This window comes from Podarcis pityusensis (assembly GCF_964106645.2).
Source record: "Podarcis pityusensis genome assembly, chromosome: 4".
In the NCBI taxonomy this organism is placed as follows: Eukaryota; Metazoa; Chordata; class Lepidosauria; order Squamata; family Lacertidae; genus Podarcis; species Podarcis pityusensis.
This window is the reverse complement of record NC_138027.1, coordinates 38090697-38147306: the sequence shown is the minus strand read 5'-3', so window position 1 is coordinate 38147306 and position 56610 is coordinate 38090697. Positions and strand designations below refer to the sequence as shown.

The 56610-nt window shown below is 43.6% G+C and overlaps 1 protein-coding gene across 2 annotated transcripts; it reads right to left on the bottom strand.

Moving 5' to 3' along the window:
- Positions 1 to 14555: 14555 nt before the first annotated feature.
- CD96 (CD96 molecule) lies at positions 14556 to 53691 on the bottom strand. 2 transcript variants are annotated; one of them, XM_081002731.1, is made up of 12 exons: positions 53472 to 53691; positions 48544 to 48948; positions 42450 to 42496; positions 38849 to 38939; positions 38079 to 38252; positions 37173 to 37247; positions 36427 to 36507; positions 31846 to 31920; positions 29687 to 29776; positions 22093 to 22182; positions 18465 to 18588; positions 14556 to 15623 (listed from the first exon to the last, which is right to left on the bottom strand). In XM_081002731.1, exons 1-12 carry the CDS (start codon positions 53530 to 53532, stop codon positions 15452 to 15454), a joined length of 1485 nt encoding a protein of 494 aa, XP_080858857.1. In that variant the 5' UTR covers positions 53533 to 53691; the 3' UTR covers positions 14556 to 15451. The 2 variants fall into 2 exon arrangements, with proteins under 2 accessions (XP_080858857.1, XP_080858858.1); XM_081002732.1 differs by lacking the exons at positions 14556 to 15623; positions 18465 to 18588; positions 22093 to 22182 and adding an exon at positions 29287 to 29478.
- Positions 53692 to 56610: the final 2919 nt, after the last annotated feature.

Here is a 56610-nt window from a genome sequence, read left to right as displayed (position 1 = left end):
AAGGAGGCAGTGGTGCGCCCGCTTTGAAAGAAAACATCATTAGATCCCTTAGATCTATCCAATTACTGCCCGGTTTCGAATCTTCCATTCCTGGGTAAGGTGATTGAGAGAGCGGTTGCTGAACAGCTTGGTAGGTTTCTGGATGAAACATCGGCTCTGGATACATTCCAGTCCGTCTTCCGCGCTGGTCATGGGACCGAGACGGCTCTGGTCGCCCTAACAGATGATCTCTGCAGGCAGTTGGATCGAAGCGGGTTGGGGCTGCTGATTCTTCTAGACCTGTCAGCAGCCTTTGACATGGTCGATCACGAACTCCTGGACCACCGCCTTGCCGACGTGGGGATCCAGGGCACAGTCCTTCAATGGCTGCGCTAGTTTCTCTCTGATCGGGGACAGAGGGTGGCGCTTGGGGGGGAATCATCCCGCCACTCCTTGGTGTGTGGAGTGCCCCAGGGTGCGATACTCTCCCCGATGCTTTTTAACATCTTTATGCGCCCCCTCGCCCAGCTTGTCCGGAGTTTTGGGCTGGGCTGCCATCAGTACAGTGGTGCCTCGCAAGACGAAATAAATTCGTTCCACGAGTTTTGTCGTCTTGCGATTTTTTTCGTCTTGCGAAGCACGGTGTCGGGAAAGTTTTGGAAAAGCTTCAAAAATCACCAAAGTCTTTAAAAACCTCAAAAAAGGCTACCACACCGCGTTCTATGAGTTGCTCCTCGAAGTCAAGTCGCAACTGTATTAACGGTGTTAAGAAAAAGGAAACAAACTTGCAAGACGTTTCCGTCTTGCGAAGCAAGCCCATAGCAAAAATCGTCTTGTGAAGCAGCTCAAAAAACAAAAAAACCCTTTTGTCTAGCGAGTTTTTTGTCTTGCGAGGCATTCGTCTTGCGAGGTACCACTGTATGCTGATGACACCCAACTCTATCTGTTGATGGATGGCCATCCTGACTCGGCCCCAGACACACTGATCAGATGCTTGGAAGCTGTGGCTGGATGGTTACGTGGGAGCCGGTTGAAGTTAAATCCTTCGAAGACAGAGGTCCTCTGGCTGGGACGGGACGATATGGGATTGAGGGGGCAACTCCCATCTCTTGCGGGGGTGCAATTAGTGCCAGCACCGTCCGTTAAGAGTTTGGGTGTAATCTTCGATACCTCCCTCTCCATGGAGGCGCAGATTGCAGCTATAACAAAGGCGGCATTTTTTCATCTCCGCCAAGCTAAGCAGTTGGCTCCTTACCTCTCTCGCCCTGACCTAGCCACTGTGATCCACGCGACGGTCACCTCCAGACTGGATTATTGTAACTCGCTCTACGTGGGGCTGCCCTTGAGACTGACCCAGAAACTCCAGCGGGTGCAGAATGCCGCAGCGAGACTCCTTATGGGGTCTTCGCTGCGAGATCACATTCATCCGGGTGCTATACCAGCTGCACTGGCTCCCGGTGGAGTACAGGATCAGGTTTAAGGTGCTGGTTTTAACCTTCAAAGCCCTATACGGCCTAGGACCCTCGTACCTATGGGACCGTCTCTCCTGGTATGCCCCACAGAGAAACTTACGGTCTTCAAATAAAAACATCTTGAAGGTCCCAGGCCACAGAGAAGTTAGGCTGGCCTCAACTAGAGCCAGGGCTTTTTCGGCTGCGGCTCCAATCTGGTGGAACGCTCTGTCACAAGAGACAAGGGCCCTGCGGGACTTGACATCTTTCCGCAGGGCCTGCAAGACAGAGCTGTTCCACCAGGCCTTTGGCCAGGGCGCAGCCTGACTCCCTCCTTTGGCAATCTTTACAAAACTTTAGTTATGGTTGCCATCAATTTTGATTTTAATTAATTTATAATTTATAATGTTTTTATAATGTTGCACTATTTTAGTGTTGTTAGCTGCCCTGAGCCCGGCTTCGGCTGGGGAGGGCGGGATATAAATAAAATTTTTTATTATTATTATTATTTATTATTATCTCTTTTGTCAAGATCCTTACTTTTTAAAAGGGTGGGAAAGCATTGGACAAAAATAATTTTTGAGATATTTTTTTTTTTAATTTTATCATTGTGTGTAACTATTAAAACAAAACAGGATCAGCACAATGAGTGTGGAATCCTTTATCAATAAATAAATAAATAAATAAATAAATAAATAAATAAATAAATAGAAACTCTTCCTCTGTAATCTCATTTCAGCTGCCCTACTTATTTCCAAAGCCTCGACAACATGCTTCTACCATTTCTTTTCTGTAAAGTAGATCAAACTGGAGCAGCAGGATAAATAAAGCCACGTTCTAATGTTTGTTGAAATGTGCTTAGTGGCTGTGGTTGCAAGTCTGCTTTAAAAACAAATACTGAAGAACTCACTCTGTTTCCTCTGTTTGATGCTGGTGCATGTAATAAAGCTAAACTGCAAAACTGTTCTGAATACTATACTGTTACAAGGATGGGAGTTCCTCCAAATGTTATTGAACTATAACTCTCATCATCCCTGGCTTTTTGCTGCACTGGCTAGGGCTGATGCAGTATGGAAGCAAACAACATCTGGAGAGACACAGGCTACCCACCCCCCTTCAGCACGAAAACAGGAGATTGTGCTACTGTAGCAGTAGCAGTACAGCTGAAACAACAGTATTTCCCATGGTTTCCACAAATATTTTTGATGCTAGGTCTGTATGCTACTATTCCTTCTGATTAGCTAAAGCAAAAAGCAAAAACACAAAACATGCAAAATAAGAGGACTCAAGTAAATGTGCATTGTTTCTCCGGGTTGCAGAATTCTGCTTTTTTTGTGGGATTTGGATTAGCTTGGCACAGCAGTTTGATTATGTTTTGTTTAGTACAAAGAACGCACAGCTCTGTTGTCCACTCTGAGAGCAGAATGATGAACTGGATTGGTCTATGGTCTGATCCTGCAGGGATCGCTTGATGTTCTTAGTGTTCCCCTCTATTTTCATGATCAAATCATCTGTCCAAACCGTTACGTTCCTCAGTGGTTAAAAATCAAAATACCAGTGTCTGTATCATGCCTGTATTCTCTCTCTGAGACAGCAACATGCTAGTCTTGTTCAGAAAAATAGTGCAAGAGAAAGGGTTATGTATCCCCTGCGATCTTCATCACAATAGCAGCCAATATAGCTGCATTTAGGATATATCTCACAAATGTCATAGCATAAAGCTTGACCTCTTTCTTGTAATTCCACCCTTTCATCTTACTTTCAAAGATAAACAAATGCATTTTGCTACCAATGGGCCAAAATACGCAAGACCCTGCATAACAAACATTCATTTTTTTAAAAATGATATTTATTAAAATTTCAAAAGAAAAAGATTACATTAATAAGAAAATTAACAATAAAAAGGAAAAATACAAAGTACAAAAAAGAAAAAACAGTTAAAAACAATTCCATCTTTTCATCACTTCTCTTACATTTACTTGTTTCCCGGACCTCCTCATACCTCCCTCTTTTGTATTCCAATTCTGCATAACAAACATTCAGCTGAAGTTAACTCTGATTGACAGTGCAATCCTATTTATGTCTAATTGGAAATAGATATGCCTCTACAGTTTAGTTCAGTGGGGCTTATTCCCTGTAAGTAATCCTAACTCCCATACTCTACCCTGTGTGACTTTATGGAGTGACAAGGCTACTGCCACATGCATATTCTTGCTTTGCAGAGGGCAGCAGCACTGGGGGTGGGGGGTGGGGGACAGCTCCATCCAATTCAACTTCCTTGCCTTGCCTGGCATCCCAGCCAGAAATACAGCTTCAGTTTGTTGCAACCAATTTGTTCTCTGAGGTTTAATGGAATTCAGTCACAAGAACTAAATTTCAATGGGACAGAGCCCATCTTCTTATTCCTGCCATCCAAATCTATTAATGATGAAGCAGAGCTCAGGTTTCCAAAATACTGCACAGAAGTGAATTTTCTCTCTCTTTCATCTATTGAGCTTAGAAAATAATAGGCACCAGTGATCCCTATCTTAACTAAAGCCCTATGTCTCTGAGACACATAATGACTGATGTGTTGCTCATTCACCTTAATTTAGGAGTGTTGGATTTGAAAAAAATGTCAGTGTTGAAGCTGAGCACATGAATTTTTGGTGTGACCTGGAGCAAACCTCTTGGCCGTTGCAATGAAGTCATTGCTTTATTAACCTTATGGAAGCAATTGGAAAATGCAAAGCCTTTATACAGAATCTGGATTGCATTCTGAGATGCCTGGAAAATTCTCCAGTGGCTTTACCTTATGTCCATAACCTTTGAGAGATTACAGTTTTTCATCATCAAATGTATTACATGGTTTCATTGTCACTTCCAGAAAATACTTCATGTTCCTAATTCAGTAACCTGATCCCAGAGGCTCATTTTAAATATGTGTTAGACGCGACACTTTGGAAAAGAGCCCAGTCTCTGCAGACCAAACGCCACGTGTACTTTGCCAAAACATTTCAGGGTTTTATTTTCACTGAGGCATGCATGTCCACTATACTGACAAGTGATAGTGCCGGTTTCAGAGCTGGATCCTGCTGCAATGATATCTGTCACTCTGCGAGGTTGAGAATGAATTCACAGGATGAATTTCATCCCAGACTGTGGGATCAACTTAAAATTGAATTACAGTGGAGCTCTTTGTTCGCCACACTTGTATGCAGTACTAGTTTTTGTGGCTTCCTACCCTTCATCATGGCAAAAAGGCACATACAGAAGGGGGGAGAGAGAGATGAACTCTTATTAACTCTTAAGGCTGTTTCACAACATTACAGATTTGATGCTCTTAAGACTGTTTCACAACATCACAGATTTGATGCCCAAAACACATGCCCACGAGCACATACCTGCCACCCTCACAGCATGTGTTAAAACACACAAAAGATGTAAGTGATATACAGGCTGTAACTATTTTGCATGGGGGTTCCATTCCTGGCCCCCTCATGCATTGGGTGGAGTGTGCCCTGCCCCGTTCCTCCCCACCCACGTTCTGCCTTCTTCCATGTCCAAAAGGACCTGCACGTCGGCAGCCATATGTCAACTGGAAGTGCCAAATATGGTCACCTCCTGTGGTATAACATTACAGGGGCCAGTCTTTGCTGCGGATAAGAAATTTGAGGTGTGATTTTAAGGTAGGGTTGGGGCACATGCCAATGGGGCAATGGGCATGATACCTTTATACAGTAAAGGTAAAGGGTAAAGGACCCCTGGACGGTTAAGCCCAGTCAAAGGCGACTATGAGGTGCAGCACTCATCTTGCTTTTCAGGCCAAGGGAGCCAGCATTTGTCCACAGACAGCTTTCTGGGTCATGAGGTCAACATGACTAAATCGCTACTGGCGCACGGAGGACTGTGACCCTTATACAGTAGGCTGCATTCCAGGCATGCAAATATCACAGTTGTTGTTTTTACATGCAATCCTCCACCCAGGCAAGCAAGAACCATGGAGTTTGGCCTCACCATCAGCCTGACAAAGACCAATAACCTGGGTTGGTAACCACATGCTTGAGGTGGTCGACAATTTTGTCTACCTGGGCTCTGCCATAACCAGCAATAACCAGCAACCTCTCCATCAACGCTGAGCTGGATAAGACAACTATGGCAATGGCTTGCCTCTCCAAAAGGGTGTGGGAGAATGTGATGCTAACAATCAATACCAAGATGAAGGTCTACCAGACTTGCATGTTGTGCACACTGCTTTTTAGAAGTGAGCTGTGGGCAACTTACATTTGCCAGTAGTGACGCCTCAGTGTCTTCCATATACAGTGCAGCAGGAAGATTTTGGGCCTCGCATGGCAGCACAGATTCTCGAAGATATACTCTCCTAAGCCCACCTTCCCAGCATGTTCATACTTCTGCCTCAGTGACGTCTATGCTGGCTTGGTCATGTCCCCAGAATGGAAGGTGGCAGGATCTCCAAGGATGTGCTCTACAGGAGCTGCCTTCAGGTACCAGGCCTGTTGGCAGACTAACTCTGCATTACAAAGATGTCTGCAAATGTGACATGAAGACTGGCAACATGAACCCCACCCTAAGGGAATCCCTTGCAGGTGACAACAGTGCCTGGAGACAGACATGTTGTGTATCCGTAGCAGTGACCAGAGGAGAAATGACTGCTTGGAGGAGCACAGAGAGAAGAAGCACCATGGTGCACCAATAGCAGCAAAACTGGATGTCTTCATCCAGCCAGTGTGGTGTAGTGGTTAAGAGCGATAGACTTGTAATCTGATGAACCGGGTTCAGGTCTCTGCTCCTCCACATGCAGCTGCTGGGTGACCTTGGGCTAGTCACACTTCTCTGAAGTCTCTCAGCCCCACTCACCTCACAGAGCGTTTGTGGGGGAGGAAGGGAAAGGAGATTGTTAGCCGCTTTGAGACTCCTTCGGGTAGTGATAAAGCGGGATATCAAATCCAAACTCTTCTTCTTCTTACCTCGGCTGCAACAAAACATGTCTCTCCTACATTGGTCTCTACAGCCACAGCAAGTGCTGCAACCTTCCAATTGTTTGACTTCATCCCCAAAGACACACTTCTCCATTGTCTCCTGAGACGGAAATGCTCTAATATGTACAATAACGGTGTTTTTAATGGTAAATACGACATGTCAGCACTGGCTGCCCAGCTGTGATAGACTGAGACATGTAAGGCTTGTTTTATCTGTTCTTCTCGATGCTGTGAATGCAAGTCAATAGCCAAAGTATAAAGGAGAGGAAGGGCTTTGATGTGGAATGAGTTTGTTTCAAATAAACATGCACTCAATTAGATAAGGCATCTTGGAAGGAATTGGATCCACTTTCTGTGAGAATACAAAAACTGGAATGTGCACACTCTCTCTCTGTGGTGGAGACAAAGTTAAGAATGCAGTAGGATATCAGCTGTTGTCCGGATGAAATCTCACCCTCTTCCCCCAGGCATCAAAAAAGAATCCCTGGCTTCTAGTGGCCTGCTCTTTATGTTCTCCTGAGTCAGCCTGCTTATGTTTCCCACAATTCCATGCAACTTCCTCCTGCACCAGCTGTCCACGCAGCAGTCAAATAAAGTGATTGCCTTTCATTCTTAATACATCCATCCTCAACCTCTATGCATATGCCGGTTTCTATATACCGTCGTAAAATGTAAAACGAGAAAGAGTCAGAGGTAAGGATTAAGTAGGATAGCACATGTCATTTATACAATAGGTTATATTACATTGTCATTAAGAAGGTTGACAAACTATTATATTCCAAATCCTTTAGCTGAAACCTGCTGTATGGCAAAGTCAAGAAAGTAGCAATTATAACTACAAAAAATGTTGTACTGCTATAGTACTGTGTAACTAAATCTATGGACAGCAGTCATGGGGATTTACTATACAAATTTTCATTTAACTTGTAGTTTGGGTCTCGCTTCCCTTGACACCACAAGGGAAGAAGTACGAGTGTATAGTCTGAAGGTGAATGAGGCCAATATCTTGCTGAAATTAGGCAAGTCTGGGGCTGGTCACACTGGAAGAAATGCAGGAGATATATTGTATGGGGGGGGGAGTTGTCTGACTATATATAATGTGTAATAACATACTATACAGTGGTACCTCGGGCTAAGTACCTAATTCGTTCCAGAGGTCCGTACTTAACCTGAAACTGTTCTTAACCTGAAGCACCACTTTAGCTAATGGGGCCTCCTGCTGCTGCCGCGCCACTGGAGCACGATTTCTGTTCTTATCCTGAAGCAAAGTTCTTAACCTGAAGCACTATTTTTGGGTTAGCGGAGTCTGTAACCTGAAGTGTATGTAACTTGAAGCGTATGTAACCCGCGGTACCACTGTATATGTATACAATATAAATGTGTATCTAGGTATATAATGTGTAAGAAAAAAAGTTGTCACATTACCAATAGGCATCCAGGTCAACTGCAGTGTGATGACAGAGGAGGAGGCAAATAAGCGAGCACGCAAATGGCCCAGGTGGCAGGTGGCACAGACAAGCAGCAGAGGAACAGTCAGAGCAGGGCAGGGCAGCTCCTCAACAGCCTCACACTGACAACGCCATTTGGTACTCATCAGCATTGGAGGACGAAGAGGAAGAAGGTGGAAGCAAAGCAGACAGTTGCATGGGAGCTGCTCAGCCCTGTCCTCCTGCTTCCTCTGCAGGTCACCTGGACTTTAGTTTGTAGGGCTAATTGTGCTGGTATGTGGCAGGAAAGGGCAAGCAAGGCTGCTGGGATCAGGAATGGGACCATCTTGTAAGTGTGCTTAGTATTGCAGCCTTAGGACATTAAAAAAACACCACCTGGAGGGCAAGCATGAGCAGGGAGAGGGCTAAATGCCTCTTTTGCCCGGCACATAGTCATTTATTTAAAAGCATTTATAAACCGCTGAATATGTCACAAAATCCCTAAGCTTCTGATGGTCTCTGCAAGCTTTGACAGATGGTCATTGCATGCGTGTGATTTGGACTTTAGGCTGCAATCCTGACCCCACTCACCCCACTGAACTCTGCACTGACTAGGCATGTTGAGTATTGCCCTGTTGAACCTTTGGTTTTACAAATAGTAAAGAAGTTCTCCCAGCATCATAATACCCCTTGCAGGTAACAGATGTACTTTTTATGCTTCAAAAACAACGGGGGGGGGGGGGAGAGAGAACTCTATATCCTCCATGGCAGAAAATACAATGAATGCTCACACACTGCTTCTGTCATTAGAATCTATGGACCCGGCATAGTTCATGTCAATCCCATTTACAGGCAATGTTGCACTTTGCTTTTAAAGCCACTGAGGTCAATCAGAGGACAGCTCAGGTGCCTGGAGCAGGAACGAGTGCAAGGCCCCATTAACCCAGAGCAAATCCATAACTCTGCAGCTCTGAAAATCGGAATTTTTCAGGAACAGAAATGCTGCTTTAGAAGAAATGTGGACCAGGAAACAAAAGCATCTGGCGAGATGTATCATCCATAATAAAAGTGAAACAAATTGTTTCCACCTCCCAAGTGTTCCTTTGTTTTTCAGGTAGGTACTTCTATCGCCTACACACACAAGGCCGCCAAACTGGAAGAAGAGAAGTTGCGCTTTGTAGGAACATGGGAGCCTGCTGTTTACTGACTCAGTTTGTTGATCCATTTAGCTCAGTATGGTCTGTACTGACAGGTAGGAGTTTTCTAGGGTCTCTCCCAGCCCTGTCCCAAGATGTCAGGGATGGTACCTGGAACCCTTTGAAGGTAAAACATTCCCTTTACCATATATAAACAGTCACTCTTGCCTCCTCTTCCACACTGTTCTAAGCATCCCTAAGCATATCTCATTCACGGATTGATTTTATTTTTTTACCAAGTCTGTCCCTCCCTAACTCTCTTCTCAAGCATGCTGGAGAGACAATGCACTGCAATGATCAGCACACTAGGCTTGAATGAAGGATTGAAATCTTCACTCAGCTGAAACTTAGTAATGACTTCACCCTAGGTGTAGCTAACACACTGGCTGCATTCAATGAGGCTCCTTCAGGATAAATGGCAGGTTATACAAAGAATGAATGAATGTCAAACCATTGTTTGCTGCTGTAATTGAGCCTGAGGAAGCCTTACTTTCACGAGGTCCCTCATCCACTTTCTCAGTTTTGCAGTGACAGCCTTCTGCCCGCAAACCACAGTGGCATGTGTGTGCTTGTGTGTTTATATGGAGGTGTTTACCTCATACGCAGGGCTTTTTTTCAGCCAGAACTCACTGGAACTCAGAGTTGGCACCTCTCAGGTGGGCGCCATTACTATTATAAAAGAACAAGGAAGGTGTTCATGGAGAATTCTGACACCTCTTTTTCTAGAAAAATAGCACTGCTCATATGAGCCCACAACTGCCACCTGGAGTGGTTAGGTTCACACACAAGTTTCCTACTTCAGTGACCTAAAATGACTAGGGCAGTTCTTGAACTGCCACCACCAGTGTTTTCTGGGTCCTCTAATTATATTGGGTGTTATCCATTGAAGTGACACTCAAAGTAGACTCCCTTGAAATCAATAGACTTAAGTCTTGATTTCAAGGAATCTGCTCTACAATTTTGTATGGCTGTCACCCAAACATAATTAAAATAACAATTTACCACTGAATTGGAGTGTGATTGTGCTCTTCTAACTTAAAGTAAACAACAAAACAAGTAAACAAAGTAAACAGAACAGAGAAGAATGTATGAGTTCAATGTAACTATTGCAACAGTTCTTTTGGGATCACCCCCTATAGAACTAAAGTGCAACACTGTGTTTCTACCTTACTTTGAATGTATTTTTACATGATTAGTAGAGCTTATTAGCAAACCTCTTGACTGCCTGCCAATAAAGCTCTTGGGAGCCATGCAAGGGGAAGAGTAATCAGCTCATATTCACCAGGGATTATATCTCAGATGAAGATCAATGTGATATTTTAATTTCACACTCCTTCTTCAGGGAGTTTCTATTATGGAAGGATTGCATATGTTTGGCTGTGGGGGAAAAAAGATTTCCAAACCAGTCAAACCAGTGTAGAAATCTCATTTGTTTTGTTTTTTATTGTTTTAACCTCACAGGCACATTTGGAAGTGAAGGTAAAATTCAAATGACTTTAATATTTTTGGAGGGAACATAAACTCTTCTTCTGAACAATCACCATGCTTGGCTTCTTACACTGGAGTAGCTTTTGAAAATGGTAGGTTGTCTTTATAAACAGCACACTACTAAGAAAAGACAGAAAGAGAGAAGGGAAATTTGGACCGATGGCTTCACCAACTCACCGTCATCTAAAATATAGATTTGAGCATTTACTAATTAAGACATTTTCTAAAGAGTAAGAAGACTTGTAGGGGAAAACAGTCTAGTATTTCCCAATCTCAGCAGTCAGGAAATCTTACTTTGGTTTCGAAACCACAAAGTAGCACTGAGTCAAACAAGGCAAAATCAGCAGACAACTTTTTGATGTAAATGAGTCTTTCCCATTAGCCGTCTCTTGTTTAAATAGTGGAGTTACAAGACCTGTAAATTAAAGGTATAGTGAGAAAAGGGTATTGAGAAAAAGGTAGTTTTAAAACCTCAGTCCCGGATGCTTTTGAAAGAGCAGTTTCTCAACACTTGTCCTAGCTAACTTGGGGCACACATCCCAGCTAACCAAACTAGATGTGACATTAATTGCATTCAGGAATGCAAGTGTGTGTGTGTGGTTTGTTATGCAAACAGCCTTTGTGGGAAGCAGCTGAGCAGCCTTGGGATTGGAGGTGGGAAGGGAGAGTTTAATCCTTTCTATCCCAGGCAAGGTCCTGTTTAAAAAAAAAGGGGGGGGGGCTCTCTGAAGCCATTTTCATTTCAAGGTAAGCCTCCACTGATGCCAGTGAAACAGCTGTTTGGACATCAATTGTATTCACACAATTAACATCAAATATGATTAATGTCAAATCTAAACCCTCAGCTGCTTCTTGAAATCTTCCTTTACCCACCCAGTTCACACAGCTCTGCCAACTACCCACACCCTAGACCTTCAAAACTGACGTATTATCTATGTCACCTGTCTGTTTTTAAAACATAGTGTGCTTTGTTAATGAATCCGGAAGGCGAAACGGCTTGCCTTGAGCCTTGGAAATCACATGCTGTTCCAACGTTCTGTTGCATTTACAGGATGTGACGATCATCATTTGCTGGGCATGGGAAGATCACATCACGATCCACTCTGCTAGACTGCTTTACTGATGTAGTGCTAAGATTGCCACGTGCCCCATGCTAGCATTCCATAAGTACCTATGCATACCATTGAGAGGTTCATTAGATGGCTTCATGACTGAACAAAACACCTGACGTGAGCTACAAGCTGCCTGTAAAGGAGAACTCTGGAAAAGTATTCCACCGATGCAAATTTCTCTTGAACAGCGTGCAGTTATTTTTTGCAGTCATTTAAATTTTGATACCACTTGATTGCAAGAAAGCCTCCAAGTGGCTTACAGAAATATGAAGTATTTTGATCTTTAAAAACAGTTAAGATTGATATTTTAAAATATTCAAAAGATTAAAATCAACAATAGCCAACTAGAAGTAAAACACATGCAACTTCTGCGTGTTTGCATAGGCATGGGTAAACATACACATATTTAAGCAAGTACAGTGGTACCTCAGGTTAAGAAATTAATTCGTTCTGGAGGTCTGTTCTTAACCTGAAACTGTTCTTAACCTGAAGCACTTTAGCTAATGGGGCCTCCCGCTGCTGCCGTGCCGCCGGAGCACAATTTCTGTTCCCATCCTGAAGCAAAGTTCTTAACCCAAGGTAATATTTCTGGGTTAGCAGAGTCTGTAACCTGAAGCGGATGTAACCCAAGGTATCACTGTACTGAAAAGAGTACAGCCAAGGCACCTAATGTCAGGAGGCTGGGAGTTCCAAAGATCAATTTCTTACAACAGACCCTCCAAGTGTCCCTATTTTCCAGGGACATACCTAATTTAGAGAAGCCACCACGGTTTCTGATTTGATCCCGGAATGTCCCACTTTTCCTTAAGGTAAAGGTAAAGGGACCCCTGACCATTAGATCCAGTCGTGTCCGACTCTGGGGTTGTGGCGCTCATCTCGCTTTATTGGCCGAGGGAGCCAGTGTACAGCTTCCGGGTCATGTGGCCAGCATGACTAAGCCGCTTCTGGCGAACCAGAGCAGCGCACAGAAACGCCGTTTACCTTCCTGCCAGAGCGGTACCTATTTATCTACTTGCACTTTGACGTGCTTTTGAACTGCTAGGTTGGCAGTAGCAGGGACCAAGTAACAGGAGCTCACCCCGTCGCAGGGATTCGAACCGCCAACCTTCTGATCGGCAAGTCCTAGGCTCTGTGGTTTAACCCACAGCGCCACCCGTGTCCTTTTTCTTTTCCTTAAGATAAAGGTAAAGGGACTCCTGACCATTAGGTCCAGTCATGTCCGACTCTGGGGTTGTGGCACTCATCTCGCTTTATTGGCTGAGGGAGTCGGCGTACAGCTTCCGGGTCATGTGGCCAGCATGACTAAGTCGCTTCTGGCGAACCAGAGCAGCACACGGAAACGCCATTTACCTTCCCGCCAGAGCGGTACCTATTTATCTACTTGCACTTTGACGTGCTTTTGAACTGCTAGGTTGGCAGGAGCAGGGACCGAGCAACGGGAGCTCACCCTGTTGCGGGGATTTGAGCTGCTGACCCTCTGATTGGCAAGTCCTAGGCTCTGTGGTTTAACCCACAGTGCCACCCGCGTCCCTATTTTCATTGAAGAAATGTTGGAGGGTATGGCATTATCTGACCCCCCCCAAGCCATCCTGTATAGTGAGGGGTTTTTTTAAAAAATGTTTAATTTGTTATTATGTTTTTATGTATGTTGGAAGCTGCCCAAAGTGGCTGGGGCAACTTGGTAAGATGCCTGGGGTATAAATAGTAAAATTATCATTATGGAATGGGATGTCCCTATTTTCCTCAAAGAAATGTTGGAGGGTATGTTACAAGTGCAGAGTCTGTATTACGTGGCATCTGTAACAGTACCAGTTCCACAAAATAAAGTTGTCAAGTGGGCATATGTGAGGTGAGGAGATCCTGCAAGTACAGAACACAGTCTATCAGGACGGTTACATCTGTGACAAAACAGCTTAATTCTCCTAGTGCATGGGTAGGCAAAGTAAGGCCCCGGGGGCCAGCCCAATCACCTTCTAAATCCGGCCCACAGATGGTCCAGGAATCAGCATGTTGCTTTTATTTAAAATGCATTTTTGGGTTATTTGTGGGGCATAGGAATTTGTTCATTCCCCCCCCCCCCAATATAGTCTGCTCCCCCACAAGGTCTGAGGTACAGTGGACCAGCCCCCTGCTGTAAAAGTTTGCTGACCCCTGTCCCCTAATGGTTAAAAGATTAAAGGTGATGGCCCTTAATGATATTTCTTGGCTCCCTACTCCAATTTTAGCCAAATTATGACCCCACCTCCAGTAACTTTCTAAGAAACAGTAACTAATCATGGGATATCACAGAATATGAGGGGCCGGCCTCCCTCTGACCTTCTGGATTTGGAACACCAGTAACCCTGGAAGGCTCAGTATTCTGTGTCATTTGAAAATATGAGTGATCTGATGGAATGTCTTTATGCAAACACTTACAGAGTCATGGAATTGTAGGGTTGGAGTCACGAGGGTCATCTTGTCCAACCCCTTGAAATGCAAGAATCTTTCACCCAACGTGCAGCTCAAGCCCAGGGATTAAGTGTTTCATGCTCTACCGACTGAGCTCTACAGACACAAAATATGATTAAAATTAAACTGGCAGCTGCTTTCATATTTCCTTAAAGATGAATCACTAAACCATTTCAGGGTGACTTTATCTCAAGTCTCCTAAATAAAATCAGGTAATCTATCCATCTGCAAGACTTCCTAACAGCATAAGCCTAATCGTGCCAGAAGTAAGTCCTATTGAATTCAATGAGCCTTACTCCCAGGTAGGTGAGATGAGGATCGCAAACTCAGTATCACTTTCCACCTTATAGCAAACATACATGAACTGTGGTTAGGGGGAAAAGGATAAATCCATTAATATTTAGCACTCATTTAATTTTATTTTAAATTGTATTTTTAAATGATGATAATAAACTTAGCAATCACGAGATCTGGAAACCATTTGGCAAATATTTTATTTGCATCCTAGTATCAGAGCTTTTCAGATATGAAGTTCACAAAAGTCTAGCTACTGTTGACAGAAAATCAGAGGCAAATTCTGGTATGGATATTGTTCATCTTTGGTTTAAATTCGTACATTAAAAAAAAGAAGAAAAATGTCAACTACTCAGCCTACATATCTCTGTTTATATCCACAAATCACTTATTTTGAAACATATTGCATATTAGCAGATTTAGCAGCTGTTTACATTCTGGGTTATCACCATATTATGGGAAACATTTTATATGCAAAAATTAAGCCTACAGAGCCACCTTCTGGTCCTCCATGGTTACTACAGCATTATTTTTTAGCCGTTTATTATCCTAAAGTGCCTTTAAAAACATACACAAGAAAGTGTTTGGAAAATCAAAATACAAGGGTAATTTAAAATTGCACGAAAACTACATTAAAAATCTGATTCTCAAATGCCTCGCAGATTGCATAATTATGGCATTTTCCAAATCATGGGACAAACAAGAAGGAAGAATAAATATGTATCTGCCCAACCTTCATTTGTTTCCCTCCCCCTTTTTCTTAAAATCTCAAAATCACAAGGCAAGCTTAGAGATAAGGAGATCTGGAAATCACCTGGCAATGATTTCATTCAAATTCTGATGTTAGCGCTTTTCAGAGACGCTGCCGTTACTATGCACTGAATCCAAACAAAGTAGAATGGATATGATATGGATGGTACACTTAGCTCTGATTTATACTTGACTTCCTGCAACACAACCACTTCATGGTTCCTCCACAAGCTGCTCAATATTTGTATTATTTTCTGACCACGTAGTTATGCTATATTGCAGCTTTCGCATCCATGCAGGTTTAAGCAGTCTAAATTTCCATGTGGCTCACTGCCACTGTATGCCTGTAAGGGTCATACGATAAAGACTCGAATCATCCCGGAAAGCTTCAGGCCCATTTTCCTGTTCATTGCACGATGAGTACATTCCCTCTAATTCTTGTATAGAGGTGTATTTAACTGGAGGAGGAGGCGGCTTGAAAGACGGCGGTCTGTTCAGACTAAAATGAAAAAACAGCGCCCAGTGTATTTAAAAATAATACACAGCAAAACGTAACAGCAACACACAATAAAATGGTAGGGAAGGTAAACAAAATTAAGAAGTCATCGTTCTGAGGAGAAAACGGCCTCATACATAAAGTTTCTGGGCAATATACAAGGGCAGCCCCACATAGAGCAGATTACAGCAATCTAGTTTTGAGGTTGCCAATGAATGGACTACATTAGCCAGACTACTCCAGTCCAGAGATGGGTATAGACAGTGCTGATAATTCTAACCACAAAGGTCACTTAGGTCTCTGATGGCAAAGGTACATTGAAGGCTAGCCCCAAGTTATGCATGTGCTCCTTCAGAGAGCATGCAAGCCTCGGTCCAGTATATCTGAAGGAGCATCTCCACCCCCATCGTTCTACCCAGGCACTGAGGTCCAGCACCAAAGGCGTTCTGGTGGTTCCCTCACTGCGAGAAGCCAAGTTATAGGGAACCAGGCAGAGGGCCTTCTTGGTAGTGGTGCCCGCCCTGTGGAACGCCCTCCCACCAGATAATAATAATAATAATAATAATAATAATAATAATAATAATTTATTATTTATACCCCGCCCATCTGGCTGGGTTTCCCCAGCCACTCTGGGCGGCTTCCAAAAGAATATTAAAATACTATGATACATCAAACATTAAAAGCTTCCCTAAACAGGGCTGCCTTCAGATGTCTTCTAAAAGTCTGGTAGTTGTTGTTCTCTTTGACATCTGGTGGGAGGGCGTTCCACAGGGAGGGCGCCACTACCGAGAAGGCCCTCTGCCTGGTTCCCTGTAACTTGGCTTCTCGCAGTGAGGGAACCGCCAGAAGGCCCTCGGTGCTGGACCTCAGTGTCCGGGTAGAACGATGGAGGTGGAGACGCTCCTTCAGGTATACTGGACCGAGGCCGTTTAGGGCTTTAAAGGTCAGCACCAACACTTTGAATTGTGCTCGGAAACGTACTGGGAGCCAATGTAGGTCTTTCAAGACCGGTGTTATATGGTCTCGGCGGCTGTTCCCAGTCACCAGTCTGGCTGCTGCATTCTGGATTAGTTGTAGTTTCCGGGTCACCTTCAAAGGTAGCCCCACGTAGAGCGCATTGCAGTAGTCCAAGCGGGAGATAACCAGAGCATGCACCACTCTGGCGAGGCAGTCCGCGGGCAGATAGGGTCTCAACCTACGTACCAGATGGAGCTGGTACACAGCTGCCCTGGACACGGATTGTCAAAGAGAACAACACGGATGTCAAAGAGAACAACAACGACCAGACTTTTAGAAGACATCTGAAGGCAGCCCTGTTTAGGGAAGCTTTTAATGTTTGACGCATTACTGTATTTTAATATTTTGTTGGAAGCCACCCAGAGTGGCTGGGGAAGCCCGGCCAGATGGGCGGGGTATAAATAATAAATAAATAAATAAATAAATAAATAAATAAATAAATAAATAATATCAAGAACAAGCAAATCTGTTAAATCTCAAGTGTCAGGCCAGGGCTAAGAGGTGCATCTTCAGCATAAGACAGAAACTACTCAGGCACACCTCTGTGGTAAAGGAACTACACGGCTTAGGGACTGTCACAGAGAAACCCCTCTCTGGACACCTTCTGAGGGCAGTGGAAACCCCTCCTTCCCAAACTTCTGAGGGCAGTGGAACTATCAATCTTAACATCTGAGAAGGTCTCTAGGGAAGGAAGTGGTATTTCAGATATTTGTGAACTAAGCTGTTTGGGGTTCTCTAATGGTGAGTACCTTGAACTGGGTCTGGAAATGAGCTGATAATCCATGCAGCTGTTTTTAAAAATAGGGTCTATGTCAGTTCCAAATGGAACCAGCAATCTGACTGCTGCATTTTGGACCAGTTGAAGTTTCTAAGTCATCTTCTAGAGCTGCCCCATGTAGAGCATAGTGCAGTAGTCTGGTTTATAATTATGACTTGCCCCAATCCTGTCCTGGTCCTGCACAATAGCGGAGGTCATGGATAGACATATAAAAAGACACAACCAGCCATTTCAAATAGTACGGCTGTCTCTTTTATGCAAAACGTTACACTTAATTACAGTTGACAGGAGTTGGAATTGCTTGCATGATGCCTCACACTTCCGTGTACATGTGAGTACATAAAACGCTGAGGGTTTCAATCGGGATGCCAGCAGGAAAAGTAGTTTTGTCTCTTATTCGCCATGTTCAATAAGTATCTGTGATTCTGATGGTGTCTGAAGAAATTAGCCAAGGTTTTACACAGCACCACTCTTGTTGTATTCCAGTTCTTTATTGTGATGCGGCCCCCAACTGGGGCAAGTCAGTGTGATGCCTTGAGATGTTGCTGGATTCCAACTGCCATCAGCCTCAGCCTGAATGGCCAATATTCAGGGGTTGATGGGAGTTGTAGTCCAGCAATGTTGAAGAAGGGTGCCATCTTGGCTACCCTGCATTATGCAAATCGGTGCAGATGCACTGAACATGCTCAAGTCCCACTGTGATCAATGAGGCTCAGCAACTGCAATTTCAAGAATGCTAAATTACACACCATTCTAATCAGATTGCAAATCGCAGGCATGCATGAAGCTGCTTTATACTGAGTCAGACCACTAGTCCATTTAGCTTATTGTCCACTGTGACTGCCACCATTACCCCAGGTTTCTGAGACAGGGGTCTTTCTCAGCCCTTCCTGGAGAGGCTGGGGATTGAACCTGGAAGCTTCTCCATGCAAAACAGTTGTTCAGCCACTGAGCTATGGCCCTTTCGGAGTGCTTTCATTGGGGATTTATTTCACAACAGCACATTTTGTATTAGCATGCAAAATGCCAGGCGGGCATGTACTACTTACATTTCTCTTTGATACTGACACCATTTTCTGACTCCCAAAATGAATAAGCATGTGCATAAGAGAAGCAGAACGGCTACAACTGCTGGCCAGGGGAAGGAAGTCTTTCCTGGACTAGTTGCAGTACCTGAAAAAAGAACCCCAGCTATCATAGGCAAAAACAATACAACTTCAAACAGCTGCTTTCTCCTCTCCCATTTCTAAACCAAGGGCTGATTCAGACAATACATTTTTCTTGTCAACATGCGAGTTGTAACTGGTAGTCACAATGAGAAACAAATTGTGTGAAATTGCTGCTTGCAAGTAAGGCAGCAGCGCTTGTTCACAGCAGCTGGTAACCGAGGGGCTATGATTTTGAGGTTCCTCTAGCGGAGCTGTTAATTGAGCATTCATTCTTATTTGATTGCACAATGCATGCATGACGGTTATGCAATGTCCACTATTTAATGAGCATTCCTTCTGATGTGTTTGTGCAGAGGCTATACGACTTCCTGTCAACCAACCACTATCTATTTCTAGTGCATTTCCCTGTCACTTCCCTTACAGCAAAATGTCTGGGTTTCTTTTTCTTTTTTAAAGCAGATTTGTTGTGATAGGGTACTTTAATCCTTTTTAATTTCACAAATCTGCATTTTTGGTATGCAAACGAATCCCTTCCACAAAACAGTGACAGTCTGGAGGCGACCCTGGAAGCTGCGACAGCCATATCTGTTTTTGACTGATTGACACATTAATACACATCTCAATCCTTGCAGCTTTGGAAAGGTAGAAGTGCCAGTTAGCTCTGTGAAACAGAAGCTTGAGACGCATGGTTGTCTGAAGTACTGTCAAGATCAAGGAAGCCTTATCCTGATGGTACAGGCGCTCCAAGATTTCAGACAGGGGTCTCTCCCAGCCATATCTGGAGATGTAAGGGATTGAACCTGCAACCTTATGGGTGCAAAGCAGATGCTCTCCCTCTGAGCTTTGTCCTTTTCGTCCCATCACCTTTTGTGATAGGACAAAAGGTTCTGTTTCTAAGCAGGCAAACCATCCCAATGGTTTGCAGTTTCACAGTCAAAACCAGCATCTTGCAGCATGCTAGCAAGCAATAAAAAATAGCTCTGAGCTCTGAACAACTAGTTCCCACTCAGGATGTGAGTAGCCACATCCTGCAGTTTTGGTCTTTCAGGGCAACTGCATGTATGTCACATCTATGTCAATAGAAGCATTTGGGAGGAGCTGTCCAAGCGCTCCTTTGCCTGTTGTCCTCTGACAAGGGGAAAATAGAGGCTTTTGCTTATCTCTGCTCTGCTCTAACCTATATTTTTGGCGTTGCCCTTTCTGCCCACACAGAAATTCTCAGATGGGTCTCAGAGGAGCGAATGGTGCAAAGGCAAGAGCAAAGAACAGGAAGCTTAATTTAGTTTCGTATGACTGCTCAGGTGGCTATAAATGTCATTGTGAGACACTGACATATGCAAACTAGTGGCTGTTACTTCTAGCAAAAGGAAATGAGGCAAATGTAAGATGTTTCTCTGGAGCACGTACCATGGCATAATGGTCACTGAGGATTTTTAATTTGAGTCAAAATAAGAAAATCAAACACATGCTTGTGTCTCAAATTGTCTGTCGGTTCACCGGATGTATGTTTCAGCCTTATGAAATTGCTCTTGGCGGATATGCTTAGAGTTGCTCTGTGCCACTTTTAGGGCTTATTTGATTGCATTCACTGACTTTTGTTAGGCTGTTTTATTTGTTTTTCTTCCGAGTACATTGTTGTATAACCATTCAAAAATATCATAAAAGCTGTACAATGTACACACACATACATAATCAGTATGCATTAAAAAGAACGGACCAAGAATAGCACGTTTCCTGATTAAGAAAGGGCAATTTATGCACAGATTTATATCTAGAAAGAGCAATATTTGCATGAGATTCTGTGCTATTCATTTTTCTGCATGTGCTCTGTGACACACATATTAGGTCTCCCAGTAAAAAACGGCTCATAAGGAGCACCCACGGCTCCTGTACCACATAAAAGGTAAAGGTAAAGGTACCCCTGCCCGTCAGGGCCAGTCGTGACCGACTCTAGGGTTGCGCGCTCATCTCGCTCAAGAGGCCGGGAGCTGGCGTTGTCCGAAGACACTTCCGGGTCACGTGGCCAGCGTGACGAAGCTGCATCTGGCGAGCCAGCACCAGCGCCGCACACGGACACGCCGTTTACCTTCCCGCTATAAAGCGGTCCCTATATCTACTTGCACTTAGGGGTGCTTTCGAACTGCTAAGTGGGCAGGAGCTGGGACCGAAAGATGGGAGCTCACCCCGCCACGGGGATTCGAACCGCCGACCTTTCAATCAGCAAGTCCTAGGCTCTGTGGTTTAACCCACAGCGCCACCCTGTACCACATCTACAGTCCCAAATGAATGGTTAGTACTGGTGGTGTTCAAACAGCCCACTCCATGCAGACATCTAATATGTGGCCGCACCCCCAATAGTGCACACTCTGCTGGTACCATCACCCTCTGATGTCCATGTGTGGCATTTGAAGGAAAGCCGGCCAATGTATGTACAACTGTATGAGCATGGGCTTGCCATCCAGTCAGCTGTCCTGTGAACAGTTTCTAACTGAATGGAGAGCCCATGAGCTATACTCATGTGGGCTCCCGTTTCAAACTCTATGCTGAGCATGTGGACAAGGAAGTAAAAAAAAGAAGAAGAAGAAGAAGGTAAAGGACCCCTGGATGGTTAAGTCCAGTCAAAGGCGACTATGGGGTTGTGGCTCTCATCTCTCTTTCAGGCTGAGGGAGCCGGCGTTTGTTCACAGACAGCTTTCCAGGTCATGTGGAAAGTCCAGGTCATGACTAAACTGCTTCTGGTGCAACGGAACACCGTGACGACAACCAGAGCACATGGAAATGCTGTTTACCTTCCCACCACAGTGGTACCTATTTCTCTACTTGCACTGGTGTGCTTTCAAGCTGCTAGGTTGGCAGGAGCTGGGACAGAGCAAGGGGAAGTTCACCCCATCGGTGGGATTTGAACCTTTTGATCAGCAAGCCCAAGAGGCTCAATGGTTTAGACCACAACACCACTTGCATCCCGGATAAAGAAGATAGGGATATGGAACCCATGGTACTGGAGGTGGAGACAACAGGCTCAACCTGGTCCTCCCTCCACCCATTGCATGTATGCATAGAAAAGGCCATTTGAATGCTCTTACTGTTAGATTTAATGGTGTTGTGCTGGAGAGCCAGTATGGTGTAATGGTTAGAGTGTTGGACTGGGACTTGGGAGACCAGAGTTCAAATCCCCACTCAGCCATGTAGCTCACTGGGTGACCTCAGGCCAGTCACCATCTCCTAGCCTGACCTACTTCACAGGGTTTTTGTGAGGATGCAATGAGGAGGAGAAGAACCATGTACACCATCTAGAGATCCTTGGAAGATAAAGGTAATAGATAGATGATAGACAGATAGATAATAAATAACAATCATTATCATTGAGGGTTGAAGGGTAGGATTTAAACATGAATCCCCTTCATATAATTCTCTCACCTAAGAGATACATGTTACCAGAAGCAGCACTGGAAAACCTACTAGATCTGGGCCCAAATGAAGTAGGTTTAAAAAAGAAACAGTAACTCACCTGTACTTTTAAACTGGTCTTTTATTGTGGATGAATTATCATGGCTAGTCAGAGAGGTTTCTTCAGTCACTCTTCTGGTGGATAGATCACCTTAAAAAACCAAAAACCCAGTGATCCCCACATGATATGTTACAGAAACTTTAAATTCCTATTCTGAAATGTTAACCATCTTAGCCTTTTGTTTATCTTGATGATAAAATTGTAGCCAACTAGATAATTTCCACTTTGAAAAGGGCTGAAACTGGCATCAACATAAATAAAACAATCTTAAAAGCTCAACCACACCTCAATGAGTTATAATTAAGGGCTAATTTGTTTTGTTTCAGGCACTTAAATTCAGTAATGCACACACACAAAAAGCATGGAGATGGTAAGTTAAGGTACCTGCCTTAACTTTTGTACATGTAAGCATTAGCGCATTCTTTAGCTGCACATTTTGTGCTCACTTGTGCCTGAACCTTCATGCATCCAAATGCATATGATGCCATGCAGTTCATTTTTATGTATGTGCTTGCTCACACACAAAGGAGTGGGGAGACCCATAAGGAACACCCAGTGCCCCTGCACCAGGTACACACTACCAAATCAATGGTTAGTACTAGAGGTGTTCAGGTGACCCCTTTCATGTGTACATCTAATGCATTCCCTCTTCTTCTTTCTTCTTCTTTGGCGATCACTCGTAGCTGAGTAAGATTGTCTTCCATGAACACGGTTTTAGCAGTGAGTCCGTAAGTGACTGTGGAGGCCAGTTCTGGATCCACACGTCCTTCCACAGTGGGGTCATAGGTTTCTAGGTGGGAGTTGATCCTGGTGAAGGTTTGCCAAGCGTGCCTTCCTCTTAGCACATTACTCCCTTTCATCCTGAGTGCGAGCATCTTCAAAGTCCATGACACCTTTGGTAAAGGCTGTTCTCCAAATGGAGCACTCACAGGCCAGTGTTTCCCAGTTGTCAATGTCTATACTACATTTCCCCCCAATTTGCCTTGAGAGAGTCTTTAAACCTCTTTTGTTGACCACCAGCATTACGCTTTCCATTTTTAAGCTTGGAATAGAGTAGTTGCTTTGGAAAATGATACTCAGGCACCTGCACAACATGACCAGTCCAACTAAGTTGATGTTGAAGAATCATTGCTTTGACACTGGTGATCTTTGCTTCTTCCACTCCACTTGCACCATGCAAGGTTGGAGGATGGATGGTGGCTAACTGATTGAGGTTGAATCCTGACAAGACAGAAGTACTGTTTCGGGGGGACAGGAGGCGAGCAGGTGTGGAGGACTCCCTGGTCCCTGAGGGACCAGGTGCACAGCCTGGGAATCATTTTGGACTCGCAGCTGTCCATGGAGGCACAGGTCAATTTTGTTAGGGTGTGAAACCTAAGACGCTGGCAAGTTAGCAATGTCATGTGACTTTAAGTAGTCAAGCTCGTTAAGTTGTTAAGTTGCTCAGTATATAAAGAGTGTTTGTTTTCTCTGCCGATGGGGCGTGAAGCAAAAATGTCTGAAAGCTCCGGAGGTATTTCTGTTATCTTTCTGCAATAAACCTGTCTTTGGAAAGACAGGCTTCCCTGTGTCGTTATTTCTTTGCTGCTGAGACTCTGAAGCTTGTACTGCAACAAGAATCTCTGCACTGGACTTAATTAATACTCTGCAAAGAGAGCTGTTGCTGGTGGCGCAGCGGAAGCGTTTACTGGACCAGTACACAAACTCTCTTAGGTTATGGATCCTTCTATGTTTCTACAGCTGTATTGTGTGCAGAGAAAGTGAAAGCAGCTTTCGGATGAGAGAAGACCGGCTTGGTCGTAAATCCAGCTCTTAAAGGCTTCAGAGGAGGCTGGAGGCGTCTGAAAAGTGAGTAAAACAAATCCCAAGGGGAAAAAGAAGAAAGGGCACACAGAGGGAGTAGCAGCAGACCCCAAGAATGGCAGTGGAAAATTTCCAGGTTCCCTTTACAAAGTTGAACTCTGCTAATTACGTGCAGTGGTCTAAGAGGGCTCAAGTCTGGTTGGAAGCCAAAGAAGTGTGGGCTGACTATGTCCAGAGGCGAAAGCCGTTTGTGGCTGTTGCAGCAGATGCCACAGCAGAGCAACAGGCTGCTGCACATGCTCAGAATAGGGAACATGATAAAATGGACACTAAAGCTAGATGCATGTTGATGGTATCGATAGACGATTCCCAATTACCTCATGTGGAAAATTTAAGGTCTGCATTTGAAATTTGGGAAGCTCTTAGGCGAATTCACCATAGAGCCACGCCCGGAGAGAAGGTGAACATTATACGTGCTTTGTATGAGTTGAAACTGAAGCCAGGGGATAGTGTGGTTGAACACATGTCACAGATGACTGAGTATTTCAACCGACTGTCATCTTTAGGTGTGAATTTTCCTGAAAATATTAAAGTTTATACTCTGCTTAGCAGCCTGCATGCAGGGTTTGAAAACTTAGTACTAACTTTACAGGTTTTGCCAGAGGACCAGCTGAATATGAATTATGTGACTGGTAGATTGTGTGAGCAAGAATATCAACATCATTGAAAACGTATTGATAATTCAAATACCCCAAGGGTTGGATGTTCAGATAATTCCCAGCGTGGGGAAACTAGCAGGCAGAGCTGTAAGGAAGCCTCACAAGTGTCTGCTATGGCCACCAAGTCATGTTTTCGATGTGGCAGCAGGTTTCATTTGATAGCAAAGTGTCCAGAAAAGCAACAGGAATTTCAACAGTCCAGGGCCAGTTTCCGGAGCTACAGGGGAAGACGACGTGAGAACTACAAGAATCAACGATCCAGAGGGGGAGCAGGTGCTGATAAGGGACTATCTGCAATGGCAGCACAAAAGAGTCCTAAAAGGAGCCAACAAACCTTGAAGTGGATAATTGACAGTGGAGCAAGTCACAGTTTAGTTCCAGCGACATCTAGTGGCCGCTTGATGAACTGCAAGACATTGCCAGTTGCAAAAACCGTGACTATAGCAGACAATAGTAAACGAGAAATGAACCTTAAAGGCACAATTTATGTTAACTGTTTGCAAACTAACCTTCCTGTTTTTGTTCTTCCAGGAATGAAGAATGGACTTTTGAGTGTGTCATGCCTGGTAAAAAGTGGTTTTAAGGTTGAGTTTGACAATGATGTGTGCACCATTTCGAAACAGGGGAAGGAGCTAGTTAAAATTCCCTGTGAGGATGGGCTTTTTGTTCTGGATGAAGAGCAGTTAGCAGCAGGTAGATGTTCAACAGGTGAAGCGCAAGCTAAGTGTGTAAATAAGGCTCCTCATACAGGTTGTGCACATCTACTACACAGAAGGTTAGCTCATATATGCTTTAAGTATGTAAGCAAGATGCCAGATTTAGCTGAGGAGTGTAACATTAAACCCTGTCCAAATTTTCTGGATTGTTGTGCTTGTAAACATGCTAAGGTTAAGACATGTAACTATCCTAGATCTGATAGAGTAAGCAAGAAACCCTTTGAACTTGTGCACACAGACGTGTGTGGCCCTATGCCAGTCAAATCGCTTGGAGGTGCGAGATTTATGCAAATTTTGGTGGATGATTTTTCAAGGGCTAGTTGGGTTTTCTTTCTGAAAGAAAAATCACAAGCAGCTTCCATCCTGATGGATTGGATTGAAGAAGTCGAATGTAAATTTGACACCAGGGTACGTAAAATACAATCAGATCGTGGTGGGGAATATGTGAACCACACGCTGGAGACGTGGTTAAAAAGGAAAGGTATAGTTCATAGACTTACCAATCCCTATTCACCACAGGAGAATGCAGTTGCTGAAAGAAAATTTCGAACATTACAGGAAGCCATTGCTGCTTTGCTGTTTGATTCTGGACTTCCACAGCGTTTTTGGGCTGAGGCTGCACTGTATGCGAATTATACTTTTAACAGAGTGTACAATAGCACAGTAGGCAACACTCCTTACTTCATGCTATTTGGGAAAAAACCAAAAATTGATCATCTAAGAGTTTTTGGATGTCGTGCTTATGTGCTGGTGCCTAGGGCACAACGTAGGAAAGGCGATCCTAGGTCTAAAGAAATGTTTTTCTGTGGTTATCAAGCAAACACAAAAGGTTGGAGATTTGTGAATGTAGAAGGCAATCAAACGAAAATCACAATCAGCAGAAGTGCAGAATTTTGTGAACAGGATGGTTGGAATAAAATTCATGGAAATCCTGACATACTATTTGATGTGGTGAACAGCAATGAAACTCAGGCCCCAGGGCAGGTATTAGTTCCAGAACAGACTGAGGAATTTGAGTCTGAGGATAAGGGTGAGAAATCGCCTAGTTCACCCAAGTCTGTAAAGTCAGAATCTTCTAGTTCTAAAAGTTCACCTGTACAGCAAGAGAGACGTGTAAAGTCAGAATCAGAAAGTTCTACAACTACTAGTGACAAACAGGTGACGACTAGTGATTCTGGGTCAGAGGGGGAAACTGAAGGAACATCGCAGGAACTGTTAAGGCGTTCTAAGCGTACCAACAAAGGTAAACCTCCTGAAAGGTACCAAGCTATTAGTGTTTGGGCTGGTTTGGCAAATTGCGAACCTGAAAGTTTTGAGGAGGTTGAACAATTACCCCAGGAGGAGGCCAGTAGGTGGCGTGAGGCCATGCAAAAGGAGTTGAATTCTATGAAAGAACTGGGTGTGTTTTCCATCACCAAACTGCCAGAAGGTACCAAAGCAATAAGTTGTAGGTGGGTGTATAGGATAAAGACAACAGCGATGGGGAAACCAGAGTACAAAGCAAGGCTTGTAGCTCGAGGTTTTACGCAAAGAAAGGGGTTACATTATTCCGAAGTCTATGCACCCACTTCAAGGAGTGAAACCCTACGGGCACTATTAGCAGTTGCTGCTCAGAAAGGGTTCAAAGTGAATCAATTTGATGTCTCTACAGCTTATCTTCATTCAGACTTGGCTGAAGAGCTCTATATGGAGCTACCGCCAGGATTGAAAGTTGGTAAATCAAATCAGGTATGGAAACTACATAAATCTATTTATGGACTCAAGCAATCTGCTCATAATTGGAATGAATGTTTGAATGACGTTTTGGTAGGCATTGGTTTTAGCAGGAGCAAGGCTGACAATTGCTTATATTTCAGAAGTTCAGGAGATGCTCAAGAATCTTTGCTTGTTTATGTAGATGACCTGATTTATACTTCAAAGACACAAGAACAAGTAAAAAAACTAGCCAAAGAGTTAAATAAACACTTCAAAGTTAAGAATCTTGGTGATGTGAAGGTCTATCTTGGTGTTCAGATAGATAGGACCAAAAATGGCAGTTTTCTACTGAATCAAAAAGGCAAGATATTGCAAATGTTGAAAAAGTTTAACATGACGGAGTGTGCAGGTGTTAGAACACCAATGGAAATGGGTTTTGTAAAAGACAATGAGTTCAAGGATAGTGCTGAATTCAAGCGTGCTGAAATCTTTCAGTCAGCACTGGGAAGCTTACTTCATCTTTCGCAATGGAGTAGACCAGATATTGCTTACGCTGTTAACTTACTCAGCAGAGAAGCTTCGAAACCTAGTGTAAATGCATGGAAAGGAATTCAAAGAGTGTTAAGATATTTACAATACACCAAAGATTTTTGCCTTGAATTGTTTTCGGAAGGACAAGCACAGATTACTTGTTGGGCAGATAGTGATTGGGCAAATTTAAAGGATAGAAAATCAGTGTCTGGCTGTGTAATAAAATTTGGTAACTCTCTGATTGGGTGGAGATCCAAGAAACAGAACCTAATTGCTTTGTCGTCAACAGAAGCTGAGTTCTGTGCCTTATCTGAGTTATGTAGAGATCTAGAATTTTACAAATGCTTGGCACAAGAGATGTATGAAAAGGCCATCACTCCAATCACTGTATGGGGTGATAATCAACCGTGTCTTAAGTTAGCACAAAATGGGCAGTTTAAAGGTCGTACAAAACATTTGGATATCCGCTTTCAAAATGTTTGTCAAACGGTAAAAGCAGGAATTGTTAAATTAAATTACTGTCCCAGTCATGAAAATCAAGCTGATGGTTTTACAAAACCACTTGGGTTTCAGCGGCATGAAAATTTTTGTGAAGAAATGGGCCTGAAGTAATTTTGGTTTTTGTATTGCCAGCGAGAGGGGGTGTTAGGGTGTGAAACCTAAGACGCTGGCAAGTTAGCAATGTCATGTGACTTTAAGTAGTCAAGCTCGTTAAGTTGTTAAGTTGCTCAGTATATAAAGAGTGTTTGTTTTCTCTGCCGATGGGGCGTGAAGCAAAAATGTCTGAAAGCTCCGGAGGTATTTCTGTTATCTTTCTGCAATAAACCTGTCTTTGGAAAGACAGGCTTCCCTGTGTCGTTATTTCTTTGCTGCTGAGACTCTGAAGCTTGTACTGCAACAAGAATCTCTGCACTGGACTTAATTAATACTCTGCAAAGAGAGCTGTTGCTGGTGGCGCAGCGGAAGCGTTTACTGGACCAGTTCACAAACTCTCTTAAATTTTGTGTTCAGGGCAGCCGTTTACCAGCTCCATCTGGTACGCAGGCTAAGACCCTATCTGCCCGCAGACTGTCTCGCCAGAGTGGTGCATGCTCTAGTTATCTCCCGCTTGGACTACTGCAATGCGCTCTACATGAGGCTACCTTTGAAGGTGACCCAGAAACTACAACTAATCCAGAATGCGGCAGCTAAACTGGTGGCTGGGAGCAGCCACCGAGACCATATAACACCGGTCCTGAAAGACCTACATTGGCTCCCAGTATGTTTCTGAGCACATTTCAAAGTGTTGGTTCTGACCTTCACAGCCCTAAATGGCCTCAGACCCAGTATACCTGAAGGAGCATCTCCACCCCATCATTCAGCCCGGACACTGAGGTCCAGCACCGAGGGCCTTCTGGTGGTTCCCTCACTGTGAGAAGTGAAGTTTCAGGGAACCAGGCAGAGAGCCTTCTCGGTAGTGGTGCCCACCCTGTGGAAAACCCTCCCACCAGATGTCAAAGGAAAAAGCAACTGCCAGTCTTTTAGAAGACATCTGAAGGCAGCCCTGTTTAGGGAAGCTTTTAATATCTGAAGGACTATTGTATTTTAATATTTTGTTGGCAACTGCCCAGATAGGCAGGGTATAAATAAATTATTATTATTATTATTATTATTATTATTATTATTATTACTGTTTTCTAATGTCCACAGGTGATATCTGATGGGGACTCCAAACATATCCAGCTGTACACACATCAGCTCTCCACCCAATACACAGCCCTGTTTGCAAACCATTCTCAATGGAGAGCCAATAGTTACATATCTGCACTCTTGTGGGCTCCCACTTCAAACATGGTGCTGAGTATATGGACAGGGAGGGAAGGGTTGCTGTGACACTGGAGGAAGAGACACCAGGCACAACTGGTTCCTCCAATACGCATTTGCTGTATGTACAGAGAAGGTCATTTGAACATCCCTACTGCCATGATCGACCGTTATGATCATGGAGATTTGGGGAGGGGAAATTTAAGCATGAATCACCTTCCTTTAATCCCACACCTCCACCCAAGAGATCAATGGAAAGATTTCAAGATCAGGATCAAAAAGAAATGTTTGCAGCAGGATACATCTGAAAGAGAAACAGTAACTCACCTGTATTATTAAACCAGTTCTTCCCAGTGGATGAATGATCAAGTGTAATCAGTGTGGTTACTTCCGTCTCTCTGCTGGTGGATAGATTCCCTTTAAAAAAAAATCCAGACCAACAACCCCAACATGATATATATTATACTGACTTGATTTCCGTGTTCTGAAATTGTAACCATCTTAGCACCATTATTTATCTATATGATAAAAATTTAGCCCACTAGATATTTTAGTTTTGAAAAAAGGCTTCTGTTGGCATCAGCATCAAGCAAAACAAAAACATTGGTTAAATGATGAACTAGTGAGTGTAAGATGTCACTCACTGTGTTGTATCCCAGGGTTGCCATATTTTAAAGAGTGAAAATACAGACACAAAAATTGTTGAGTTTTGTTTTGTTTTGCCAAAGTTGTTGAGCTTTGGGCAAAATTGAAAAATAATAATATTTTTGAGATATTTTTAAGAAAAATCAGCAAAAAACCCAACATAGATTGCCATACATCCGGATTTCCCCAGATATTTTTGCCAATTTCCAACCACATACTGTTTCCGACTGCAGTATTCCAGTAAGCCCGGGAAGTTCCAGACATATGACAACCCTATGAGCAGAAGTGATGTACATGGTGGCTTTAATTATACATGTTTACAATTAAATTGCAGACACACAGAGATTTTTGAATATAGTTATAACAGAAAAGCAAATAATGTTCTAGCATTCCTCTGCACATGTCATAAATATATGTGGACATATCTTCACTTAGCCCCATATCTGAAAATAACCTTTGTTGTCTGGGCAATTTCAGACATTGTGGAACAGGACGAGGGAGGAAATCTGTGAGAACCGTCCATCCTTTTCCCAGATTTCCATTATAATATCCAAAGCTTCTCCCCCCGTGGTGAGGGCATTGAGTTCCCTCAGAATCTGCACCTCTGCATTGGGGAGATTTGAGCAAATTTAATTTCTTTTCCAGTGATCTATTGCAGCCCATGTATTTGGGGTGGGTGGGTGAAGGAGGAAAAGGGTATTCTTGTCAGACCCTTGCCCTCCACACTTCATCCGACACTTCTCACTTGTGTAGGAAACAGTTTGGGAGCGAGCGATCAATATTAGTTTGTTGGATCCTAATTGCGTGTTATGTATGTGAACTTTTAAGCAGAATGACTTGCCACAGGGAATAGCTTTTCACAGCTTGTAAGTCAAGCAAGCATCCGCAGCCTGAAAGAGGAGCAGCCTGCTAAGCGTGTTAGACATGAGAAATGATTGTGTTAAGAGAATCGTAATTGTGAATAGCAAGCACTAACCCTTAGGCCACTGGTTAGAGTCTTCCCGGATTAATGACTGGGAGCCTTTTTCCAGGCAGCAAGACAAGCAACATTTCAGTTGGAGCAATATGGTACAGCTAGGGGGAAAAATCTAGCACGGGTTGAACTATTCAGTCTCTGTGGGAAGGGCAACAGAGGGCTCAGAGTCTGGATGAGCCCAGAGTCAAAGGCAGAGGTGTAGTGGGACAGAGACAGGCATGGATGAGCTCCTCCCACTTAATCCACAGCAGGGAGGAGGATATAACCTTCTGCGTGCCATATAAATGAGCTTTTCTCAAAGAGAAAGCCACCTGATAAGGTATCTGCATGCCCGGCTAAGGGTTACATTGCCACATTTAGTTTGATAAAAATAAATAAATCCTAAATTCCCTGTCTTATGGACAACCAAAACGTCACAAAATAGTGAGCAAGCTCTATCATCTTTCTTTGATAGTAGAGTTGTACCTTGGTTCTCAAACGCCTTCTGACTCGAATGTTTTGGCTCCTGAATGCTGCAAACCCAGAAGTGAGTGTTCCGGTTTGTGAACTTTTTTTGGAAGCTGAACGTCTGACGTGGCTTCTATGGCTTCTGATTGAGTGCAGGAAGCTCCTGCAGCCAATTGGAAGCCACACCTTGGTTTTTGAACGTTTTCAGAAGTTGAACGGACTTCCGGAATGGATTACATTCGAGAACCAAGGTATGACTGTATATGCAAAGGAATAGTTTGCATTTCTCTTCACTTCTGGATCTTTCATTGAAGTTAACTTCCCTCTCCCCCCCCCCAAACCAAAACAACTGGTTTGTGTTGGGCAATGGGTCAGCGCATCTGGCTGTTAACATAAAAAGCTACTGTAGGCTACTTACTTTGTGGCACTGCAGAGTAACTGGAGATCTTAGTAACGGTGTTATCTTGCAGGTTTTTAGTCGAAAGCCCGGGCTCTGTGGAAATCAAAGTGTCTTTAAGGTCCTTGTTCAAAGTGTTGCATCAATGCTTTGTTGAAGAGATTTCCCATGAGACAGGTCACAACGCTAGTGAAAAAGCTTCATTTTGTGGGGATACAAATGCCCTGTTCATTCATTTGAACAACATGCATGGACATGAAGTGTGGCTCGAGTGGGGGTGTGTGCTGTGCATAGCAACACCAGTGCCATGTCCCTGCCACCTCCAACTCTGAAGGGGTATTCTTCCTGCATTTGGAAAATGGACTTAGAATCTTCCACATAAACAGCGGAACATACTTAAAATCTTCCTGAGCTTCCCTTTAGCCTCCTTGCCCCTCTCCCACACTTCTTCTGGCTTCTTCCCCATTTCTTCCTCCTCCTCCCTCCTACTGTAGGTTCCAGTGCTTTTTTCCCTTAAAAAATATTTAGGGCGACTCTCATTTTTATTCAAGAGAACCACCATTTTATAGTTCAAATCAGGAAAAATAAAAACAGTAAATGGACACTGGAGGTAGCAATGGGACTTATGATTCACCGTGCTAGAGAAGAAACTAAACATTTAATTTTTTTTTAGTTTCTGCTCCCATTAGATTCACAAAATGTTTAGGGGTACGCGTAGTCCTGCGTACCCCCAGAAAAAAATGCACTGGTAGGTTCCCTCCCTTTCTCCCGGCCACAGCTTTCTCAATACCTCTTGCCCAAATTTTACGGAGTCCATGTTTTGAAGGATGACACATTTCAAAGTCTTATTTCAGACATTTCTATGGGAAGAGGTCAATCATCCTTGACATCTATCTGGGTTTGGGGAGAAAAGAAACTGGCTCTTTGACACTGGCTGCAAGCTTGAGAAGGAGAGACGTACAGTGATTAACACTCCGTGTCAAAGTGTCTCTTAGTGCCTGGCGCACAAAGGATGTTCCTATGGAAGCTAAGCGCCGAACAGCTGTCATTCGGATTATCTCACTGAGCAAAGTTGAATGGGAAACTTTTACAGTGAAAAGAAGAAGGCAAAGGGAAGTTACAGCTTTATTAAGGCAAGCAGGGGATTTGTCAGACAGCAAGAGCAACAAAAGCACTTTGCAACCAACATGACATTTATGAACCATGACATGGGACGTCTAAGGAAGTCGAGTGCCCTGTTCAACTCGGCAGCGGAGATATTCCACGCACGCAGTACAGATAGTCATGTTGAGCAGTGCCAGTCAATGAAGTGAATAAAGAAGGACTTCCGCAAGTGTTTTCTCATATAACATTGCTGCATACAAAAGAGGAGGCTGTATCAGGGCCCCCTACACATCAACTAGATAAGAGAGCATACTTGAAAGCAATTGAGTTTGTATTCAGGTTCATGTTTTTAAAAGGCAAGTACATGTTGACATTTCAAAGGAGCATAGGAATCTGTTTTATACTGGATAAGGATCCTTCCTTGTTGTCCTTCCACTGGCAGGTGAAGACTTTCTTGTTCCAACAGGCTTTTGGGAACTGCCTGCTTTTATTGAAAGAGCTGGGGCCATGCTGTTTTTATTGGAATTACAGTATTGGTATGTTTTTAGCATATTTTACACACACACACACACACACACAGAGAGAGAGAGAGAGAGAGAGAGAGAGAGAGAGAGAGAGAGAGAATATATATATAATTGGTTTTTATTGATTGTTTTTTTCTATGTTTTTAGTGCTTCTTATTTTTATTGCGTAGGGACGCAGGTAGCGCTGTGGGTTAAACCACAGAGCCTAGGACTTGCCCATCAGATGGTTGGCGGTTCGGATCCCCGCGACAGGGTGAGCTCCGATTGCTTAGTCCCTGCTCCTGCCAACCTAGCAGTTCGAAAGCATGTCAAAGTGCAAGTAGATAAATAGGTACCGCTCCGGCAGGAAGGTAAACGGCGTTTCCGTGTGCTGCTCTGGTTCGCCAGAAGTGGCTTAGTCATGCTGGCCACATGACCCGGAAGCTGTACGCCGGCTCCCTCGGCCAATAAAGCGAGATGAGCGCCGCAACCCCAGAGTTGGCCACGACTGGACCTAATGGTCAGGGGTCCCTTTACCTTTACTATTTTTATTGCAATCCATTCTGAGTCCCACCAAGGAAAAAAGGTGAAGTATAAATATATAAGTGCACTGGGCCATCTCAGGAGCTAGAGCCAAGCAATCAAAGCACAACATGGTGTCAGTGAAATCAATCCCTTATTCAAGAAACCAAAACAGCGCAGGACTAGTGATCCCAGCAACTCTTCCCTTGCTTCCCCAGTAACAAGGAAGTTGCGAGGACTGAAGGTCCCCACCTTCCCATCACTTCCTAAGGCTCCTCCTCTCCAGGGTCTTTCCCAAGCAGTCATAAACTGTGCCTGCACACAACCCCCCTCCGTTCTGCCTTCTTCATTTCTTTGAGTTCTAGGAAACTGGGGGGAGAGACAGAGCTAGTCACAACAGGAGGGGGAAACTGCCTGGGTTTTTCAGCAGCTTGCCTCTCTGTCTCCTGGCCCTACTCCCCTCCAGCCTCTGCTTCTGCCTCATAGTCTGAACTGCCCTCTGCCACAGCCTCTTCCTGCTCACCAAATCTTGTTACCGCATCTGCTTCTGATACCTTCTCCTCCCAGTATGCTCCTTCTTCTCCCTCTGACCACTCATTGTCATTCTGCCACCACTCCCCTGGCTCTGAGCCTTCTTCCCCTTGGGGGTTCCCCAGCTGATGCCTCCCACCACTCCTCAGGATCCAGCCAGTCCATGACAATCCATCTAGCTCAGTATTATCTACACTCAAGGGCAGCGACATTCCTGGGTATCAGACAACGCATCTTCCCCATCCTATCTTGAGATGTCAGGTATCGAACCTGGGACCTTCTCTGTGCAAAGCAGATGCTCTACCACTGAGCTCCATCCCACTTTCTCACAGGCATTCATGAAAGAACTTAAGAAATATTTTAGAAAAAGTTAGCTTGGCAACAAATGCAGGCGCAAGAAAACAAGCTCAGGAGTAGGTGAACCTGAACTAAAAAAAGAAAAGGAGAAACAGCCGACTGCTGCCCTTTGTCAGATGTATGAAATCCCATCATGATGCTATGCTGTGCCTGTCCTACAAGGAAATCTGAGCCAGCTCAAGACAAATGTTCAGCAAACAGCTGACTTGGTGCTCCATCTGGACCTCGGCAGCTCCTAATGTAATTTCACATGTGCACAATGGCTCCCAGGAGAGATGGATTCAGAGAATATTTTAAGAATCTCTCAGATTGCATTCCCTTTTGGGCTGCATCACTTGGCTATGATGAAGTCACTTCACTGCCGGTGCCTTGTCTGCTTATTTTACGAGGCGGACTTAAATATGTATATTAGAGATTTGGCAAATAAAAATGCTGCAGATGAACAGAGGAAGCGGGTTAGTCTTTTGCCAAGTGACTTGGCCAGGGAAGGCAAAATGAAGAGAAAAACAAAGGAGAGGACACAAAACCACCCTATAAGAACTTGGAGAAACACACACATAGATTTTATGCTGCTTCATGTTCCCCTCTCTCCTTCTCTACCTTGAAAGATAACATTCCTATATGTAGGAGCAGATGGGGGAATATAAGGAGAAGGGAGATGGTGGTTGAGAAGATTTGGCAGTGGTGGTAGATTAGCACAGGGATGGGGAAACTCAGGTCTGAGGGTTGAATGCAGCTTTCCAGGCTTCTCTATATGTCTCCCAGAATCCTCCCCAAACCATACCCCCTTCTGCCCAGACCAAACTCCTGCTTTCCACACTCATTGCCTGGCTAGATTGCATCTTTGAACTTTGCTCATGCTTCCTGTTTGCCTGGATAGGGGATGGAGAGAGGTATGCGAGTCAATCAATATTTTGCTTCTGGCCCCTGCCCACCACTGACCTGTGGCTGCCTGTTGGGAGGTTGGCTAGAAAGGAACTGCAGCTGTTTGGCTGGAAAGAGGTCCTCAACCCGAGATCAGAACATTCTCCCTTCCTTACATGAGTAGTGTGTAAGAGCAGCTTGAGAACATATTGACATACTTGATATATCTTTGGTCTATTGAGGTGCAAATCAGACATTCCTGAATCCCTGCACAACACCAGACTGAAGGAAGCTGCTCTAGACTGAGTCAGAGCAGTGGTTCGCCTTACTCAGTAGTATCTGTTGGCTGACAATGGTTCTTCAGGTTTCCGGTTTTCGTTGTTTCTAAGCTTTACCTGGAGATGGTGGGAATTTCAGCCTAAGATTTCCTGCAGGCAAAGCACACACTCTACCACTGAGCTACCACCGTTTCCCTATCCTTAGGCTTTGAGCGAAAAACTTGATGCTAATTAGCCTAGGGGCGTTGCATGGAGCATGTGGGTTCAATTTGCCATATTGAACTTTCCACATAAACAACAAATGTAGTTGGACCATCCTAGGTGGAATGGGATACATGTTGGAATAGCAATATCAGAGCTTGGTAAGTATTTTAATCATTTATTGTTGGACGAATTTCTCAGAAAAGTGCAGAAAGTGTTTCATACAGATAAACATAACTTACCGGTACTTTTTGTGAGGGAATCCAAAACTGGAGTAACCTGACTACTGGATTTTGAAGCTTCCATCGTCGTAGTCTGAAGCCCTGTTGAAAATAACAATAGTCTCAAATGTAGTGGATGAAATGCCTAATAATAGCTTAAGAACAACTTAGTACTAACCGTGAGATTTGATTCTTGATAGGTGAAATCAACAGTAGGGTTTGTATGGTGGAGTAAGTCAAACCATGGTTAAGCAAAAGTTCAAGAGTGCAAGAATGCAGGTCTCTCACTGGTCATTTTGCCACTGCACATGTGCTGTGCCATGGTTTGGCTTAGGATATTGATTGAACCTGGTCTTGTGGTTTAGCTCTTCCAGCTTAGTGTGGCATGCTAGGCCAATGTCACAAAACATGATCTAACATTAGTATTAATAATGATATAGTAGTTTGTATATGTGTATTTTAAGACACACAAACACATTTGCAGATTTCCCAATGAAGATGTCCAAAATACATTGAGATAAAAGAATTTCATTAGTTTTGCACCTGAATATCTTTGCTTGTTAAATTCATTCTTCTTACAACAGAGTTACTTCAGCATGGAGCTTTAGTAACCTCCCAGAAACTTTATGGTTCTGTATTTAGGTGGGGGAACAACATCATGGCAGCTAAGAAAAGGCTCTACCATTGCCACATTTACTCTCAGTATTTATGTGATTTTTGTGTGTGCAGGTTTTAAGAAAAGCACAAAAATATAGACTTCCACTTACTTTGTGTGGGGGAATCCGAGACTTGAGTAACTTGAGTAACAGATTCTGAGAGTGGCAAAGATGTAGTCTGAAACTCTGTTGAAAATAACCATTGCAGTGAACAATCCAATAATAGGTTAATGACAACATCACAATAACTGAGAGTTTGATTGGATTCTTGATGTACCAACACAATACTGTACACACAAAACATGACTTTTCATCAATATTGCAGTGACCTTACAATGACAACACAGGCTAATCCCTTGAGGCCAATGTTTTAAGATGAGAATACAAATTTCTAAGTACTCTGTGGTGCTGGGCAACATAATAAAGAGTGAAGTTTCATGTCTAGTCTAAATAATTTCTAGATTATGAAAATATTGTAGAGAAAGTGGATAGAATTTTGAGGCCACAAAAATCCAGCAGCATTTTTTGCAAAACAATGTTTGCACTGACATTACAAACTTTTCTCCAACAAACGAAGACATTTTTATTTGCCCAGGCATTTTAAATTTGTTTTACTGCCTGAGCCTGCTTCATAGTATTGCTGCCTTTCAGGGTTTTTTTCCCTATAAAAGATGTGTGGTGTTGATGTGATGTATTATCATTTTTACTGTTGCTGTACACCACTGTGGATTCTGTCATAATTGTGGTTTAGAAATTTTATAAATAATACAAAAAAGAAGAAGAATATATTGCCTGCTGAATATGCATTTGTACTGAATATATACTAGCATATTCAACTGTTTTCTTAGCATGACTGAATTTATACCTTGAAAACATGTGTGCAGTGATTTATGGAACGAAGTGTTTTTCTTTTGTTTCTGCAGACTTCGCATTGTCAAAGAGGCTTCAGTTAGATTGAGTTCATGCATATCATATGCTCTTTGGATTTCAGGTGGCTCATAACTTAATTTGACTTACCATAAGGGAGAACTATTTCTTCAGATGAAATGTAATTTCCAGGGAAAGGATACACAGACATGCATTTGAAAGGCTGATAAATGGATGGCCAAGTTATACTTCGTATTGTCAGCAGTGATCTCCTCTCATAAAAACCTCCCTCAAACTTTGCATCTTCTTTTTGTATGGATATTCCTTTGAAAAATAAGTAGAAATGAGATCGGTCTTTATTTATTCCCCTTTTTAACCTTTAAAACTCATATTCAAACCTTTAAAACTCAAAGAAAACTCAAACCAGCTAAGAAGAAGGATAAAACCATAGCTCAAAGTTTTAGCACTGGGCCACAGTGAAGTGACAGAGCACCTATTTTGCATGCAAAAGATCCCAGGTTAAATCTTGGTGCTTCCAGAAAGGGCTGACAAAGACTTCTGCCAGAAACCCTGGAAAGTCAATACTGAGCTTTCTGGAACAATGGTCTGACTTAGCTTAATGTGAACATCATTTCAGTGCCAGGTTAAATTGTACCTCTTCTCCCTGCTTTTGTGGAATTGTGATAATGGAATCCTTACTGTTGTGTGTGCCTCTTTCTCTGTATTTTTGAGGAAGGTGGAGTATTAGTTTATCATTAAATGAGAGTTGTGTTCAGCATAAAAGCTGCTTTTCCTCCCACATAGATTATGAATGTTTACATTCTCCTGCTCACAGAAAGAGTACTGTGCTCTCTGGTTACAGCCGGATATTTTTTAAAAGTGAATTTTTGAAATGCCATTTTAGACAATGTTTGCATTACCTCTGGATTTGTCCTTCAGTATCTCTCCACCCATGTACCACTGAAGGTCGGGCTTAGGAAATGCCTTCCTTACCACACAAGTAATATTAGCCTATTAGAAAATCAAAGGAAAACAAGTCAATAATGGCTTGGCTATAATGAACATTACATTGCAGAGTAATGTTGAATCTTTGTGTGGGATAATCAGCCTCACATAACCTGTCCTTTTGTACTTATTTATTTACAGCACTTATGTGCTTATCTGCCAAGGACCCAAGGTGGTTTACACTTTTAAAATACGCAAACAATTACATGTTATTAAATATAAAGTTGCCCTGTGGTGGCGATGAGACTGTCCAACTGATGTTTTGTTTACCTGTCTCCCTCATTGCCTTCTTCCCTGAAGAAGTCTCAGTGTCCTTTAACCTGAGGAGGAGAGCAGTTTGACTGGAACAGGAACAGATCTGGAACAGGGACTGGAACAGGGACAAGCACCCCTTGCTTTCTCCTTCTTCCCCAACAGGGAAGATGGTCTAAATCACCATAGTAAAGGTCCCATATCAATCAATAAAACAATAAGATGTTTGAATACTTCAGGCTAAGCTTTACAGAAACATTCAGTCTTTGATCCTCTGTCCCCATAATCACCCTGAACATTTTGTACAGAGCTGCAGGTGTATTGAAACCACTAAAATATTATCGCTAAAATAGTTCAAAACATGAAGGAAAGGATGATCATAGCTGTGGCTCCATCTGGCATGCGTTTTGTCTAAAAGCAGAGAGGATGTGGTTTGGTACCCCGTAGACAGTGCTAAATATGAGGACACCGCGAGCAGACCACAAGAGCCTTATTCTCGATGCATACAATGCAAAATACTAAACTACCTAGAGAAAGATGAGCTGTTAAAAAAACGCTTTTACCTTCATAGATCTGCTCGTACCTGCAGAGTGTTATGTTAACTGAAGTTTGATACTGAATGTGATCTGAGGTGTAAAATATAGACAGGGACTTAACATTTCCAGCCGTTTTAGAAAGCTCAGAACTGTGGGTGGTTGCTGTATTTTTTACTGCCCCCCTGTTGACCATATAAATAATTTATTTCACTTTTCTCTGCGGGTATAAAACTGAGAACAAGAAACGCGATAGGAAGATGGACAGATATAGGAACAACAACACATGAGATTGAAATGACTCCTTAGGCTATTGAAGCAGGGATTATGTTAAAAGATGGACCTGTGTTTTCAAGCATATCAAACTTAGGAAAATGTTGTGATCTGAAATGGGCCAAATAAAACATTTTATTTTAAAATTAAAATAATATTATTTCATATATATATATATATATATATATATATATATATAATCTGGGATGTGTAGATTTTAAAATCTGAATTAGACTTTAACTCCTGGAGCCTTCTTCGGGTGTTCTTCTTGCATGTAAATATATACAGTTACCAGTGTACAAAGCTTGGCTCCCATTACCAATCCCCTCTATGCATTGCCTGATAATGCATAGAGTGGATTGGTAATGGGCGTGGCCTGCTTCTGAGATGATCCCATTCATAAGAAGGGAATGACATGGAGGGGAACGACATGGGCAACTGCCTTATACTAAATCAGAGCATTGGTCCATCTAGCTTTTCATTGTGTATATCGACACAATGGGTTTCTGGATGAAACATCGGCTCTGGATCCATTCTAGTACGGCTTCCGCGCTGGTCATGGGACCGAGACGGTTCTGGTTGCCCTAACAGATGATCTTCGTAGACAGCTGGATCGAGGTGGGTCGGGGCTGCTGATTCTTCTAGATCTGTCAGCAGCTTTCGACATGGTCGATCACGAACTTCTGGACCACCGCCTTGCCGACGTGGGGATCCAGGGCACAGTCCTTCAATGGCTGCGCTCGTTTCTCTTTGGTCAGGGACAGAGGGTGGTGCTTGGGGGGGAATTGTCATCACGCCACTCCTTGGTGTGTGGAGTACTCTCCCCGATGCTTTTCAACATCTTTATGCGCCCCCTTGCCCAGCTTGTCCAGAATTTTGGGCTGGGTTGCCATCAGTATGCTGATGACACCCAACTCTATCTGTTGATGGATGGCCATCCTGACTCGGCCCCAGACACACTGACCAGATGTTTGGAAGCTGTGGCTGGATGGTTACGTGGGAGCCGGTTGAAGCTAAATCCTTCGAAGACAGAGGTCCTGTGGCTGGGACGGGATGATATGGGTTTGGGGGGGGGCAACTCCCATCTCTTGCGGGGGCACAATTAGTGCCAGCACCGTCCGTTAAGAGTTTGGGTGTAATCTTCGACACTTCCCTTTCCATGGAGGCGCAGATTGCAGCTATAACAATGGCGGCATTTTTTCATCTCCGCCAAGCTAAACAGTTGGCTCCTTACCTCTCTCGCCCTGACCTAGCCACTGTGATCCACGCGACGGTCACCTCCAGACTGGATTATTGTAACTCGCTCTACGTGGGGCTGCCCTTGAGACTGACCCAGAAACTCCAGCGGGTGCAGAATGCCGCAGCGAGACTCCTTATGGGGTCTTCACTGCGAGATCACATTCACCCGGTACTATACCAGCTGCACTGGCTCCCAGTGGAGTACAGGATCAGGTTTAAGGTGCTGGTTTGAACCTTTAAAGCCCTATACGGCCTAGGACCCTCGTACCTATGGGACCGCCTCTCCTGGTATGCCCCACAGAGAAACTTACGGTCTTCAAATAAAAACATCTTGAAGGTCCCAGGCCACAGAGAAGTTAGGCTGGCCTCAACTAGAGCCAGGGCTTTTTCGGTCGTGGCTCCGATCTGGTGGAACACTCTGTCACAAGAGACCAGGGCCCTGCGGGACTTGAGATATCTTTCCGCAGGGCCTGCAAGACAGAGCTGTTCCACCAGGCCTTTGGCCAGGGCACAGCCTGACTCCCTCCCTCGGCAATCTTCGCGGAGCTCTGGCCCAATGGTTGCCAGTGGCTTGAATTAATTAATTTTATAATGAATGATTTTCGAGTGTTGTTTGTGCTGTACTTTTGTACTGGCTTTGGCTGGGGAGGGCGGGATATAAATAAAATTTATTATTATTATTATTATTATTCTTATTATTATTATTATTATTAGCTCTCCAGGATTTCAGAGAGGGGACATTATGAGTCCTGGAGATGCCAGGAATTGAACATAGTGCCTTCTGTATGCTTCCAACTCTATGATTCCATGATTCTATTCAAGGCAGCTGCTCCAGCACTGAGCTACAGCCCTTTCCCTGTGGTCAGGTAAATCCTGAAACAGGTTGCATGTAAACAAAGGACAAGGATGAGATAATGAGATAATGTGTTGTTCTTTTCTATTCTTTTATGCTGCCTACAGATGTCAAAGAACGAGTACTTTGAGCTAATGAGCATTCTGAATTCTTTCCTTCAAAGGTTCAATACCATCTGAGGGCCACATAATTACTAGGAGGAAATTCTGACTGGATGATTCCAAACTTGAGGGGGAAACGTTCCCAAATCAGTTGCCCTAGCTGGTTTTCTTGTGGCCAAATTCTCAGTTTGTGCCATTTGATTGGATGACTGGAGCAATAAAGCTATACACTAACTCATGCATTTGTACCTCTAAATTTACTAACCTCTCTTGTGAAACTTGCTTGGAGGCCAATAGAGATTTCTGGTTTCACTTGAGCACAGAAAGAAAATACACGTTTACATTAGTTAGACAGCAGCCAAGTCAGCACTGCAAATTCTTACACAATAATCATTACTTGGCATTTATGAAACAGATTCAAATAGAAGAGGAGATGATGTTCAAGAACAGTACTACAGATACTAGGATCCATTCAACAGCCTAGCAATAGCTCAGTTATGGCTTTGGTTTCAACTCCCCACTGAGTACAGTTTCTATTTCGCCAAAATCTGAAGGACAATTCACAGAGGCTTGACTATTAAAATAACTTAAGACATTTTCTTCCCATTTCTTCCTATGCAGCCACCTGCATCCTTTCTCAATCTTGGGTCCCCAGATGTTGTTGGACTACAACTCCCATCTTCTCTAGCTAGCAGGCCAGGGATGATGAGAGTTGTATTCCGACAACATCTGGGGACCCAAGGTTTGTTGCAGATATTAATATTGCACAGCATGAAGAAATTTGTATAAAGCATATACATATTCAAGCATAGGTTCTTCTTCTTAAATATATAACATAATTGTGATTAAATCAAAGATCAAAGCTCTGTTTCTTTCATATCCTGCATTAGTCTGCATCCAGCCTAAGGTTATGCAACTCCTGGAGAGGCAACTTATCATATCCTTTTCTCACTGTGCCAAAAGGCAAAGGCAGCTACCTTTCAAAATGAAGATTTGCAAGTGAATACCTTGAACACATGATCTAAGGTTACACTCATGTGAAGGCCAACAGAGAACATCAACAATTAATTATCAACCCAGCTAGAAGCTTAGAGAGCTCTTTCTAGCTTAGTATATTCCAATGAAATTTTCCAATGTTAAAGCCTTAGAAACACACATACAGGCATTCTCCATCTCAGTGTGCAATTAAACAATTAACAAAGGCTGAGCAAGGCTGCTCTAGAGGGTCAGAGAGGCTTTCTGAACAAGGTGAGGTAAGGCACAGATGACTGCTGAGAAAGGATTTGCCACAAATTGGGCTTGGATCCTAAACCAAGATAATTTAAGGAAGTCGCCAGAAGGAAATTTTGCTGTCTTCTCTTTCCTCCCCTGAGCAGCCCCCTGAGCCATGTCCCACATTTTTCAGGAGCAACTCCCCCTCTAGGGAAGGCTATAGATTGGTGGCAGAACATCTGCTTGGTCAAAGGGTTCACTCCCAATATCTCCTGGTATGTCTAGGTAAATATCCCATGTCTGAGGACCTGCTGCAAGTGACCGCAGACAGTACTAAGCTAGATGGAGCAATTATTGACTCAGTAGAAGAAAACTATCTATGTTCCTCCATAGAGACTTTCTTAGGGTTGCAGACGGCAGGTAGTGGGAAGAGCTGACTGGAAACTTTCATTCTGTGAACTCCTTTCAATTCACTTAGATTGGGGTCCAAGGCAATTTTCCATCAATGGCGATGCTCTATGGGCAAACTCAGATTGTACGAGTTGATGAAGCTGTCCTCAGAGCACCCCATCTCAAGCCCAGATGCCAAGCACTGGGCATTCCAGCACATGGATACTGAGGCTATTAAAACACTCCAGATATCATAAGCCACTGGTACACCAAATCATCAGAGGATTTGGGATAACATCAAACATGCTCAGAATTGCAATGCTGTAGAGCAGAGCCAACAAAGGGATGCATTTCCTGAGACTTAATAAGGCAGGCATTACTCTCCCTCACATTGTTGGCATGCCTTACTTCACTCAAACTCCCCAGTAGAAAGTCTATTTATACAATTAGGATGCAATGGGTTGCAATGCAGTCATTCTGTTATAGCAAGGACATTGGTAAAGAGAATCCTGTGGCAAAGAGAACGGCCTGCTTGTAATTAATTTTTGGCTCCTCTGTGAATGTAGGCTTTGTACTGACGAGCACTGGACAGAATGTAACACAGGAGGGGGAAGAACTTGTGGTCCTCCAAATGTTAGAATCCTAGAACCATAGAATTGTTGAGTTGGAAGGGACCCCGACTCTACAATTGTTAGACTCTAGCTCCCATCAGACCTAGGAAGCACAGCCACTGGTCAGAAACAATGGATGTTGCAGTCCAACATACGCATGGCCACAGTTTCCCTGTCCCTGCAGTACAGAATTGCCACACAGTGGTCTTGTTTAAACCATACTATGGGGTTGGACAGGCGCTGTGGGTTAAACCACAGAGCCTAGGACTTGCCGATCAGAAGGTCGGAGGTTCGAATCCCCGCACTGGGTGAGCTCCCGTTGCTCGGTCCCTGCTCCTGCCAACCTAGTAGTTCGAAAGCACATCAAAATGCAAGTAGATAAGTAGGTGCCGCTCCGGCGGGAAGGTAAACGGCATTTCCGTGCGCTGCTCTGGTTCGCCAGAAGTGGCTTAGTCATGCTGGCCACATGGCCCGGAAGCTGGGGGGCCACTAGGGGGCGCATTGGAAGATGGCCGACAATACCATCTCTCCGACCCACACAGGGTAATTAAGAGGCTGTTATGGGAGTAGGCAGCCTCCCTTGTTGCCCCAAGGAAATGGGGAACACTGCCCTTGCCTGCTGTGCCCATAAATCACCCCCTAATTTGAAAGAAGGGGGTGAGGGCCCTAGGCAGAATGCCCCCGTGTGGACCTCAGCTCTCCTGCACACTGTCTCTGATCGCGCACTAGCTGCAGCAATTTGGAATAATTAATTACAAAAGAAGCAAATGCACATATTTCAAGTGAAGAAGGGGAGTGAAGTCTGCTAATTTAAGTGACCTCTGCAAAAGAAGACGATGGGTTGGAGAAACAGGAATATTTTACGATGAAGATACACCAAAGGCTGGGTATGTTGACAACGGGACTGAATGGGGGGGGGGAACCTTTTTTACTTTCCTTCTATGTGAGTTACAAGAACCCCTCCTCATTAGAATCGTCGGTTGAACTGACCCAAGCAGGATGATTAAGGTCTGTGTGGAGATAAACTTTAACCAAAAGTATGCATTATGGAGATCGAGAAGCAATAAGAGCTTTTGGAATGGCGCAGCAATTAATTCGGAGTCGCCATCTTGCCAAAGGATTTATAGCCGGGAGGAAGAACGGACTTGTTTTCAGACTGCATTCCTGGTGAATCTCCTCAGAGGTTTTGAGAAAGGAGGCAGATTGGTGAAGATTAATGACGCTAAGACTGTTTTGATGTATGGAAGTGATGTTATATGGAAAACGTCTGGATATGGCTACTGAATAAAAAAAAAAATATCCACGCAGGATTACAAAATGTTCTAACCAGCTTGTGGAGACTATCAGAGGTCACAAAGAGAAAGGAAAAATATATGAAAATAACAACAAGAGATGTGGAAAAGCAATAAGGACTGGATAGTACTGTGAACATCATAAGGTTAGATTTGTGGACATTAAAACAGCAGTAAGAAGCAAGAAGTTGATTGGAACTTTGGAACTTGAAATATGTGTACCCCCAACCAAGATTTAAAATTTGGCTGTGTAATTTGGAATTTATGTAATTTGGTTTGATTTGATGTGATTGGTCGGTTAATAAAAAATTATACTTAAAAAAAAAAAAGTGACCCGGAAGCTGTATGCCGGCTCCCTCGGCCAATAAAGCGAGATGAGTGCTGCAACCCCAGAGTCGGTCACGACTGGACCTAATGGTCATGAGTCCCTTTACCTATGGGGTTGGACTAGATGACCCTTAGGTGCTTTCCAACTCTAGAATTCTATGATTCTATTCAAATGAGTTTGGATGAGCCTCAGTTTTGCATCACCCCCACCCCCACCACCCCGCTTCATATCCTCTCTTCTTCTAGCATGGTTGCAAGGAGACGAGAAGCATTTGCTTCCTGTTTCAATGGACCGTGGTTTGGTTTTATGTCTGTTGCTCACCCAGCCTTGTTCCCGCAGTGCTGAATTGTGGTGTTTAGCATCATAGCCAAAGACAGTGTTTGCTAGACAAAGAGCGGGCCTATTATCTTGTCAACCAGTAAACACCCCAAGCGGGTGAATGCAAAAAAATGCAGACCAGGTGGTTTAAATTAAGGTCAGGAAGAGGTTGGTTAAGTAGCTGAATATTTTGCAGCTCCCAGAGCTGCTCTCTGCATTCTCACAATGCTGCGTCAACAGTCTTATTGTGTCATCCTTCCTTTGATCCAGTTCTGCAGTAACACTCATTGCCTCCACTTTGGTCCTCCACGTCTGCCAGTTATCCTTCCCCCAGTGACTTGGGTTGGGTTTTGTTCCCTCCAGATGGGTTTGTTTTACTTTGAAGTGAAGTTATGTTTTCTTAATGACTAATATCCTTCATCCTCCAACTCTGTTTCTGAGAATCTTCTAACCCAGTTGGGTGAAAAGACAAATTTTGCAGGATGTTGGGGTTTGTTTGTTTTCTTGCTAGCTATTATTTTGTACTCTCAACCAGGCAATGCAGCAGACAGCAAGGAAGAGGAAGAGAGGAAGAATAAAATAAACTTATATGGAAGAGAGGAAGAATAAAATAAACAGACTGTCTGACTTTTGTCCAGTAGTTAGTGATAATGCTGGGGTGGGTGGTCACACTTATGTAAGAAGTGAAGAGCAAAGCTTGAAAGAGCAGCATCAGGAGCAAACAAAAATCTATCTCAAGCAATCCATCCATTCCACTAGATGCTCTATCCATTTGACCAGATCATCTTTATGGTCTTGGATTTTTTCTTATCTATCAAGTTGTAAATGGCAGATAAAAACCCTGAATTATGTATGATCAGTGTGCCTGTCACAATCAAAACTGCATTTATCAGTCCAGTTAGTCCTGCCTCCAATACTCAGTGACCTTCAGGCTCCCTTCCAAGTCTATTATTCTATGATTCTGTGATTATCTGAACAAACAAGTCCTGTCCCTTGTTTTCCATGCATGCCTGCAGCAGGACAATCTGCAAGAAGGGAGCTTGTACAGTAAATCCTTGCTTGCTATGATCCTGCCTCCAATCTTTGGCAAGCATCCTTATTCAAATGCTCGTAACCTCCCTAGACTCATATAGACATACTCCAGGAAGTTTCTTTCCACCGAAAAATAATAATCTTCCACATATTGAACTACATATCAAGGAGAGGTATCAACTTTGTCCTAGTCCCTGACATATTAGTTTTCCATATGCAAGGATGTCACTCCTCTCCTCAATGGAGAGCATTTTGTTATAGAAACCATCACCAGACATAGACTTATCTAATCAATGAGAAGTGGGACTAAGGGCTCATGCAGACTGCCACTTGCCCCTGGGGAAACCCAATCTTTACCGCTGAATCAGAGCAAACATCAATTGGGTTTTCTGCAGATTGACATTTGCTCTGATTCAGTGCTAAAGAGCAGGTTTTCATGGGAGAAGTGGTGCTTTCTAGACATGGCACAAGCGGGTGTGTGGGCAACCCAATATTTCAGGAGAATGGTAAATTCACATTATGGCAACCTTTCCAGCATCTGAAGTATTCTATATTCCTTTCACTCTTCATCTCAGCTTTCATGGAGTATGATTCCCTAACACAGGTGCTCAATCAAATTCTGATTGCCATCTGAGCTCCTGCTCCGGATCTCACAGCCATGTGAGGAAAGGCAGGTGTCAACTTGGATAAGGGCTGTTGCTGCTGGGCTGCCCACCCAAGCATGGTGTGACAGGTAACTTCTTTGTGGGCACCAGGCAGAGATGTGGCTTTTTAGTAAAACATTTTGCTGATGAAATAACTTTTGGGCTGGCTCAGCTTGCATTTATGTTGATGACTGCTGGATTTGTCAATTTGAGTTTTATTGCATTGGTAAAATAAACATTATTGGTTTTACACAAGTGCAATTATTTAATCTGTTGGCCGCTTTGACTTTCCTTGGAGAATAAGTTAGAGTAGAATTTTTAAAAAACTCGCTGTTTTACTGTTTCTGCCCTGAATGGAAGCATTTGAAGTTCTTCTAAAATGTAAACCGAAGCACATTACTTGCAACAGGAATGCAGTCATTCGAGCAGCAATGCAAATGCATTATCTGGAGTCACTGCGAAAGAGATACCGTTTAAAAGATTATAATGCCCCTCATTAAAAACAAATCTTAATGTGTCAATTACTGCTTACCACTCTTCTTAACAACAAGATTGATTTCAGAGCAGCTTGTTCCAGTTGGATATGTAGCAAAGTTGCATTCATACAAGCCAGACATTTCCAGATTCACGTTCTTCAGCTGAAGAATCCATTGACTACATTCTATGTTGCTGGCTGTAATATCAGTGTGGCCGCCCAGGCAATTGTGGACATCCTTTCTGAAACTTACAGAGTAGTTGTAAGCCTTTTCATGGTATCGTGTGCCATAGGTAGGGTGGTACACAGCTATCTTTCTCGGCCGACCATCCTGAATCTTTGTCCACTGCGTTTGTGTTACATAGATATCCTTTTTCTTTGGGATGCTACATGACAGAGTCACATTGCTGCCAGGCAAACCATAGACAGTTTTCCCGTCCTGAAGGATGATGTTAGACTGGGCTGCAAGAGAACACAAAGGCACACAGTGTCATTTTCACATGCTCTATATCCTCATGTTTATAATTCCTAGGCTACCACTGCACACCTGGCAGTAGAATATGGGGAAACTGGCATGAGTGATGTGATGAAGATAGCGGCACAAAAACAGTGGTTCTCAAAGGGTGTGGCGTGAGATTCAAGGGCAATCAATATTATATTTGGGAATGATTCATGTTATTACATAGCTGCATTATTTTATACCTTCTGGATATCCCACAAACATATTATAAATTAGCTGTGTTCTATGATATAAATCTAGCACTGCTAGGAGTTGTCTCTTTTTGTTTTCCATTGTATTTGTTATCAATAAAAAAATTGGAATGGCACGAGCAAATTTTTATTCTGAAATGGCCTAGAGAAAAAAGGTTAAAAGATTGGCCCCCACAGCCCTTTTCTACCTGTGTTGCCCCTTCATGGCTTCAATGCTGGAAGAGTCTTTTTGCCTGCTATCACACCTCAGAATGCCAAGAGATCTGGGGACCCCTTCTTATGTGCACATAAGGTAAAGGTAAAGGGACCCCTGACCATTAGGTCCAATCGTGACCGACTCGGGTTGCGGTGCTCATCTCGCTTTATTGGCCGAGGGAGCCGGCATACAGCTTCCGGGTCATGTGGCCAGCATGACTAAGCCGCTTCTGGCGAACCAGAGCAGCGCATGGAAACGCCGTTTACCTTCCCGCCGGAGCGGTACCTATTTATCTACTTGCACTTTGGTGTGCTTTCAAACTGCTAGGTTGGCAGGAGCAGGGACCGAGCAATGGGAGCTCACCCCGTCGCGGGGATTCAAACCGCCAACCTTCTGATCGGCAAGTCCTAGGCTCTGATGCCACCCGCGTCAATTGCACAAATCCATGGAGAACAAGGCTGCCAGTGGCCACTTGCCTCCACTGCTGGAGGTAGCATAAAACCATAGAATAGCAGAGTTGGAAGAGCATGTCTCTGAATACTAGTTACTTGAAATCACAAGTGGGATGAAGCTCTGTTGCACTCATGTCCTGTTTACAGGCTTTCTTTAAGAATCTAGTTGGCCACTGCATACCCCACAACCGTCCCATTTTAACCAGGACATCTCGGATCACAGCAACCAGGATTGGGGAGGAGGTGGCCTTGCAAAAGCTACCTTGACTTTGGCCTTGCAGCGATAGTGAGCCACCAAAGCTAAGGTGGTGGGGGGCAGGCCTGGGCGGGTGGAGGTGGGGAGGAGGGTGCGGCAGCAGGCCAAGGTGTCCTGGGCATGCTTGCAAATGGTGGTGGGCCAAGGTAGCCTGGGCTGGTGAGGGACGGGGGGTTGAGGGAGTGTCCCCGATTTGGGACAGAAAGTGTTGGGAGCATATTCCCGTGTGAGAAGAGAATGCTAGATTGCATGGATTTTTATGAGATGGTGCAGGAGTCAAGTGAAGAGCTTTATCTAGGACCTACAATCATGGTATCCTGGCCTTTAAACGCTGTGTGAGTACGCCTTAAGAGACTTTTTAGAATAAAGAGCAAGAGTATATATTTTTCTAACGAGGAACAAAGAACAGTATAAACAGCCCAGGGATCTCAATTCAGCATCTTGCATTCAGGAAGCTGCTTCACTTTTGAGAGAATTCTACACAGGAAATTCTTCCTGAGAATTATGCTTAAGAGCATGCATGAAGATCAAAGTGCAACATCAACAGGGAATTAGGAATAAATATTTTAATACTTAACTTTTATTAATAGTCCTTTTATCTCAGAACGTGCTGCAACTCTTGAGTATCTGTATCTTTCAAGTTGTCATGAGGGGTCTATTATCAGGCCAAAGTTGTTAAGCATGGGCTGACTCTAGTTTGACTGTCTGGTCTGCATTTAGGCTTATAATCCTATCCAGAGAGATTCAGCTGCTTGCCCTATCTGATAGGATCAAGTCTATCCATGAGACTTGCTGAACCAGCACAGGAGCACTTAGGGAGAACCAGTAGATAGAACTATGGTAGCACCACAGCCGTTTTGCTTATATTGGTTTTTGGCACATCCTACCATAGCGGTAGGGATAGGGGAGGAACTTGATTCCATTCACTTTTAAAGGCAAACCTGCACAATTTGCCATTTCTGAAGCCTTACACAAAGCAAAGCAGCCATTTTATTAAATTCACATTTCTCTAAATTCAGCACTGTGGTTCTTCAGTCAATCAATGTGTAGCATACTCTAGGCTGAAGTCCACATAAAATGCATTACCAAACAACAACAACAACAACAACAAAAAAACCATACAAAATGCAAAATGTTTCTCTCTGGTCGGGGACAGAGGGTGGCGCTTGGGGGGGAATTGCCATCGCGCCACTCCTTGGTGTGTGGAGTACCTCAGGGTGCGATACTCTCCCCGATGCTTTTCAACATCTTTATGCTTTTCAACATCTTTATGCGCCCCCTCGCCCAGCTTGTCCGGAGTTTTGGGTTGGGTTGCCATCAGTATGCCGATGACACCCAACTCTATCTGTTGATGGATGGCCATCCTGACTCGGCCCCAGACACACTGACCAGATGTTTGGAAGCTGTGGCTGGATGGTTACGTGGGAGCCGGTTGAAGCTAAATCCTTCGAAGACAGAGGTCCTGTGGCTGGGACGGGATGATATGGGTTTGGGGGGGGGGCAACTCCCATCTCTTGCGGGGGCACAATTAGTGCCAGCACCGTCCGTTAAGAGTTTGGGTGTAATCTTCGACACCTCCCTTTCCATGGAGGCGCAGATTGCAGCTATAACAAAGGTGGCATTTTTCCATCTCCGCCAAGCTAAGCAGTTGGCTCCTTACCTCTCTCGCCCTGACCTAGCCACTGTGATCCACGCGACGGTCACCTCCAGACTGGATTATTGTAACTCGCTCTACGTGGGGCTGCCCTTGAGACTGACCCAGAAACTCCAGCGGGTGCAGAATGCTGCAGCAAGACTCCTTACGGGGTCTTCGCTGTGAGATCACATTCACCCGGTGCTATACCAGCTGCACTGGCTCCCGGTGGAGTACAGGATCAGGTTTAAGGTGCTGGTTTTAACCTTTAAAGCCCTATACGGCCTAGGACCCTCATACCTACGGGACCGCCTCTCCTGGTATGCCCCACAGAGAAACTTATGGTCTTCAAATAAAAACATCCTGAAGGTCCCAGGCCACAGAGAAGTTAGGCTGGCCTCAGCTAGAGCCAGGGCTTTTTCGGCTGTGGCTCCGATCTGGTGGAACACTCTGTCACAAGAGACTAGGGCCCTGCGGGACTTGACATCTTTCCACAGAGCCTGCAAGACAGAGCTGTTCCACCAGGCCTTTGGCCAGGACACAGCCTGACGCCCTCCCTCGGCAATCTTCTTGGAGCTCTGGCCCAATGGTTGCCAGTGGCTTGATTTGAATTAATTTTATAATGAATGATTTTAGAGTGTTGTTTGTGCTGTACTTTTGTACTGTTTTATTGTTGTTAGCCGCCCTGAGCCCGGCTTCGGCTGGGGAGGGCGGGATATAAATAAAATTTATTATTATTATTATTATTATTATTATTATTATTATTATTATTTATTATATTAGGGAGGAAAATTGCTTTTAAAAAATGTATATTGTAGGCAATACTGCATACAGCTTCTCCTGTCTGCAAACATGCCCGTAGGCTCCAAAAAGGTTGGCGACCCCTGTCCTACCAGGATATTCCAGCAGCAGACTTAAGGCACCAAGCTGAATAGATGCAAAATAATAATAATAATAATAATAATAATAATAATATCTATATTTATACAGGTACCCACTGAGAAGATCCATTAGAAAGAAACTGTACTAAAAGGAATTATTGTGAAAATAAGAAATATTTGGTAGGGTGCACCAAATTTTGTTCTCACTCAGGACACCATATTGCCAAAATCTGCCCATGGATATTCTCTTAAGCCCCATGTGAAGGAAAGGCTGCATAAGATCACTACAATTCGTGATCAAGGCTATACAACTAACACCCTTACTTCTGAAATGTTGCAACAGAGTGTGGAACCTGCGGCCCTCTAAATGTTGTTGGGCTTATATCACTGACCAGTGGCCGTGATGGCTGTGGCTTATGGGAGCTAGAATCCAATATCATCTGCAAGATTCTTCCCATTTCCCATCTCCCTCTTTAGTGCAAAGTCCACATTGACAGAGGTTCCAAAAACCAGAGAAAATCAGACCACCTAGCACTTTCCTTCAGAAATGAAATTACAGCTTATTATTGAATTCTTATTAATAAATGGTAAGAATATTTTAACCGCATCGTTATTAGCAAACTCCCCTTGAAAATACAGTTATGGTAAGAAGCAAAATAATTGCTCTACAATGTCAGCCTAATGCAGTACTTCATATCCAAAAGTGACTTTTTGGAAGTCCCCAAGAAATACGACCCTGGATATAAAGCTTGAAGGAGACACCACCACATCGCCTTGGGTTCTCACCCTCAGCTCAGGCATGCAACAGATTTATCAACCTAACAGGAAGAGGTTTCTTTAAAGAAAATGAACTTACCATTGATCAAGTGTGTGAGGATGAACAAATAATGCACCTGAAACTGCCATCTCCTCTCCATCTTTACCTCACGTTGCTAAGGAAAATTATTTTTAAAGAAAGAGTGACAACACATTCAGATGTCTCTCAAAGAAGATAAAATGTTCTGTCCGTGGTTAGATATACAACAGAAGGACTTTTCTCCTATTTGCATGATGAGTTCTGCTTTTCATGCTTTCTTTCTCACATCTCTGAGAGGAAATAGATGCTTACAGGAAACCACTGTGTTTAGGGTTTTTCTATTTGAATAAACGTATGTTCATATGCAGTTTGCCAGGAAGAAGGAGGAGGAAGAGGAGGAGGAGGAGGAGAAAATGAAACAGTGCATGATAAGAAAACTTGCCCCTATTTCCAAAATATTTTTGGTCACATTTAGGCGGAGTTTTCAGCTCTAAATAAAACAGTTTGACCTGACAATGGACAACATTATTATTATTATTAATTGTTGTTGTTGTTGTTGTTGACTTAATTTGTATAGCGCCCTTCACCTGAAGATCTCAGGGTGGTTCATAGCATAAAAATGCTAGATGAGAGCCAGTGTGGTGTAGTGGTTAAAAACGGTAGACTCGTAATCTGGTGAACCGGGTTCGCGTCTCTGCTCCTCCACATGCAGCTGTTGGGTGACCTTGGGCCAGTCACACTTCCCTGACGTCTCTCAGCCTCACTCACCTCACAGAGTGTTTGTTGTGGGGGAGGAAGGGAAAGGAGATTGTTAGCCACTTTGAGACTCCTTAGGGTAGTGATAAAGCAGGATATCAAATCCAAACTCTTCTTCTTCTACTACTAGATAAAAACACAAAATACATATTACAAACAAGAACAAAACAAACCAATAACACCTTCCGGTTCCCTGGGAGAACATGAAGCCATTAGTGATATATGTGTATCTCATGTGGTGTTAGAGCAAATGCTTGTTCTTTCCCCTTTTATATTATAGCAGGAGTTGCCGTCATAGTACCTGTGGGCACTATTGTGACTGCCAAAGGTCTAAATAAATAGCCGCTCAACAATCCACAATACACAAAGGTCCATTTGCACTTCCTATTTGGCCCATGTTTGCAGCAATTCAGCCTTTCCTACATTGAATACACACCCTTAAGTACACCCATATTTTACTGGATGCCAGTATCGCACACCCACCGCCCAATCTGTACTGAACAGGAGTGCTGTAGTGGGACCAGAACCATTGTAACACAGTGCCCCCAGTTCCCATCCCACAGAGCCAGACCACAGGGTACCATGGTCAGTGACACCAAAAGCCATAAAGAGATCAAGAAGCAGGACCAAAGTCACATTCCCCTTGTCCCTCTCTTTGTAAATGTCATCCATCAGGATGACCAAGGGTGATTCACCTGAACCTGGTGCCATTGATGAGAGATGCTCACCTAAAGCTCACATCCTTTGCTGGAGGGGAAAAGGTGTGTGCGTGTTTGCAACTGCTGATGGCATTACTGTAGTATAGATGATATTTGAAAAACAAGAGGGTTGTGATAAAGATTATTAGCAAATGGCTTTTTCATAATTTGAAAGGAACCAAGGATGGGCCTCAGTTAAGTTTCGGTACTCAAAACAATTTCTTGTGCTGAAAATTATTCACCCTTAAATGATAACACCTTATATGTACAGTGGTACCTCGGGTTAAGTACTTACTTCGTTCCAGAGGTATGTTCTTAACCTGAAACAGTTCTTAACCTGAAGCACCATTTTAGCTAATGGGGCCTCCTGCTGCTCCCGTGTCACAGGAGCACGATTTCTGTTCTCATCCTGAAGCAAAGTACTTAACCCGAGGTACTATTTCTGGGTTAGCGGAGTCTATAACCTGAAGCGTCTGTAACCTGAAGCGTATGTAACCTGAGGTACCACTGTACTTTATATACTCTGCTTGGCAGATCTTAGGGACCTAGGAGACAACAACACAGTAGACCCCACAAGCCTGAAGTCTACTTTCACCTGATTTAAATAACTGCTTCCACTTTCACCCTTTTTTTGGAGGCACACTGTTCCATTTTCTGCTTTGTTGCCTTCTACCTCTCTCTCCCCTCACCTACTTCTCCTTTAACAGCAGGAGGAGAAAAAAGAGCAAGAGGTCAGCATATACAGCTATCTGTGTGACACAGTAGAAAAACTGCACAGTAGCAGTTTTATTGATCCCATAACTATTAATCACAATTGGAGACGACAGCGCAAGCACAGTATGATATATGCCATGTGCACAAGAGGGTCTCTCTGAACTCCACTGTAGTTCCTAGGTCATTAGGTCCTGTCCTCAGAGAGGTATGCTAACAACCATTATTCATCTGCACTGGCTTTCCTTGGACCCTGTTTGCTGGCCCTTGTCATAACACAGGGAACGGGCACGTCAGTGAAGATGAGACAAGAGGTTCCTGCTTGGTGGTGAGATTTAATTTATCCTGTTCAAGCTGATGTGGACAGGACCGCTAGTTATTTACACTTGAGATAAAATATAGCATTGGAAAAGAATGTGAGATCATGAGTTACGACTCCGATTCAAAACGTGCCTTGGCTTGCCAGTGGTATCCTTATGCCCGAAATGCTCCTTTGCAATATGCATGAATGTGCAGCAAAAGATAACCAGATAGCTAGCTTACACACACAAACACACACACACACACACACACACACACACACACACACAACCTAACACTGCAGTCCCTTCAGGTCCTGCAGTCTGGGCAATAATACCTCAAAGAGCAATCTTGCAGAACTGATTGCTCAGCAGAAGACATTGTTTCTTTCAATGCAATATATGAAACGATTCTGAAAAATCTCTCTCTGCTTGACTCTTGCAGATGCCAACTTCAGAATGCCAGTGGAATGGAGTTATTCCTTCTGCCAATGGGTCATATGAGGCAACATAAACCAGGAAGCAAGGTTTGTCTAATACAAGGTATCCCCTCCTTTAATTTGCCAGTTTGATCGACTATGTATGCAGCAGATTGGGCACTGACATTGCTCAGTGGGGAGAAGAGGGCCATTAGAGAGAAAAAGAAGCAAACCCACTGAACAGATTTGAGTATCTCGCCTATAGAAAAGTCAGGGCAGGGAGAGGTTGTTGCAGCACAAAGCTGCTGCAACTCTT

Excerpts from the sequence above, each read along its gene's own strand:
- CD96 (XM_081002731.1), bottom strand. The coding sequence starts at position 53,532 with ATGGAGAGGAGATGGCAGTTTCAGGTGCATTATTTGTTCATCCTCACA. Across the intron at positions 38,940-42,449 it reads AAGCAAGTTTCACAAGAGAG|GCTAATATTACTTGTGTGGT; the intron begins GTTAGTAAATTT and ends ATTTTCTAATAG. Across the intron at positions 31,921-36,426 it reads TTCCCTCACAAAAAGTACCG|AGCCCGGGCTTTCGACTAAA; the intron begins GTAAGTTATGTT and ends TGATTTCCACAG.